Here is a 72,089-nt window from a genome sequence, read left to right as displayed (position 1 = left end):
GCAGGAGGGGGATACAGTGTCTGGTCTCTGAGCGGGAGGGGGATATAGTGTCTGGTCTCTGAGCAGGAGAGGGATACAGTGTCTGGTCTGAGCAGGAGGGGGATATAGTGTCTGGTCTCTGAGCAGGAGGGGGATATAGTGTCTGGTCTGAGCAGGAGGGGGATATAGTTTCTGGTCTCTGAGCGGGAGGGGGATATAGTGCCTGGTCTCTGAGCGGGAGGGGGATATAGTGTCTGGTCTCTGAGCAGGAGGGGGATACAGTGTCTGGTCTGAGCAGGAGGGGGATATAGTGTCTGGTCTCTGAGCAGGAGGGGGATATAGTGTCTGGTCTGAGCAGGAGGGGGATACAGTGTCTGGTCTCTGAGCTGGAGGGGATACAGTGTCTGGTCTCTGAGCAGGAGGGGATATAGTGTCTGGTCTCTGAGCAGGAGGGGGATATAGTGTCTGGTCTCTGAGCAGGAGGGGGATATAGTGTCTGGTCTGAGCAGGAGGGGGATATAATGTCTGGTCTCTGAGCAGGAGGGGGATATAATGTCTGGTCTCTGAGCAGGAGGGGGATATAATGTCTGGTCTCTGAGCAGGAGGAGGATATAGTGTCTGGTCTCTGAGCAGGAGGGGGATATAGTGTCTGGTCTCTGAGCAGGAGGGGGATATAGTGTCTGGTCTCTGAGCAGGAGGGGGATATAGTGTCTGGTCTCTGAGCAGGAGGGGATACAGTGTCTGGTCTCTGAGCAGGAGGGGGATATAGTGTCTGGTCTCTGAGCAGGAGGGGGATATAGTGTCTGGTCTCTGAGCAGGAGGGGGATATAGTGTCTGGTCTCTGAGCAGGAGGGGGATATAGTGTCTGGTCTCTGAGCAGGAGGGGGATATAGTGTCTGGTCTCTGAGCTGGAGGGGGATATAGTGTCTGGTCTCTGAGCGGGAGGGGGATATAGTGTCTGGTCTCTGAGCGGGAGGGGGATATAATGTCTGGTCTCTGAGCAGGAGGGGATATAGTGTCTGGTCTCTGAGCGGGAGGGGGATACAGTGTCTGGTCTCTGAGCGGGAGGGGGATATAGTGTCTGGTCTCTGAGCAGGAAGGGATATAGTGTCTGGTCTCTGAGCAGGAGGGGGATATAGTGTCTGGTCTCTGAGCAGGAGGGGGATATAGTGTCTGGTCTCTGAGCAGGAGGGGATACAGTGTCTGGTCTCTGAGCAGGAGGGGATATAGTGTCTGGTCTCTGAGCAGGAGGGGGATATAGTGTCTGGTCTCTGAGCAGGAGGAGTATATAGTGTCTGGTCTCTGAGCAGGAGGGGATACAGTGTCTGGTGTCTGAGCAGGAGGGGGATACAGTGTCTGGTCTCTGAGCAGGAGGAGGATACAGTGTCTGGTCTCTGAGCAGGAGGGGGATACAGTGTCTGGTCTCTGAGCAGGAGGGGGATATAGTGTCTGGTCTCTGAGCAGGGGGGGGGATATAGTGTCTGGTCTCTGAGCAGGAGGGGGATATAGTGTCTGGTCTCTGAGCAGGAGGGGGATATAGTGTCTGGTCTCTGAGCAGGAGGGGGATATAGTGTCTGGTCTCTGAGCAGGAGGGGATACAGTGTCTGGTCTCTGAGCAGGAGGGGGATACAGTGTCTGGTCTCTGAGCAGGAGGGGGATACAGTGTCTGGTCTCTGAGCAGGAGGGGGATACAGTGTCTGGTCTCTGAGCAGGAGGGGGATACAGTGTCTGGTCTCTGAGCAGGAGGGGGATACAGTGTCTGGTCTCTGAGCAGGAGGGGGATACAGTGTCTGGTCTCTGAGCAGGAGGGGGATACAGTGTCTGGTCTCTGAGCAGGAGGGGGATACAGTGTCTGGTCTCTGAGCAGGAGGGGGATACAGTGTCTGGTCTCTGAGCAGGAGGGGGATATAGTGTCTGGTCTCTGAGCAGGAGGGGGATATACACTGGCGACACACTTTATTCGAGCTCGGCTAGTCCCACGAATTCGGGTATACCCGGGTGTATTGAGGTTTGTGACTGTTTTCTGCCCGAGTGCATTGAGGTATTTTCCAGGCAGGGATTGAAGCATTTTATTCCCGCTGGCTGCAATACTGCACAGTATATATATATATACTGCATTACAATTCATGAATTTATGCCATCTGGTAGACACGCGAAGCATTGCAGCCTATTAAATCCTAATCATTATCATTTAACAGATCAGCCGCCCGTCAGCCAGGCATGAACCCAGGCTGGGAAGGCAAACGCAACGGGGCTTGTCAGAGGTGAGGAGCGGCGCATTCCAGGTATCTGCCAGGTACATACTGGGTATTTGCTCGAATAAAGTGTGTCGTAGCAGTAGTGTCTGGTCTCTGAGCAGGAGGGGGATACAGTGTCTGGTCTCTGAGCAGGAGGGGATACAGTGTCTGGTCTCTGAGCAGGAGGGGGATACAGTGTCTGGTCTCTGAGCAGGAGGGGGATACAGTGTCTGGTCTCGGAGCAGGAGGGGGATACAGTGTCTGGTCTCTGAGCAGGAGGGGGATACAGTGTCTGGTCTCTGAGCAGGAGGGGGATATAGTGTCTGGTCTCTGAGCAGGAGGGGGATATAGTGTCTGGTCTCTGAGCAGGAGGGGGATATAGTGTCTGGTCTCTGAGCAGGAGGGGGATATAGTGTCTGGTCTCTGAGCAGGAGGGGGATATAGTGTCTGGTCTCTGAGCAGGAGGGGATGTAGTGCCTGGTCTCTGAGCAGGAGGGGGATATAGTGTCTGGTCTCTGAGCAGGAGGGGGATACAGTGTCTGGTCTCTGAGCAGGAGGGGGATATAGTGCCTGGTCTCTGAGCAGGAGGGGATATAGTGTCTGGTCTCTGAGCAGGAGGGGGATACAGTGTCTGGTCTCTGAGCAGGAGGGGGATACAGTGTCTGGTCTCTGAGCAGGAGGGGATATAGTGTCTGGTCTCTGAGCAGGAGGGGATATAGTGTCTGGTCTCTAGTGAAAATACACTTCCTGCACCATCCTCTTATATCACACACTGACTCCGCCCCCCATCCTCTGTCTGCACCAATCACATGAGAGCAGCTACAGACTCCACCCCTGTCCCCGCCAATCACAGGAGAGCAGCTAAAGACACTGCAGTCTGCACACACTACTCATCTCAGGGAGAGAGGGGGAGAGAGAGGGGTAGAGAGGGGGAGAGAGAGGGGTAGAGAGAGGGAGAGAGGGGGAGAAAAGGGGAGAGAGACTGCCCAGGGCAGAGGGACCTCCCAGCAAGGAGTTGAGAGACAGCTCAGGGGACAGACACCTCCCAGCAAGGAGCATTGAGAGACAGCCCAGGGGAGAGACACCTCCCAGCAAGGAGCTGAGAGAGACAGCCCAGGGGAGAGACACCTCCCAGCAAGGAGCTGAGAGAGACAGCCCAGGGGAGAGACACCTCCCAGCAAGGAGCAGAAAGAGACAGCCCAGGGGAGAGACACCTCCCAGCAAGGAGCAGTGAGAGACAGCCCAGGGGAGAGACACCTCCCAGCAAGGAGCAGAGAGAGACAGCCCAGGGGAGAGACGCCTCCCAGCAAGGAGCAGTGAGAGACAGCCAAGGGGAGAGACACCTCCCAGCAAGGAGCAGAGAGAGACAGCCCAGGGGAGAGACACTTCCCAGCTAGGAGCAGTGAGAGACAGCCCAGGGGAGAGACACCTCCCAGCAAGGAGCAGAGAGAGACAGCCCAGGGGAGAGACACTTCCCAGCTAGGAGCAGTGAGAGACAGCCCAGGGGAGAGACACCTCCCAGCAAGGAGCAGAGAGAGACAGCCCAGGGGAGCTGAGAGAGACAGCCCAGGGGAGAGACACCTCCCAGCAAGGAGCAGAGAGAGAGACAGCCCAGGGGAGAGACACTTCCCAGCTAGGAGCAGTGAGAGACAGCCCAGGGGAGAGACACCTCCCAGCAAGGAGCTGAGAGACAGCACAGGGGAGAGACACCTCCCAGCAAGGAGCTGAGAGACAGCCCAGGGGAGAGACACCTCCCAGCAAGGAGCAGAGAGTGACAGCCCAGGGGAGAGACACCTCCCAGCAAGGAGCAGTGAGAGACAGCCCAGGGGAGAGACATCTCCCAGCAAGGAGCAGTGAGAGACAGCCCAGGGGAGAGACACCTCCCAGCAAGGAGCAGAGAGAGACAGCCCAGCGGAGAGACACCTCCCAGCAAGGAGCAGAGAGACAGCCCAGGGGAGAGACACCTCCCAGCAAGGAGCAGAGAGACAGCCCAGGGGAGAGACAACTCCCAGCAAGGAGCAGAGAGAGAGACAGCCCAGCGGAGAGACATCTCCCAGCAAGGAGCAGAGAGACAGCCCAGGGGAGAGACACCTCCCAGCAAGAAGCTGAGAGGCAGCCCAGCGGAGAGACACCTCCCAGCAAGAAGCTGAGAGGCAGCAGCACAATCCGGAGCCCAGAGGTATCATTAGTTACTATTCCAGGGGCGCAGATAACTTAATGACCGGGATTTGCTTATTAAGTTAAATGTTGGTGATAAACATTAAAAAAAAAAAAAAAAAAAATATTCAGACAAGTAATAATAATATTTATCCTTGTTTTCTTTTCCAGGTAATACGACGTGTCGGAGGGTTTATAATATAATGTATATGTAATTCCCGTCAGGATCAGACTGTTTCTGGGAACTTGCTTACGCTGTAACTGAGAAGCCATCATGATGCTTTGTTATTAAAGCTGAATCGTCCGTTAACTGGAACAGATCTTTTATTACAGAAAAGCTTTGTTTGGAAATACAGTTAGCATTTATTTTTTGTTTTTTCTTTTAATAGATGCGGCACTGGCTTAGCTTTAAGCTGCCCATCGATCCGTTCTTCTGCGGGCAGTCTGCAGGCAGTGGCTTAGCCTTAAGCTGCCCATCGATCCGTTCTTCTGCGGGCAGTGGCTTAGCTTTAAGCTGCCCATCGATCCGTTCTTCTGCGGGCAGTGGCTTAGCTTTAAGCTGCCCATCGATCCGTTCTTCTGCGGGCAGTGGCTTAGCTTTAAGATGCCCATCGATCCGTTCTTCTGCGGGCAGTGGCTTAGCCTTAATCTGCCCACCGATCCGTTCTTCTGCGGGCAGTGGCTTAGCCTTAAGCTGCCCATCGATCTGTTCTTCTGCGGGCAGTGGCTTAGCTTTAAGCTGCCCATCGATCTGTTCTTCTGCGGGCAGTGGCTTAGCCTTAAGCTGCCCATCGATCCGTTCTTCTGCGGGCAGTGGCTTAGCCTTAAACTGCCCATCGATCCGTTCTTCTGGGGGCACTGGCTTAGCCTTAATCTGCCCATCGATCCGTTCTTCTGCGGGCACTTGCTTAGTTTTAAGCTGCCGATCGATCCGTTCTTCTGCGGGCACTGGCTTAGCTTTAATCTGCCCATCGATCCGTTCTTCTGCGGCCACTGGTTTAGCTTTAATCTGCCCATCGATCCGTTCTTCTGCGGGCACTGGCTTAGTTTTAAGCTGCCCATCGATCTGTTCTTCTGCGGTCACTGGCTTAGCCTTAAGCTGCCCATCGATCCGTTCTTCTGCGGGCAGTGGCTTAGCCTTAAACTGCCCATCGATCCGTTCTTCTGGGGGCAGTGGCTTAGCCTTAATCTGCCCATCGATCCGTTCTTCTGCGGGCACTTGCTTAGTTTTAAGCTGCCCATCGATCCGTTCTTCTGCGGGCACTGGCTTAGCTTTAATCTGCCCATCGATCCGTTCTTCTGCGGCCACTGGTTTAGCTTTAATCTGCCCATCGATCCGTTCTTCTGCGGACACTGGCTTAGTTTTAAGCTGCCGATCGATCCATTCTTCTGCGGGCACTGGCTTAGCTTTAATCTGCCCATCGATCCGTTCTTCTGCGGGCACTGGCTTAGTTTTAAGATGCCCATCGATCTGTTCTTCTGCGTGCACTGGCTTAGCCTTAAGCTGCCCATCGATCCGTTCTTCTGCGGGCAGTGGCTTAGCCTTAATCTGCCCATCGATCCGTTCTTCTGCGGGCACTGGCTTAGCTTTAAAATGCCCATCGATCCGTTCTTCTGCGGGCAGTGGCTTAGCTTTAAACTGCCCATCGATCCGTTCTTCTGCGGGCAGTGGCTTAGCCTTAATCTGCCTATCGATCCGTTCTTCTGCGGGCAGTGGCTTAGTTTTAAGATGGCGATCGATCCGTTCTTCTGCGGGCACTGGTTTAGCTTTAATCTGCCCATCGATCCGTTCTTCTGCGGGCACTGGTTTAGCTTTAATCTGCCCATCGATCCGTTCTTCTGCGGGCACTGGCTTTGTTTTAAGATGCCCATCGATCTGTTCTTCTGCGGTCACTGGCTTAGCCTTAAGCTGCCCATCGATCCGTTCTTCTGCGGGCAGCGGCTTAGCCTTAATCTGCCCATCGATCCGTTCTTCTGCGGGCACTGGCTTAGTTTTAAGCTGCCGATCGATCCGTTCTTCTGCGGGCACTGGTTTAGCTTTAAACTGCCCATCGATCCGTTCTTCTGCGGGCACTGGCTTAGTTTTAAGCTGCCCATCGATCCGTTCTTCTGCGGGCAGTGGCTTAGCTTTAAACTGCCCATCGATCCGTTCTTCTGCGGGCAGTGGCTTAGCCTTAATCTGCCCATCGATCCGTTCTTCTGCGGGCACTGGCTTAGCCTTAAGATGCCCATCGATCCGTTCTTCTGCGGGCAGTGGCTTAGCCTTAAGCTGCCCATCGATCCGTTCTTCTGCGGGCACTGGCTTAGCCTTAAGCTGCCCATCGATCCGTTCTTCTGCGGGCAGTGGCTTAGCTTTAATCTGCCCATCGATCCGTTCTTCTGCGGGCACTGGCTTAGCTTTAATCTGCCCATCGATCCGTTCTTCTGTGGGCAGTGGCTTTGTTTTAAGATGCCCATCGATCTGTTCTTCTGCGGTCACTGGCTTAGCCTTAAGTTGCCCATCGATCCGTTCTTCTGCGGCCACTGGTTTAGCTTTAATCTGCCCATCGATCCGTTCTTCTGTGGGCACTGGCTTAGTTTTAAGCTGCCCATCGATCCGTTCTTCTGCGGGCACTGGCTTAGCCTTAAGCTGCCCATCGATCCGTTCTTCTGCAGGCAGTGACTTAGCCTTAAGCTGCCCATCGATCCGTTCTTCTGCGGCAGTGACTTAGCCTTAAGCTGCCCATCGATCCGTTCTTCTGCGGCACTGGCTTAGCCTTAAGCTGCACATCGATCCGTTCTTCTGCGGGCAGTGGCTTAGCCTTAAGCTGCCCATCGATCTGTTCTTCTGCGGGTAGTGGCTTAGCTTTAAGCTGCCCATCGATCCGTTCTTCTGCGGTCAGTGGCTTAGCCTTAAGCTGCCCATCGATCTGTTCTTCTGCGGGCAGTGGCTTAGCTTTAAGCTGCCCATCGATCCATTCTTCTGTGGGCAGTGGCTTAGCTTTAAGCTGCCCATCGATCCGTTCTTCTGCGGGCAGTGGCTTAGCTTTAAGCTGCCCATCGATCCGTTCTTCTGCGGGCAGTGGCTTAGCTTTAAACTGCCCATCGATCCGTTCTTCTGCGGGCAGTGGCTTAGCCTTAAGCTGCCCATCGATCCGTTCTTCTGCGGGCAGTGGCTTAGCTTTAAGCTGCCCATCGATCTGTTCTTCTGCGGGCAGTGGCTTAGCTTTAAGCTGCCCATCGATCCGTTCTTCTGTGGGCAGTGATTTAGCCTTAAGCTGCCCATCGATCCGTTCTTCTGCGGGCAGTGGCTTAGCTTTAAGCTGCCCATCGATCCGTTCTTCTGCGGGCAGTGGCTTAGCTTTAAGCTGCCCATCGATCCATTCTTCTGCGGGCAGTGGCTTAGCCTTAAGCTGCCCATCGATCCATTCTTCTGCGGGCAGTGACTTAGCCTTAAGCTGCCCATCGATCCGTTCTTCTGCAGGCAGTGGCTTAGCTTTAAGCTGATATGTAGTGAAAAGAAGTGATAAAAGGCGCGAACAACTTAGTAAAAAGTGAAAATGATAATAATAAGTGTTTAAATGATGAAAATAAATAGATTTTCCAAACACCCAGCTCAAAACCTCTCTGGTGGGACCTGTTTCACGGGTTCCAAGGTTTAGCAATTTCTCAAAACATCCAGGGGGAGCATATAGGGGAATAAGAGAACAAAATACACAAATTTAAGTGCAGACGTTTTTAAAACAAGTGTATTAAATAGACTGTGTCTTGGCTCATATAGTTGCTCTACTCACAGGATTCTAGAGTTTATAAAGGCAGCTGGCAAATTGGGTTGCCACCCATGCAGGTACTGTGCACTGGACCCCCTATCGAATTCTCCGTCAGCAATGTTAGCAATGTGCCAATATAAAAAAAGCATGTATCACACAAGGTGAATTGGAGATGTCCCGAACAGCTCACCGCCTCCCTTAGGTCTCTTGCTGGCTTCCACGGCTCTGTGTCCCGAATCGGAGCTTCCCTCTGTGCGCCCATCTGAATCTGTGACGTCACGGCTGCAGGGTTGGTTTGCTACGGGTCGCCTCCAAGCCCAAAATTGGTCCACTCAACGCGTTTCGCCCAGCTTCCAGGAACTGTTCTCGGCTTCGTCAGGAGTAGCTTTAAGCTGCCCATCGATCCGTTCTTCTGCGGGCACTGGCTTAGCCTTAAGCTGCCCATCGATCCGTTCTTCTGCGGGCACTGGCTTAGCCTTAAGCTGCCGATCGATCTGTTCTTCTGCGGGCAGTGGCTTAGCCTTAAGCTGCCCATCGATCCGTTCTTCTGCGGGCAGTGGCTTAGCCTTAAGCTGCCCATCGATCCGTTCTTCTGCGGGCAGTGGCTTAGCTTTAAACTGCCCATCGATCTGTTCTTCTGCGGGCAGTGGCTTAGCTTTAAACTGCCCATCGATCCGTTCTTCTGCGGGCACTGGCTTAGCCTTAAGCTGCCGATCGATCCGTTCTTCTGCGGGCACTGGCTTAGCTTTAAACTGCCCATCGATCTGTTCTTCTGCGGGTAGCTGGGCTCCTGCATCCCCAGGTGCACAATATCATGGCCTATTTCAAAAGATGAAGTGCAGGGCCTTTGTAAACGGCTGCTATAGCAACGCGAGGAAGCGCGATACATTCAAGTTCATTAACATGGGCATAATGAATGGGGAAAAACAATAAAAAAAATTGCAGTAAGTATTATCTCATACTACACAAATGATATACAAAAGAAGAAAAACACATAGGATTTTTAATTTAAGCTTAATACAAAACTCAGCATAATGAGTTGGGAGAGAGTAAAGGGAGTAAGTTGTAATGAAAATGGTGGGGAATATTAAGTATGTTAATCAGTCTGGTGTCTTAAAAATACAATACATTGTGTTTATGACAGGTCAAGATCCCTCCTGGGTCAGTGCAGATCTACAAAGAGGTCTTAAATGTGTGTGTGTGGGGGGGTAGGGGGGGGGTAGGGGGGAGCACGCGCGCTATCACTTAAAGTGAAATATACTAGAAGCCTGGAGACGATCACCAGATCCAAGGCGGTCAGCCTCGAAGGAAACTAGCATTCTTGAGATACCCCTGTGCATCCCAGAGAGAGGTGACAACCAGGTCACCACTTAGGCTGATGACTTTATTAAAATGAAGAAATTTATGGGCCTGACAGTAATTCATAAGTGTAAGAATGAGAGATTTATAATCATTGCAAGGAGATGAATGCAATAAGGCCAAACCCTTCCTTTCTAGTAGCTGATAAGGGGCAGATGTCACTCAAATTTAGGAGCAAGTCGCTAAAAATTAGTCTGGTTACATCTGTCGTAATCATCTGAACCTATTGATATGACTTGCGTGTGTCGGTAAGTATCGGGGCCACGAAGTTATGAGGTCTTTCATATATCTATCAAAGAAAAAACCTTCCCTTTTGAGATTTAAATATGATGGTTTCACGACTTGTATAGCAGCTGATTTACGACATTGGTGGGCTTATGTTTTCAGTGGGAGAAGAATAGTATATAAGTCTCTTGCCCTGGAGTTATGAAATCAGAATTCAACAAGAGGGGTGTTTTGGGATCAATCACATGATTTTTCATCCTTCCGGTGCCAGTGACCTCTCTGGGGAAAACCTATGACACATGGTAACGTACTGTACAGGGATTTCTGTTTTATCCTGTTATTTTAAGAAACTGTTCTGCATTTATTGTAACTGGATGTTATTGTAATCTCTTTTTCTGTAATCTAACCAGTGTGTGTGTGTGTGTGTGTGTGTGTGTGTGTGTGTGTGTGTGTGTATATATATAATCTGTATCTCTTTAATAAGTGATGCTTTGGGCTCTTAGTAAACTGTTGCACGCTCTGGAGAGAGTGATTGACATTTTCGGACATATTTTGCTACAACAGATTTTTCCGTGTTAAGTGCATCCTTTTTTTTTTTCTATAATAAACAGGGACAGGAGACACTGGCAGATATATTAATTACATACTTTGCGTACTTCCTGGGTGGTGGTGGCGGATAGATATGATTGCAATTGAGTAAGGGGTAAAAATGAACTCATTGAAAGTACCTTGCGGAGGAGAAAGGTGAGTTGGCTAGAGTAGCCGTGTATATATTAACCCAGGTTGCATATCTAAGTCATGTGCTCACGTGTGTGCTGTTTGTGACAGGTGGTATATTGGGACGGATTGAGGGGAGATATTGTACATTTGAGGGACCTTTTGTGGAAGGTGAAAAGTGGGGCAGCCTGCGAGCTGCGTATTAACTCTTGTCCTGTATACAGGAGCATGGCGCGTGGGCTGGGGAGGGAGCGAGCGGGCTGGGGAGGGAGCGAGCGGGCTGGGGAGGGAGCGAGGTGGAGAGCTCCAGGACTCTGCCACTACTTTCAATGACGTCATGTCGGCGGCGGTGGTGGGAGGAGTGTCTCTGTTGATACGAATTACATTGGTCTCTTTACGATTGTCTGAGCTGCTTGTTTATCTTTTATTATTTGCACCAACTGCTGGACTAGTTTGACATTTCTTCCACATTCACACGCTCCTAAGCCCACATTCACACGCGCCTAAACTCACATTCACACGCGCCTAAACTCACATTCAGACGCGCCTAAACCCACATTCACACGCGCCTAAACCCACATTCACACGCGCCTAACCCCACATTCACACACACCTAAACTCACATTCACACGCGCCTAAACCCCACATTCACACGCGCCTAAACCCACATTCACACGCGCCTAAACCCACATTCACACGCGCCTAAACCCACATTCACACGCGCCTAAACTCACATTCACACGCGCCTAACCCCACATTCACACACGCCTAAACCCACATTCACACGCGCCTAAACCCACATTCACACGCGCCTAAACTCACATTCACACGCGCCTAAACCCACATTCACACGCGCCTAAACCCACATTCACACGCGCCTAAACCCACATTCACACACGCCTAAACTCACATTCACACGCGCCTAAACCCACATTCACACGCGCCTAACCCCACATTCACACACGCCTAAACTCACATTCACACGCGCCTAAACCCACATTCACACGCGCCTAAACTCACATTCACACGAGCCTAAACCCACATTCACACGCGCCTAAGCCCACATTCACACGCGCCTAAACCCACATTCACACGCGCCTAAACTCACATTCACACGCGCCTAAACCCACATTCACACGCGCCTAAACCCACATTCACACGCGCCTAAACTCACATTCACACGCGCCTAAACCCACATTCACACGCGCCTAAACCCACATTCACACGCGCCTAAACCCACATTCACACGCGCCTAAGCCCACATTCGCACGCGCCTAAGCCCACATTCACACGCGCCTAAACCCACATTCACACGCGCCTAAGCCCACATTCACACGCGCCTAAACCCACATTTGCACGCACCTAAGCCCACATTCACACGCACCTAAGCCCACATTCACACGCGCCTAAGCCCACATTCACACGCGCCTAAACCCACATTCACACGCGCCTAAGCCCACATTCACACGCGCCTAAGCCCACATTCACACGCGCCTAAGCCCACATTCACACGCGCCTAAGCCCACATTCGCACGCGCCTACGCCCACATTCGCACGCGCCTAAACCCACATTCGCACGCGCCTAAGTCCACATTCGCACGCGCCTAAGCCCACATTCACACGCGCCTAAGCCCACATTCACACGCGCCTAAACCCACATTCGCACGCGCCTACGCCCACATTCGCACGCGCCTAAACCCACATTCTATAATAAACAGGGACAGGAGACACTGGCAGATATATGAATTACATACTTTGCGTACTTCCTGGGTGGTGGTGGCGGATAGATATGATTGCAATTGAGTAAGGGGTAAAAATGAACTCATTGAAAGTACCTTGCGGAGGAGAAAGGTGAGTTGGCTAGAGTAGCCGTGTATATATTAACCCAGGTTGCATATCTAAGTCATGTGCTCACGTGTGTGCTGTTTGTGACAGGTGGTATATTGGGACGGATTGATGGGGAGATATTGTACATTTGAGGGACCTTTTGTGGAAGGTGAAAAGTGGGGCAGCCTGCGAGCTGCGTATTAACCCTTGTCCTGTATACAGGAGCATGGCGCGTGGGCTGGAGGAGGGAAGCACTGGGGGAGGCGGCGCGCGGGCTGGGGGAGGGAGCGCGACGCGCGGGCTGGGGGAGGCAGCGCGCGGGCTGGGGAGGGAGCGAGCGGGCTGGGGAGGGAGCGAGGTGGAGAGCTCCAGGACTCTGCCACTACTTTCAATGACGTCATGTCGGCGGCGGTGGTGGGAGGAGTGTCTCTGTTGATACGAATTACATTGGTCTCTTTACGATTGTCTGAGCTGCTTGTTTATCTTTTATTATTTGCACCAACTGCTGGACTAGTTTGACATTTCTTCCACATTCACACGCTCCTAAGCCCACATTCACACGCGCCTAAACTCACATTCACACGCGCCTAAACCCACATTCACACGCGCCTAAACTCACATTCACACGCGCCTAAACCCACATTCACACGCTCCTAAGCCCACATTCACACGCGCCTAACCCCACATTCACACACACCTAAACTCACATTCACACGCGCCTAACCCCACATTCACACGCGCCTAAACCCACATTCACACGCGCCTAAACCTACATTCACACGCGCCTAAACTCACATTCACACGCGCCTAACCCCACATTCACACGCGCCTAAACCCACATTCACACGCGCCTAAACCTACATTCACACGCGCCTAAACTCACATTCACACGCGCCTAAACTCACATTCACACGCGCCTAACCCCACATTCACACACGCCTAAACCCACATTCACACGCGCCTAAACTCACATTCACACGCGCCTAAACCCACATTCACACGCGCCTAACCCCACATTCACACGCGCCTAAACCCACATTCACACGCGCCTAAACCTACATTCACACGCGCCTAAACTCACATTCACACGCGCCTAACCCCACATTCACACACGCCTAAACCCACATTCACACGCGCCTAAACTCACATTCACACGCGCCTAAACCCACATTCACACGCGCCTAAACCCACATTCACACGCGCCTAAACCTACATTCACACGCGCCTAAACTCACATTCACACGCGCCTAACCCCACATTCACACACGCCTAAACCCACATTCACACGCGCCTAAACCCACATTCACACGCGCCTAACCCCACATTCACACACGCCTAAACTCACATTCACACGCGCCTAAACCCACATTCACACGCGCCTAAACTCACATTCACACGAGCCTAAACCCACATTCACACGCGCCTAAGCCCACATTCACACGCGCCTAAACCCACATTCACACGCGCCTAAACTCACATTCACACGCGCCTAAACCCACATTCACACGCGCCTAAACTCACATTCACACGCGCCTAAACCCACATTCACACGCGCCTAAACCCACATTCACACGCGCCTAAACCCACATTCACACGCGCCTAAGCCCACATTCACACGCGCCTAAACCCACATTCACACGCGCCTAAGCCCACATTCACACGCGCCTAAACCCACATTCACACGCGCCTAAACCCACATTCACACGCGCCTAAACTCACATTCACACGCGCCTAAACCCACATTCACACGCGCCTAAGCCCACATTCACACGCGCCTAAGCCCACATTCACACGCGCCTAAGCCCACATTCACACGCGCCTAAGCCCACATTCGCACGCGCCTACGCCCACATTCGCACGCGCCTAAACCCACATTCGCACGCGCCTAAGCCCACATTCGCACGCGCCTAAGCCCACATTCGCACGCGCCTAAGCCCACATTCGCACGCGCCTAAACCAACATTCGCACGCACCTAAGCCCACATTCGCACGCGCCTAAGCCCACATTCACACGCGCCTAAACCCACATTCACACGCGCCTAAGCCCACATTCACACGCGCCTAAACCCACATTCACACGCGACTAAACTCACATTCACACGCGCCTAAACCCACATTCACACGCGCCTAAACTCACATTCACACGCGCCTAAACCCACATTCACACGCGCCTAAGCCCACATTCACACACGCCTAAACTCACATTCACACGCGCCTAAACCCACATTCACACGCGCCTAACCCCACATTCACACACGCCTAAACTCACATTCACACGCGCCTAAACCCACATTCACACGCGCCTAAACTCACATTCACACGAGCCTAAACCCACATTCACACGCGCCTAAGCCCACATTCACACGCGCCTAAACCCACATTCACACGCGCCTAAACTCACATTCACACGCGCCTAACCCCACATTCACACACGCCTAAACCCACATTCACACGCGACTAAACTCACATTCACACACGCCTAAACCCACATTCACACGCGCCTAAACTCACATTCACACGCGCCTAAACCCACATTCACACGCGCCTAAACCCACATTCACACACGCCTAAACTCACATTCACACGCGCCTAACCCCACATTCACACACGCCTAAACTCACATTCACACGCGCCTAAACCCACATTCACACGCGCCTAAACTCACATTCACACGAGCCTAAACCCACATTCACACGCGCCTAAGCCCACATTCACACGCGCCTAAACCCACATTCACACGCGCCTAAACTCACATTCACACGCGCCTAACCCCACATTCACACACGCCTAAACCCACATTCACACGCGACTAAACTCACATTCACACGCGCCTAAACCCACATTCACACGCGCCTAAACTCACATTCACACGCGCCTAAACCCACATTCACACGCGCCTAAACCCACATTCACACACGCCTAAACTCACATTCACACGCGCCTAAACCCACATTCACACGCGCCTAACCCCACATTCACACACGCCTAAACTCACATTCACACGCGCCTAAACCCACATTCACACGCGCCTAAACTCACATTCACACGAGCCTAAACCCACATTCACACGCGCCTAAGCCCACATTCACACGCGCCTAAACCCACATTCACACGCGCCTAAACTCACATTCACACGCGCCTAAACCCACATTCACACGCGCCTAAACCCACATTCACACGCGCCTAAACTCACATTCACACGCGCCTAAACCCACATTCACACGCGCCTAAACCCACATTCACACGCGCCTAAACCCACATTCACACGCGCCTAAGCCCACATTCGCACGCGCCTAAGCCCACATTCACACGCGCCTAAACCCACATTCACACGCGCCTAAGCCCACATTCACACGCGCCTAAACCCACATTTGCACGCACCTAAGCCCACATTCACACGCACCTAAGCCCACATTCACACGCGCCTAAGCCCACATTCACACGCGCCTAAACCCACATTCACACGCGCCTAAGCCCACATTCACACGCGCCTAAGCCCACATTCACACGCGCCTAAGCCCACATTCACACGCGCCTAAGCCCACATTCGCACGCGCCTACGCCCACATTCGCACGCGCCTAAACCCACATTCGCACGCGCCTAAGTCCACATTCGCACGCGCCTAAGCCCACATTCACACGCGCCTAAGCCCACATTCACACGCGCCTAAACCCACATTCGCACGCGCCTACGCCCACATTCGCACGCGCCTAAACCCACATTCTATAATAAACAGGGACAGGAGACACTGGCAGATATATTAATTACATACTTTGCGTACTTCCTGGGTGGTGGTGGCGGATAGATATGATTGCAATTGAGTAAGGGGTAAAAATGAACTCATTGAAAGTACCTTGCGGAGGAGAAAGGTGAGTTGGCTAGAGTAGCCGTGTATATATTAACCCAGGTTGCATATCTAAGTCATGTGCTCACGTGTGTGCTGTTTGTGACAGGTGGTATATTGGGACGGATTGATGGGGAGATATTGTACATTTGAGGGACCTTTTGTGGAAGGTGAAAAGTGGGGCAGCCTGCGAGCTGCGTATTAACCCTTGTCCTGTATGCAGGAGCATAGCGCGTGGGCTGGAGGAGGGAAGCACTGGGGGAGGCGGCGCGCGGGCTGGGGTAGGGAGCGCGACGCGTGGGCTGGAGGAGGGAGCGCGCGGGCTGGGGAGGGAGCGAGCGGGCTGGGGAGGGAGCGAGGTGGAGAGCTCCAGGACTCTGCCACTACTTTCAATGACGTCATGTCGGCGGCGGTGGTGGGAGGAGTGTCTCTGTTGATACGAATTACATTGGTCTCTTTACGATTGTCTGAGCTGCTTGTTTATCTTTTATTATTTGCACCAACTGCTGGACTAGTTTGACATTTCTTCCACATTCACACGCTCCTAAGCCCACATTCACACGCGCCTAAACTCACATTCACACGCGCCTAAACTCACATTCACACGCGCCTAAACCCACATTCACACGCGCCTAAACCCACATTCACACGCGCCTAAACTCACATTCACACACACCTAAACTCACATTCACACGCGCCTAAACCCACATTCACACGCGCCTAAACCCACATTCACACGCGCCTAAACCCACATTCACACGCGCCTAAACTCACATTCACACGCGCCTAAACCCACATTCACACGCGCCTAAACTCACATTCACACGCGCCTAAACCCACATTCACACGCTCCTAAGCCCACATTCACACGCGCCTAACCCCACATTCACACACACCTAAACTCACATTCACACGCGCCTAACCCCACATTCACACGCGCCTAAACCCACATTCACACGCGCCTAAACCTACATTCACACGCGCCTAAACTCACATTCACACGCGCCTAACCCCACATTCACACACGCCTAAACCCACATTCACACGCGCCTAAACTCACATTCACACGCGCCTAAACCCACATTCACACGCGCCTAAACCCACATTCACACGCGCCTAAACCTACATTCACACGCGCCTAAACTCACATTCACACGCGCCTAACCCCACATTCACACACGCCTAAACCCACATTCACACGCGCCTAAACCCACATTCACACGCGCCTAACCCCACATTCACACACGCCTAAACTCACATTCACACGCGCCTAAACCCACATTCACACGCGCCTAAACTCACATTCACACGAGCCTAAACCCACATTCACACGCGCCTAAGCCCACATTCACACGCGCCTAAACCCACATTCACACGCGCCTAAACTCACATTCACACGCGCCTAAACCCACATTCACACGCGCCTAAACCCACATTCACACGCGCCTAAACTCACATTCACACGCGCCTAAACCCACATTCACACGCGCCTAAACCCACATTCACACGCGCCTAAACCCACATTCACACGCGCCTAAGCCCACATTCACACGCGCCTAAACCCACATTCACACGCGCCTAAACCCACATTCACACGCGCCTAAGCCCACATTCACACGCGCCTAAACCCACATTCACACGCGCCTAAACCCACATTCACACGCGCCTAAACTCACATTCACACGCGCCTAAACCCACATTCACACGCGCCTAAGCCCACATTCACACGCGCCTAAGCCCACATTCACACGCGCCTAAGCCCACATTCACACGCGCCTAAGCCCACATTCGCACGCGCCTACGCCCACATTCGCACGCGCCTAAACCCACATTCGCACGCGCCTAAGCCCACATTCGCACGCGCCTAAGCCCACATTCGCACGCGCCTAAGCCCACATTCGCACGCGCCTAAACCAACATTCGCACGCACCTAAGCCCACATTCGCACGCGCCTAAGCCCACATTCACACGCGCCTAAACCCACATTCACACGCGCCTAAGCCCACATTCACACGCGCCTAAACCCACATTCACACGCGCCTAAGCCCACATTCACACGCGCCTAAACCCACATTCACACGCGCCTAAGCCCACATTCACACGCGCCTAAGCCCACATTCACACGCGCCTAAACCCAGATTCGCACGCACCTAAGCCCACATTCACACGCACCTAAACCCACATTCACACGCGACTAAACTCACATTCACACGCGCCTAAACCCACATTCACACGCGCCTAAACTCACATTCACACGCGCCTAAACCCACATTCACACGCGCCTAAGCCCACATTCACACGCGCCTAAACCCACATTCACACGCGCCTAAACCCACATTCACACGCGCCTAAACTCACATTCACACGCGCCTAAACCCACATTCGCACGCGCCTACGCCCACATTCGAACGCGCCTAAACCCACATTCGCACGCGCCTAAGTCCACATTCGCACGCGCCTAAGCCCACATTCGCACGCGCCTAAGCCCACATTCGCACGCGCCTAAACCAACATTCGCACGCGCCTAAGCCCACATTCGCACGCGCCTAAGCCCACATTCACACGCGCCTAAACCCACATTCACACGCGCCTAAGCCCACATTCACACGCGCCTAAACCCACATTTGCACGCACCTAAGCCCACATTCACACGCACCTAAGCCCACATTCACACGCGCCTAAGCCCACATTCACACGCGCCTAAACCCACATTCACACGCGCCTAAGCCCACATTCACACGCGCCTAAGCCCACATTCACACGCGTCTAAGCCTACTTTCTTTCACATTCTTTCCCGTTCTTCAATAAATCCAATAGAGGTTGTATGTTGTTTTCCTTCACGGTCAGCAGCTCGTATGTTTCCCTGTAGCTGCCTTTTGTATTTCCAATGGTTTTAAGAAAAAATGATCCATCGATTCCTCCACATTTATAACGAAGTCCATTTTCGTGTCGATAGATAAAGTTAGCCACGTAAATGCCAACAACGGGCATTACATTTCCATCCCCGGCAATCTATGATCCATGGTATGTCTTTGTAGAGCCCATGTAGTATTAATTCATATCTGACATATTTTTCTCCTCCGAGTGTCCTGTTATACTTCACAAATGGAGCAAAACCTTTTTTTTTTTAAAGTACTTTAAGACCTATATCCAAACTTTCCAATACCATCCTTTTTGCCATTAGAAAAATAAAGCAGCAAAAAAAAAAAAGGGGAAGATACATAAGAAAAAAAGACAACAACACAATGTTCATGTTTAAAATCAATGTTTAATCTAAACGATGTGAAAGATTGTTGATATGTTTCACTTGTACGGAAAAGTCAATTATATGATGTCTATCTCTCTAAAAACAATAAAAAAATTGAAAAAAAAAAAAAAAAAGGAAAAATAAAGCAGCCATACATTGAAAAACCGATGTGTTGTTATTAGTACAAACCAGTTGTGCAGTATTGGATAATACTTACTGCATTTTATTCTCCCCCCTCCTTACACCCATGTTAATTAGTTTGAACGTACAGTATTACACTTGCTTGGGTTGCTGCAGCAACCATGTACAAAGGCACAGCCCTTCCACCGGCCCTGGTATTGTGAGGAAGCAGGAGCTGTGCCGAGCGATCGCGGGAGAACGGATCGATCGGCAGCTTCGGTAATTATATTTCCCTAAAGCTAAACCACTGCTGCATCTATTAAAACAGAAATAAATACATGCACACTGTATTGCCACTTTATAATAGCCATATCCGCATAAAGGCGTGCTAGAAAGAAGGGAACGCGTGCACTGACCGGTGACAGTCGCCCTGGAAGGGAAACTTTTGCTTACATATTTTCTGTAAAATTTATGCGCAATTTGTTTATTTTTTGGGGGTTCGCAAAATGTATTCCGATCAGGTACTTGGGCCGCGTACATGCTGCTTGCACACGCGAGAGAGCTGCGCGATGAATCACATCAGGGTAGTGTGTGTGTGTGTGTGTGTGTGTGTGTGTGTGTGTGTGTGTGTGTGTGTGTGTGTGTGTGTGTGTGTACGCAGCATGGACTCCACCTTATTGTGCTACACTCTTAACTTTAACTAACGATGTCATAATTACTGCACAAGCCTAGAACAAATAAAACTGTGGGACTGATTGTTATATGTTAGGTAAAGAGTAATCAAAGACCCCAAAGCGTTACAGTGTAATACTTTTATTTTCCCCACTGAAAAGAAAAAATATACTTTGAAAATATTTTTTATTTAGGAATGATTATACTTTTTTTTATTGATGCTAATTACTAAACACATTGCTTTTTTATTTTTAACAAAAAAAGGTATTTTTTTCCTCTCCAATAACTATGATTTATTATCAAGATAAACTAAAACCAAAGGCAAACTACACAACAAATACATGTGCTGAATTCTTTGTCTGTAACATTAATACATGGCCCCTTTTCGCTCTTACACTAAATGTAAGAGGACGCGGGCATCTACCTGCTGTGTGTTATTGTGGGTTTTACTGGTTCTTTATACATACATCATACCGTGCTGTGGAATTGCAGCGTGTTCCTGCCAGGTACAAAGAGGCGGAATGTGAGAAACAGGCGGTCACGGAGAAGGAAGAAAATGAGGAGGGTGGGGAGGTATGAAACCCCCCTATTTAATGTGGGGTCAGGTGAGGGGACGTGACTGCGCTGGTTACTCTGCATTACCCACTTCTCACCGTATCAAATAGGAAAGGGAGACAGTGTCAGTGTGCAGCAGGACTGCGGGACCCGAGAGAGAATCGGGAGCTTTTATCAAAGAGTCTGCTGTGAAACTGTAGGAAAAAAAACAGCACCAGATTTATTAAATATAAAGTCTGACTGAGAACAAAGTTCAGTTTGCCTGGTTGCGGAAGCTGCTTTATCACTTTCTGTGTTTTTGAACATTACATTTTTTTTTTAAATGCTACAGAACTTTGTTGCAATTTTACACATGGGAGATGATGTAATGGTATTTGTACATACATAGGATAGGTGGGATGGGCTTCCACATGGTCACAATACATTTGTAAGCGGTTCTACTGGGTCACAATATATTTTATATTGTCCCATCGGCTATAAGAGGCTGTACAATACTGCCCTGAGAGGACATTGCCATTCTTATGATTATTTTTTTTTATACTTGGCAGTTATGTTGTGATACAAACCTGGTTCATCAATTTTAACTTGCATTAATATTGAAATAAAGTTCCTGTTTGTGGATGGGCCATATATCTTGCCCCTGTCGGTCTTGCCTCCTTCGGAGCTGTTTTGTGTGAATAATATTAGATTTTAAAGCTTGTTCTGTATAATGCTGGTTGGGTCAATAAAAGGGATCAGACTAACTACATTTCTCCTGTTTCTCTTCCTATAGACACAACCTCACATGGATCTCAGGCAGCACTGACACCAGCAAATCTAGATCTAGGAGCCTCCTATCTCAGCACAGCCAGAGGAGCGCTGCCCACTGCCAGCATGGATCCACGCCTGTTAGGTGAGAAGAAGAGATCTTTTTCTAGACTTAAAATCGGCAAGGAGGAAATATCTAGTTAACATGTTGTTCTTTCAGTGAAACACCCAAACTTATGAATCTTGTTGTTTTTTTAAAAAAAAACCATCATCAGATGTTGTAATGTGCATTAAACTCATCCACACTTTGTGCCAGAACAGTAACACATTTCTTTACAACAGGTGATTATTATACCAATATCAGAGGTGATACCCCAAGAAGATTTATATGATGGATTTTCCTCTTTGCGTTGGCAGGATTTCCGGTTATTGTACCAGAGAGGTTAGAGATTAAGTCAGAGAAAGACGAGCCAAACACTGAGGAACATCTGATCACAATAAAAAGTGAAATGGATTCATGTTCGGACTGTGGTGAGTACTAGAGTTACGTCTGACCCCGTGTCGGCGGTATTGCGAGCCCCCTCTATTTCCCCCCCCATTTCCCATTTATTTCTCTCCCCTCTGTCTCACTCCCTCTTCCCCACTCCACCCTGTCACTCTTCCCCCCTCCTGCCTCGCATGTATTTCTCTCCTCTGCATCTCACTCACTCTCTTTTCCTCACTCACCCCCACCTTTTCCAATGTCGTTTTCTTCTCCAATGCAACTACAACACACATCACTGCGAAATGCTCAAAGAACTAGATCGGTCATCACTTGAGTCTAGGCGCAAAGTTAATCTTTCCTGTCTTGCCTTCAAATACTTTCTGGGCAAGGAACCCGTCTATCTGAACTGAACAAGCTCCTCACCCTGACCACATGCAGCACTTATCATCTGAGATCTGACTCCGAAAGAATGTTCACAGTCCCAAGGTTCAGTGAAGTATCCGGGCGCTCCTCCTTCTCTTACCGTGCACCCCAAAACTGGAACAAACTAACGGAGACTCTCACAGCCGCCACCTGTCTAAGTTCTTTCAAAACTAAACCTGTCTCTCATTTTAATCTGGTCTGTAACGGTTACATACGCCTATGTAGTCATGCCTAACAATGCCTACAGTCATCTCTCCTGCGGGCAGTAAAACCTGATAAGTTACAGGAATGCCAGCAGTAATTATGGAGGTTTGCCCTCGTACCCTGGTGAGGTGCCCTATGTATGGATGGGAGTGGCTACATGTTCTGTCCATTATTAGTGACCTCAGAGATGTGCCTGCCTCCTGAGATATATAAGGCACTGCACTGCCTAAAGTTATTGTGGAAGGTTAGAGCGTGTGGTTGCTGCGGTTTGATGTTCAAGGTGAAGGTGAAGCAGCAAGTTCAAAGGTGCCCACTAGTGCAGTAACTAGTGGCACCCTTCTATATCCAGCCAGAGAAGGCCAACTGTGTCCAGGGACCTGGCACAGGGGTGATCTCCCTGCTGGGAGAGGGAATCCCACTCCATGGGGAGGGCATACCTTTTAAAGGGAATCACGGAACAATGTGCGGCCGAGACAAGGACTGTGAGGGGCAGCTGGCCCTTATCACCACGCACAATAAAACTGGCTTGCTCAACGAGAACCTCATGGTGTGAGTTTGCAATTACTCTCCAGGGGCCCTCACCACCAAGAAGGAGTTCCTCATCAGGACCATCTACCTGCGTACGCATAGATCCTTGTGAGGTGGAGGCGCTGCACGTGATGTAAGTAGGACTCTCACCCACTACCTCAGCTACCTATCTGACTTGACATCCCCCAATACCATCAAGCGGGAAACTCAGGAGTCCTGTTGCCTACAGGTGCACCACCATACACAGATTGTAACGGGGCTGGATAGACCACAGGGGCCAATGTGAGATTACGGTGGGTCAGACCAGACACGAACAAGCGTTACACCTATAATATATATTATTTTTAATTGTGCATGCAATGTCTTGTATATAATGTATAACCTTGCTCACTTAATATAACTATGTATTTGTAACCATGTATCTGTCATCATAACTCTGTGCCCTGGACATACATTACTTGAAAACGAGAGGTAACGCTCAATGTATTACTTCCTGGTAAAACATTTTATAAATAATCCTTCTATCAATTTCCCCACTCTCACTCAATCCCCCCTCCCCTTACACAATCCCCCACACAAAATACATACCAAAACCCTCAAACCCCCAATACATATAAAAAATACATCCCCCGATACATATAAACATACACCCCCCAATACATATAAACATACACCCCCCAATACATATAAAAATACACCCAACCACCCCCCAATACATATAGAAATACACCCCCCCCCCCAATACATATAAAAATAAAATACACCGAAAGCTCAGCGTGTGACAGTGAGGGTGGCCCGCAGCTGGAAGTCGGGCCCAGCTTGCAGCCCCCCGCAGTCACAGCTGGGGCCCCGCAGCCCCCCGCAGTCTGGTTGGGCCCCCCGCAGTCACAGAGGCCGGGATACCTGTCCCGACTCCCCCCCTGTTGGCGACCCTGTACTGTATGTATGTATGTACACAAGCCCTAAATGTACTGGGGTACTACTATATGTCACTCTGTGAACAACAAAAAAAAAACAGAAAACCCCAACTGTGCTTTAGAGAAGTGTGTGACATGTTAAAAGTCCAATAAAGATGTGTGCTTTCTCTTCAAGAGTAGAGCTTGTAGAACGATAGAGAAGCATACAACACCACTCCAATGGTGCAGACCCATTGAAACATTTGAGCTACAGTATTAAAAGTAAGTTAATAAGAAACCGACTCACAAGTGTAGTGCTTATCAAACACAGATTGTGCAGTGTCTCGCACGAAGTGCTAACACAGAGCCAGTCGCTGCAGCTCCTCTCGCCGGCTGTCCTCCCTTCCTCTGCTTGCGTGTCATGGTGGATGCCGCCACGAGCCATCGCACTTGTGCTCACTTCTGGGTTGAGGCTGATGGTATCATGTTGTCCTGGCCACATCTGGGGAGCCCACGGAGATCGCTCAAAAATGGAACTGCCCTGAGCGTTTCTCAGATGTTGTGTCTGCTTTTTAAGAGGCTATTAGCACGAGCTAACATTACCAGGAAGGATTATGTAGGAATCCCTTTTAATTTTTTTTCTCTCAATATTTTAACTCCTTTAAATATATATTTATATATTTAACTGCGCCAGAAAATGTCATATAGTCAACAAATGAAAACTAAAGGCCCTATTCTAGTAGTAGTCGTCATTGCCAACCCACACGGTTTGGCATGTTCCTCACAACATTTAATTATGGGGGAGCGCGCGAGGCCTCTGTATATTCCTTACCTTATCTCCGGCAGCTTCCGGCGACGCGTCGCCATGGCAACGCGGAGTCAAGTGACGCCGGAGAAACGGTAAGTGGGGGGGGCGCGAGCAGGGGGGGGTCAGACAAAAAAGTTTGCGCACCCCTGGTATATTGCACAAATAAGCTGCATATAAAACACTGGAAAACAACTGCACTGAGAAATCTGGGTCATTCCTTACTAAATATTTAATAATGTAAAAAGTTCTATCAAAACATTGGGTGGATACTCTCCCCTCTGATCCATTTATGGAAAATAATTTAGCACAGAATCCTGCTGGGATGTTCCAGAAAACCAAGAATATAAAAAAAAACTATTTTGCTCCAAGTAAATTAAAATCGATTCCAGAAAGGGGAACTTTGAGTGTTTATAGCACTAGATGTATTTGTGATAAGAGGAAATCCTTTATATCCCATGCCCACGGAGACCAGTTTGGCCACACCAGATAAATCCAGAAAAAGAAAAACCCCGCAGGTTGAAGGTGACTCGGTACATCAGTCGCGGAGACTCACGGTCTGTAGATTCCCGCACACAGGATGAACGAAGAGTCAATTATTAGTTCAAATGACCATTTTTACTGTGAACCACTTACCTGAAGAAAGGCTGTTCCTGAGAAGTAAAAATGGTGATTTAAATTCAGAATTGACCATTCATCCTGTGTGAAGGAATATATAGACATTGAGTCTCCGGGAGTGATGTGCTGAGTCCCCTTCAATCAGCGGGTTGTTTCTTTTTTTGGGGTTTGATAGATAGTTGTTTTTCTACATTGTTATACTGTTGTATGTTGTAATGGACACATGTATGTCTGCAATAGGACACAATATTAGGGCGGGGGGGGGGGGGGGGCTGATATGCACAAGCCTCTTATATTGGGTCTGTAAGAGATATGTGCAGAGGAATGCTAATGGTGACCATTTAGGGTGAAATTAACATAAGGCTTTATTGCCTGTTCCTTTAAACAATGTAAACACAAAACATAAAAGAAAAACCTGCTCTACTTTGGAGAATAACTAGACAGTATATGCCCTAACTATCTGTGGCTGGCTGGAAAAGCCAGTTCCCAGTCCCAAAAAACATATACCATATTTCTCAGGGAGCAATGTATAAAAAAAAAAGTCTTATCTGGCTCTCCAGCTGCAGGCTTTTGCCATACAATCGCTTCCAGGAATAACAGTCTGGTCTTTCCTCTGTCAGCATAGTTTTATGCTCAGGCAAAACTCTGGTCAGTCCTCCTTATGTCAGCCCAATTGGGAGCTAAGGAAAATCTCTCTCCTGTTTCCAACAGGAGGCTTTTCTTAGAGCTCTAATTTAGCCAGGTGGAGTCTAGTTAATTGCCTGTCTGCAAATAACCAGCTAACTGCTGGATTTAGAGGCAGTTTCTCTTAACCAGGGATAAGACCTTGTTACAGGGTACTTTTTTGATCATATTGTCAAGGAGTTGGAGTGAATCGCACAACGATATGAATCTTGTTTACTGATTGGATAAAACCATCTTCAGATTAGCTTTAATTTGCTTTAACACAGACATTATCTGCCAGAACAGTGACACATTGCCTTACAGCATGTAATTATTATACTAATGCCAGAGGAGGTGATATCACAAGAAGAGCCCCCACTCCCAGCTTTACAGGATGGATTTTCCTTTCCTCATTGCCAGGTTTCCCAGTGGTTGTGCCGGAGGAGAGGTTAGAGATTAAATCAGAGACAGAAGAGGCCGACACCGAGGAACATCTGATCCCAATAAAGAGTGAAATAGATTCATTTACGGACGATGGTGAGTACCCTAAAATCTTGGTGTAGCACCAAGAATGCCTTGTTATAATTAGCATGGTCAGCTTTAGCTGATACTCCCTAAGATCTCCCTGGATGTCAGTGTTTGGAACGCCATTTGGGGAGGTACCAAAAGGAAACGTTACCCCCTAGTCTCAGGGGTGGGGGGGCAGTTGCCCTTTTTACTCCCGTTGCCAGGTTTTGTTTTTGTCCTGTTCGTTTCCCTCCCCCCCCCCCTGCTTGCATGGTCGGGCTGGGCATGGCGCCCGGTGGGCTCACCAGGTGGCTGTGGATTCCCCCCCCCTCCCCCTGTCCCCCCTTTACCTGGGCCCCCGCCTTCCCCGAACCCAACAGACGCTTCAGAGCCCTAGTCTGCGAGCTGTGAGGTGATACAACGCTTGCCGAGACTTACATGGGAAGGGAGGAGTCCCAGCTGGATCCGTGGGCCGAGTGTGCGGGCGTGCCGAACCCGACGATCGGTGAGCTTCCAGGAGAGGGGTGGGGCGGGGGGTGGCGATTGGGAGGGGGGGGGGTACTTGGCTGTGAGGAGTGCGGAGAGACGGCATCCAGAACTTGGGTTGAATAAACTAAGTTAATAGATTTAACGAGGAAGATAGCTTTCTATAAATAAAAATAAATAAAAAAGGAATATGTTTTTGGTTTAGGCAAAGGTTTTGTATGTAAGCCGTAACCTGCAAACAAATCTCTGTAACTATCAAAGTCTGTTATGTTTGATAAATAATGCTAGCCCTCTGGCACCATCTTGTGGCGGACTTAAAAACTAAGGTGAATAATAGTGGGACACTGATGGGAAAGGTACCAGTAAATAAAGAAAAGGAAAATAAATAAATGCTGGGTGTTCGAGAGATCCGGACAGAACTAACCTTTTCGCCAAGACTAGGTACTTAATGTCCAATCACCACTGTCTCCCCTGTGTTTTAGAACTCGGCGAGCACCTTAGAAACTAATTACTAGGATAGGTGGAATGGGAGAGCGGGAAAAGTGCTCTACAACAAAGCCCAAGACAGTGTCACTTAGACAAGTCCACTATAAAAGCCATACAGTAAGCTACCATATAAGTTGGAGAATGGGAGGCCCCGGACACCAATATATGGTGAACCTAAGAAATTAAAACCTTATTAGAATGTTCTTATAGATTGAGTCCCCAAAGGAACCAGAAAAGAAAATAATTCAATGCCAGCTACGCAGAAGGTGCAAAGTTTACTAAACCCTGCGTTAGGCCTACATACTCTATTCTCTGCAACAATGTTATATAAAATGTCTATACAGTACTGTTTTATATTATGCTATGTTGCGATATTACAATGTTGTACAAAGTTCTGTTTGATTGAATGGACAACCACGGGGGGATCGGGATGCTCCTCAGGGAGGACCGGGCCGAGACACACCGTAAAGTCTCCAGAGGGCGCTATGCCCTACACTCTCACCCATAGCGCGGTGAGAGCCACTATATTGGGGCGCTGTTATCGCCCACTCTTTCTTTTATTTTTCCTTTCTTCTATCCTCCTCCCCCCCCTCTCCCCTGGTACTCCCCCTCCCTCTCCCATCCCCAGTCCACCCCAGAACAGGTCTCCTGGGATTCCGAGGAACACGAGGTATAGTTATTAAAGATACACTCAGGCCTTACATGCACAAACATTTAATGAAAAAACATGGACCACCCCACCACCTTGGGAAAGTGGAGGGATCACAAGGCCTTTCTCAATTAAAAAAAAAAAGAAACATGGCTAACAAAACATCACGAAAACTAGTATCACTAAACGTAAAGGGTCTAAACTCGGTAATAAAGAGAAGACTCGCTCTACAAGAACTCAGGAAAACAAATGGAGATATTTTATTCCTCCAAGAGACCCATTTCAACACTACATCCCCCTCAAATACTGTACCTTCAAAAGAATCTACCCCCAAGCATATTATGCATCCTACACAGTAAAAAAAAGAGGGGTGGCTATTCTTTTTAATCACAACATCCAGTTTATATTAAACAAAGAAGTTTCAGACCCAGAGGGCAGATATCTCATCTTACACGGAACCCTGTCAGGAGTAGAGATAGTCTTAGTAAATGTATATTCCCCAAATAAAGGCCAAGCGAAATTCCTGAGAGACTTATGTGAAAGTATATCCCCCCAACCAAAAACCACACTCCTCCTGGTAGGAGACTTGAACATGTTAGCACTTCCCGAGCAAGACAGAGTTAGCGTACAAGGAACCCCCGACCCACGATCTACAGGAAAAAATGCAAAAGAATTTAGAAGCATACTGAAAGAATTCTCACTCACTGATATCTGGAGGGTGCAACATCAGGGTCAGCGAGATTACTTGTTCTATTCCCATGTTGTATACATTTGGCCACTAAGATATACAGTACAGCAATATTGACACTAAGATATACACTTTTGACACTAAGATATACAGTACAGCAGGGCCCTGGGTATACGGCGGGTTCAATTCCAGAGGCCCGCCATATAGTGAAAATCGCCGGAAAGCGGATCCGGCGATTTTCAGTGCTGCGCATGCGCAAACCGGCATTGTCGCCGTACTGCGCATGTGCGACCTGCGGTCTGCGTGTGCAACCGGCGGTCTGCGCATGCGCGCCGGGCGCACCCGCCCGCTCTGCGCATGCGCGACTTTAAATTCAACATGACGGCCCCCTTCTCGGTGCCGCCATATCAGCGGATCGCCAAAAAGCGAAGCGCCGAGAAGCGTAGCCCTGCTGTATATATGATGTGGTGGGCGGGTTCCACAGTCCTTAAGATGTTGTAACCTCCTGCACTGAGAGGACATTGCTATTCTTATGACTTTTTAAATTGTTGTTTTATACTTAATGGGTACTGTATGTTGAGTCCATCCTGAAGCATCAATGTATTTTGCACTCATATTGAAATTAACTTCCTCTTTGCCCCTTTCTTTCCTACCTGTTTTTAGTATTGTTTTGTGTGTATAAGGTTAGATTTGAAAGCTTGTACTGTATAGTGCTTGTTGGGCAATAAAAGGGATCAGACTAACTACATTTCTTCTGTTTCTCTTCCTCTAGACACAACCTCACATGGGTCTCGGGCAGCACGGATACCAGCAAATCTAGATCTAGGAGCCTCCTATCTCAGCACAGCCAGAGGAACGCTGCCCACTGCCAGCATGGATCCACGCCTGTTAGGTGAGTACAGGAGATATTTGGCTGGCTTTAAAATCGGCAAGGAGGAAATATCTAGTTAAGATGTAGTTCTTTGAGTGAAACACCCTTATGAATCTTGTTTTATGATTTGGATAAAGTCCTCATCAGTTGTAATTTGCCTTAAACTCTTTATGGCATTTCCTGCCAGAACAGTAACACTTTGCTTTACAATAGGTCATTATTATTATGCCAATATCAGAGGAGGTGATCTCTCGCACCCAGCTTCACAGGATGGATTTTCCTTTTCTTGTTGGCAGGTTTCCCAGTGGTCGTACTGGAGAGATTAGAGATGATTTCGGGGGAAGAAAAGCCAAATACTGAGGAACATCGGACTACAATAAAGAGTGAAATTGTTTCATATTCTGAAGATGGTGAGTACCCTGAAATCCTTTTGTCTAGCACCAAGACTGCGTCTTTATAATTAGCATGATCACTTTGAGGGAATATTCTGGGTTAATTGCCTGCAACTAATGAGTCACTAGTACGGGTGGGTGGACATATAGATCTGCAACAAGGCACCTGCAGCAGAGAGAGCCTGGCCCTACATGTCCCAGGAATACACAGGACCTTCATAAACGTTTAGCTATGCCAGGTCGGGGAGCCCGATATCCTCTTGTAAGGTGTAAAGTTAATTGTTCAGTGGTGACCTATTCATAATTACAATATATGTCTATGTTGTATAGGTAACTACTCCCAGCTCCAAAAATAGCGATAAGGAGACTCTGAGAAATAATCTGAGAGACCCAACAATGAAAAATATATAACATATATGAAGTCCAAAAAATGGTTCTAAATCCGAAGCAAATCAGGTTAAAAGTTCAGGGCAAATAACATTGCATATTGTGTACAATAAAGGACTGAACTGAAAGGGAAAGATGGACCCAATAAGAGAGTAGCTAGAGAAACTAGAGTCAGCCTTGAACCGGACCCATAGTAACTCATTAGCATGAATGTCTCGGTCCTAGCTTCTGCATCCCTCAATGTCCAAAGATATTAAGGTAAATACCTGTGTCCTTATGATAAAGCCTTGTAGGATCCCGCGTGCTGAAGCTGTGGTGATACCGAAGCCTCAGACCGTCCGGGAAAAACTTCAGGCTGCTCACGTGGTGGTGCCCGTCTCCTCTTGGCGTTCTCCCATGAGGTGTAGCGAATTGCCGGAACCTGCGCTGCGGAAGTGCGTCACTCCAATCGTGGGGCAGTAGAGTTGAAAAAATAAAATTGGTAGAACAGCAGGAACCCGGAAAAAGCACCGATCAACTCACCAGAGGCAGCAAAAAATAAATAACGTTTATTGAATTACATTGTTAAAAAACAAAAAACACACGAACATAAAAAACAAAACCTCCCCTGTATAGTGCATTGGTTCCATCACCTCCACGGCTATGAATCTGAACAGTTTCAATGGCAACACATTTAAAATTAACAAGAGACCCATTTTGACATGTATCAAAGTGTTTGGACACAGGATGTACGTTATCTCGTTTTGACATGTTTTTTGATACATGTTCCCATATGGATTTATGATTCATCATTTTCCTAGTGCATTATCAATATAGAGACACGGGCACACTTTTTGAGTTAAATGTTATATGTCTTAATCACCTGTCATGCAATTCTGGTGTTGGAGAGTTCAGCGGAGGGGCTATATATACATCACTCTATCAGACCCCTCTCATACTCCTTGGGAAAGGGCTGCAGAGCCTGAAACGCGTAGGAGGTTTTGTTTTTTTATGTTAGTGTGTTTTTTGTTTTTAACAATGTAATTCAATAAACTTTTTTTATTTTTTGCTACCTCTGGTGAGTTGATCGGTGCTTTTTCCGGGTTCCTGCTGTTCTACCAATTTTATTTTTTCAACTATATATGTCTATGAGTGTACCTGTTCCGGTGAGGAGAGGCAATTCAGCGGGCACCACGAGGCAGGAGAAAAAAGTTGCTGAAGCTGGACTGTGCTGTATAACAATTCCTTTATTGTAGCATAGTTAAAAAGAGGGGGGAAAGCATACCCCTGCGCCTCTAACGCGTTTCACCCAGAGATTGGGCTTTTTCATAGATGGACAACATTTCCTCCGGAATCTGAATTCACTGCGGATTGGCGGTTTCCTTTTAGCAGCGCATTGCCACAGATGTTATAAAACAAAAATGGCCGATTCGGGGTTTTTTTCCCCCTATCACTGAAAATCCGTTCCATTCGGAATCCCAACCTGCAAATGGCGGTAAAAAAAAAAAAAAAAAAAAAAAAAGACAGTTCGGATCTGCGGCAGCAAGACGTTCTATAGACCTAGTACTTTGTGTATGCAGGGTTTGGGCCCATACAGCTTCTGATGTCTGAGCAAAATGACAACATGTCATAGATTGGTGGCTAACTCTCAGGTCACTTCAGCTTAGATTTGTGATGGGGGATAATGGTTCCATCATGGTTGGGGCACCGCAACACGAAACACATTTCTTGATTTGAACGCATACTCCATTTAATAGTCACTCGTTTCCCAGCTCAGTGTAGGAATGTGCAGAGCATTTGGTCGGTTTCCAGACAAATATGTAAGAAAAAAGTGACAAACAAAGGTGCAAACCCAAACACCATATAAAAAAATGATCTAATATCAGTGATATAAAAGTGTATACGGCAAATACAAATGGCGATGAATAAAGTGCTCCAAACCCGATGCTGCCAATACTCACTGTCTCCCGACCGTAAAAACAATAAATACAAACAAAAAGTATACGGCGCAAACTGGATGGTGATATAATATTGCTGAGTGAATACAATGGATAACAAAGATTGACAATGGTCTCGCACATCAAATTCCTCCGTGGCGAAACGCACAGGGTGTAAGGTAAAATCTCCTTTGCAGCAAGCCTCATGCAAAGAACAAGAAAAACATGCCATATGTTTTACTAAAAAGACACACAACACGGGAAAGGACACAAACTCACACTTTCCCCGCTGGTGTCAGACAGTGAGGGATTTATCACCCACTCTAACCCACTCCGGTCACGTCCTCGGCTCCAACGCAGTGTGCGTGGCTTCCCTGGTTCTTCACTTCTGCATTGGAGTTGCGGAACCCTGGGACAGCTGATGGTTTGGCTGCACGTGCGGTGGCCTCTGAGTGTCAATTCCCAATGCGTTTTGCTCAATTTTCATCTTCCTCTGGGGAATTTCAGCTTCCCCTGAGGAAGCTGAAAAAACGAGCAAAACGTGTTGGGAATTGACACTCAGAGGGCACTGTCCGATTTAGGATTTTAGATATAATGGAGAAAAAAAGACCTCACCTTGATCTGCTTGGTGACACTCATTAAATAGCAGCTTTTCGGCTGCTTTAAAATAGTCTTTATTTACAGGATATTCTTTTGTTCTTGATGTATTGTTGAATGCTGATCCATCTTCTTTACTGATGCCATTTCACATGACATGAGATCCGCTGATATGTATTTTTAGTATTGTTTTTTTTTTATTGTGCATGGGTGTTCACCGTTCGCCTTGCTGCCAGTGGTGGTGTGCACAGCTCAATTTTTTTCACGCGCTTTTGTGTCGCAGTTATTGCATTCGGTTTGAAGCAGTATGTAAATGCATGTACAGTACGTCAGTGTTTGTTCTTGCACCCCCCTGATGAAGGGGCCTTGTGTTAGCTACGGAATGTTGGACTTTCTGGATATGTATTAAATAAAATGTTTGTAGTGCTGTCTCCTTCCATGGATTTTTGGTGAAGCGTGCACCTGCCAATTCTGAGCTAAATGTACTTTTGTGTGTTTTCGTTTTCTCTCTGTCTCTGTGTCTCTCTTTCTGCCTCTCTGCCTCTCCCATACAATATAACTATTCATTTGTTTTGTGAAAATCATAGATTACAAAAATGTGTATAGGACGCAAGGTAATGAAGCTGTTTTAATAAAAAAAAGTTTAAATATTTCGGCAGAGGATAAGTTACAATCCCCTGTTAGATGGAATCCAGACAAGATTAAATACTTAGGAGTATATATAACAAATACATATGACAAACTTTACGAGACAAATTACCCAGCACTTATCAAAGAGTTGAAAAAAGATTTAAGGACCTGGGATAAACGCCAGATATCATGGACAGGCAGAATAAATTCGGTGAAAATGAATACATTACCCAGAATGCTATATTTATTCCAAGTGCTACCTGTCCCAGTCCCCCAGAAAGATATCAAAGAACTAGAAAAAGAGGTAACAAAGTTTATATGGCATGGCAGAAAGCCAAGAATAAAGAGAAGGTTAATGAGTACACCAACAACCCTAGGAGGTATAGCCCAACCAGACCTAACCAAATATTACGAGGCAGTCAGGATAGGCCCCCTGATATACTGGTCAATGGAGGAGGGAGAAAGGCCTTGGGTGGACATAGAAAGAGCAGAGGCACAGATGAAGAATATGGCAACGCTACTTTGGTTAAAAAAAGAGACCAGACCCGAATCTATTAGGACTCATCCAGTTATTTCACATTCTTTAAAATTATGGGACAAAGTATGTAAGACCGGCACTGTTTCGTCCATCCCCTCACCCCTGACTCCAATACTGTCTAATCCGGGGTTTGTTCCAGCTCTCGATTCAAGGGCATTTAAAACATGGGGAGAAAAAGGCCTGAGGAGAATCTGGGATGTGGTGAAACACTGATTAATAAATCTCTAACAATCTTTCCTTCAATGCTATGCTATAAGACTGCAATGTGAACCACGCCAAAAGGTAAATATAAGTGTAACAAAGTGTAATTGGTTGTACTGAAAACAAAGCAAAGATGGAAATGTACCTCCCCTATTGTTCTTTTGTACCCCACCCCTCCCACCCCAAAAATAACCTGCCTGAAAAGAACAATAAAATACAAGTTTAAAAAAAAAGAATATATACTGTGTATATATATATATATATATATATATATATATATGTAGCCATGCATAATAATGACTGCATACATCTTCTCTGTTAGCAGTAAGTCCTGGTACACACAGGCCTGCCCACAGTAGTAATGGAGGTTTTCCCTCACCCCCAAGTGTGGTGCCCTGTGTAAGGATGGGAGTGGCTGTATGCTCTGAGTCCCTGGATAGTGACCTCAGAGATGCGCCTGCCCCCTGGAGTATAAAGGGCACAACACTGACAGTTAGTGTTGTTGTTCGAGGGAGAGAGTAACCTGACGATACCGTTATTGAAGGAACCCTTTTTGTGACCCTAGTGCAGTAACTAGCGGGAACACAGTGATAATTCCAGTGTGTTTACGCCACGCTGTGTCCAGGGACCTGGCACAGTGGTGATCTCCCTAGGAGAAAGGGAATCCCACTTCATGATTGGAGGGCGTACCTGGCAAAGGGACATCACGCAGAGATGTGCGGCTAGAGCTGGCAGCTGTATGGGGCAGTCTGCTACATCCCTGTATTCAATAAAGATGTCCTTGAGAAAAAGAACCCCACTGTGTGAGTGTGAGATTACTCAACAGTGGATGGCACCAAGAAGGAGTTCCTCACCAGGACCATCTCCCTGCGGAAGCACAGATCCTGATGAGGTGGAGGCGCTGCACATGATGTAAGTTGGACTCGCACCCACTACCTCAGCTACCTGTCCTGATTGACATCCCCTAATAACACCAAGCGGGAGACTCAAGAGTCCTGTTACTTGCAGGTGCACCACCACACACGCCTTGTAATGGGGGACTGGTTAGACTACACGGGCCAATATGAGATTGGGTGGGTCAGGCCAGAGGGAGCACCCGTTACAATTGGAGGCGCTGCTGAGATACCTGTCAACAGGACAGGCTTTTGCTAGGCACACAGTAGTAATGGGGGACTGGTTAGACTACACGGGCCAATATGAGATTGGGTGGGTCAGGCCAGAGGGAGCACCCGTTACAATTGGAGGCGCTGCTGAGATGCATGCCGCAAAGACGCCTTGGGATCCGTTAGGGGTTAGTGAGTCTGGAGCCGGGGGCTATTGCTGTTCTAGTCGCCTTGAGGTAGCGCTAGCGGGGGACGCCTGAAGGGGTAAACTGGTAACTGAGAGCAGGAATTCTGGACGGGTCCGCACTAGGCTAGCCAAAAGTAGGTCGACGCCCAAAGTGCTGCATGGAAGAGCCAGAGTACTCTAGTCTCCATTCCAGATCACTTACCAAGGAGCACAGACTGGAGGAACGTGTTACGGTAGACACAGGAAGGGTGAGCCTAGCCTGAGGTAGTGCACACACGAGTCAGATCTACGTTAGGTACACAAGGTGGTGCACAAGGCATGTTTGTTGTACAGATGTGGTAGCTGCCCCGCAGAGCGGAGCTCCACGTACAGAGAATCGGTGTTCACCCAAAGAAACAGAGAGAGAACTGTCAGAATGGAGGATCTGTACAGAACAGAAGGTCCAGGATGGCGGAGAGAGAGAACCACGAGAATGGAGGATCTGCATAGAGCAGAAGGTCCAGGATTGCGGTCATGTGAAGAACAGACTACAGAAGAGACTTTTGTGAGTTTGTTATGGAATGGCGTGAAAGCCGTGGCTGCGCCGTGTTTGTCGTGTTTTTGTTCTCGGGATGATACCCCTGAGAATAATGAGCAGGACAGTGTGCTTCGATGGGAGGAACAAAATGGACTTTGTTATACACCAATTAACAGACAGCCAGACGTTGCCTTCAGTGAACGAAAAGACAATGCTTACCAAAATGGCGGTTCCCGCTTCCCCGGGACGCCGCGTGGGCATGCTGCAGAAAGTCTTGCAACTTTGCAGTTTGCTAATTGTTGGCCAGGATTGGCGCCAACGAGAAAACTCCACCCCGCTGAGGAGTTTGGCGCGAAAGCTGGAGCCGCGCCCTCATGGACTATGACTCACTCCGCACCTGTGCTGGGTCAACCTACAAGTCTACGAGACATCCCCCTAGTTTCAACCAGGGGGAGTGGTTTGCGGTCTCACCGGATGTCGCAAGAGGAAAAGGGAGGAAGGGTGACTATATCAGCCCATGCCTTTCAGTTGCGAAGAGCCATTGATCAGTACCGACCTCTGAGCAGAGTACCTCCGCTGATAAAAATGGCTGAAGCTGTTGATAAAGTGGACCAAGGTCCTGTGATTTCCACGCACCCTTATTCGGCTCCAGGAGGCTTCCTGGTGATCCGGGTGAAGGGTGTAGAGACTGTGGCGTGTCTGTGCCTGCAGTGCAGACTGCCGGGCGGAGCCGTGGGCAGCGAAGCCCGATGCCCCCACTGTGGACTGCAGTACATGTGGCCCATGACCACATTCGTACCTGTACAATCTACGGGGATGACCGGAAATGTACCGGTGGCGATAGAAGAACAGCCGGGAGCTCTCTGGAACAAGAGTGCCAGTCCCGCAGAGTCGGAGCCAACATTGGTGCTTCCGATAGAGAAACTCAGCCGTCGGAGAGGTGATCACCGAGGAGCCCATCGCCGGTCTCCTACTGGGATGCCTCGGCCGAACTGCAAACTGGAATCCTCGGAGGAGGAGTGTGCAAGGCTGGCGAGTAAGACAGTCATCAGACGAGACTGTCATACCATTGGTACGCCATGGAGGGATGAAATTCCTCGTGGTATGGAGACGCGGAGTCGAGTGTCCCCTGTACCGCGACCACCCGATCGCCGGAGTCCCACTGCCGTGGTGACTAGTGGATCGTACGGAGGCCGATCTACCCCGACCCTGCACGGGACTAAGACACCGTGTCTGTCGCAGACCCAGGGAGTGGAAGATCCGGAGGAGCGAGTCCAGAGCCAGACTGGATCGCGTAGCAGAATGGCGTTGGAGGAGATCCTTGTGGAGGAAGAGATTCCGCTTGGGAATCCACCGCAAGATGGCGTCGCAGCACGTGCGTGTGCGGAAGTGGTGCCGGAGGACCAGGGAGGCCCCGAGTGGGAGATGGTGCCGCCTCTGCGATCGAGCAGCGGGAAGCGATCCCCTATTATCCAAGGGAATGGGCGGTTGAACGGAAAGCCCAGGAGTCCCAAGGTTGAAGACAAAGATGGACTTTGTGGCGATGCTAAGGCAGGTACCGCTGGGGAGCAGGTCGAAACCCTGTCCGTGCCTACTGGTCGGTCCCGTCCCCAAACCCCGTCCACACCCAAGGTTAGTCCTAAGGCCCTAGCTAAAGCCCCTGTACCCGTCCCTATCCTATTTGGATCTAGTTCCAGTTTAGGGTTGTCCGGGGAGTCACGGGGTCCTTTTGATGATCGAACTGGGAGCCTGGACTTGGGTACGTCGGATGATGGGTCGGAGGGAGGAGGGAGCATGTCCCGACAAGTGTCGGTGTTCAGTGATTGTCCTAGCGGGATGAGTATCACTGTTAGGAATACCTATCATCGCAAGGGAATTAATATCCGATCTGAGGGTACATCTGGAGTGTCTTCTGGTGGGCCTGATGAGGAGTCCCTAGAAGAAAATGTAGATTCTAGCTCCGAGGAACGGAAGGAGACTAGGTGGTGGGCTCCCTTGTACGAGGGGTATGTCTCGTGGTTTGACCGCACCCGCTTTATTTTAGAGAGGGAGGGGGTGGTTGATCACTGGTGGGCTGCCGGGGATTTTGATGATGACTCCTACCTTAGGGCTCTAAGGGTACGATGGGACCGTATACAGGCAGGCCTAATTATCCCTAAGGGGTCCGCAGGGTTAGATGATCCGGTGGAGACACATGAGCCCCTATCATGGGTGTTGCCCGGGACGGCTGGTCGAACCAGTTTAACTAGGGCTTGCAGAGCTGAGCGAGCTATCATTGCCAAGTACAGGAAGTCCCATGGGCTTGATTACCCCTATGTCCCTGAACCTCTAATGACAGAGATAGAGGAGAATAGGGAGAGATGGCTCAAGACTGATATTCAGTACTATATCATTGAGAGAGGGGGAGCCATAAAGGGGATACAGGCCGAGCAGAGGGTAGCTCAACTGATGCGGGTCTGGAAGATAGGGCGCAGTGTACATAAGCACAAGGTGGTGTACTGTAATGAGAGAGGAGTACCACGGGAATACAGCGTGACTGTGCATGATGCCGCGGGGCGAGAGGTGAAGAAGCCAGATCCTCGGCATTACTATTGAGTGTCCAATAGAGTGGTCTGTTGTTTCTTTTGCGCTCCCTGCTGGTCAGTGAGTGTACTGAGCGTTCATTATTATGTTCATGTAATGATGTTTGCTGTGTTATTTGTGTGTTCTTTTGCAGTGTTTCCTGGCGCAAGGTACACCAAATTTAGGTCCCAGCCGGGACGGTGGGTATTCACCAGGGGGAGTATGTAGCCATGCATAATAATGACTGCATACATCTTCTCTGTTAGCAGTAAGTCCTGGTACACACAGGCCTGCCCACAGTAGTAATGGAGGTTTTCCCTCACCCCCAAGTGTGGTGCCCTGTGTAAGGATGGGAGTGGCTGTATGCTCTGAGTCCCTGGATAGTGACCTCAGAGATGCGCCTGCCCCCTGGAGTATAAAGGGCACAACACTGACAGTTAGTGTTGTTGTTCGAGGGAGAGAGTAACCTGACGATACCGTTATTGAAGGAACCCTTTTTGTGACCCTAGTGCAGTAACTAGCGGGAACACAGTGATAATTCCAGTGTGTTTACGCCACGCTGTGTCCAGGGACCTGGCACAGTGGTGATCTCCCTAGGAGAAAGGGAATCCCACTTCATGATTGGAGGGCGTACCTGGCAAAGGGACATCACGCAGAGATGTGCGGCTAGAGCTGGCAGCTGTATGGGGCAGTCTGCTACATCCCTGTATTCAATAAAGATGTCCTTGAGAAAAAGAACCCCACTGTGTGAGTGTGAGATTACTCAACAGTGGATGGCACCAAGAAGGAGTTCCTCACCAGGACCATCTCCCTGCGGAAGCACAGATCCTGATGAGGTGGAGGCGCTGCACATGATGTAAGTTGGACTCGCACCCACTACCTCAGCTACCTGTCCTGATTGACATCCCCTAATAACACCAAGCGGGAGACTCAAGAGTCCTGTTACTTGCAGGTGCACCACCACACACGCCTTGTAAAGGGGGACTGGTTAGACTACACGGGCCAATATGAGATTGGGTGGGTCAGGCCAGAGGGAGCACCCGTTACATATATATATATATATATATATATATATATATACATACATACATACATACATACATACATACATACATACTAGTGTGCGTGAGCAGGGGGTCGCCGGAGCAGAACCGCGTTGATTTGAGGTCCTGGGTCCCCCAGCTTCCCGAGATACAGGCCCCGTTATTGGGTGCCGGTATCTCCTATGCATTTAAATCCCACGGTCATGTGACGCGAGCCCCCCCCCCCTGCTCACGTACACTAGTATTAAAAAATGTATTAAAAGACTGTGATCGCTGGTGAGATATGCGCAGGGAGAGGCGGCTCTCTCTGTGCAGCTCTCTATGCAGCTGCAGATCGCCGGGTGAGCCCTTTCGAGAGAGGTGAACATCACGTCGCTGGCTCCTCGCCAGTTTTGGGTATTTTGCTATCGCAGGTATTCGAAGCTTTCTACATTCCGTGATAGCAACGCTGAAAAAACTGGCGGCGTAACTGGCCCAGCGATTTATTTTATTTTACGAAAGGCTACTAGAATAGGCCCCTATATCTCTTTCCCACTCCCTTCCCCAATCCTCACCCAGAAAGTGTGTGCAGGCTGGAAATGCTTCTTGAATTCCATGGAAGCCGTATGGCCAGAACCCAGCAATCGGAATCCGAGGACTGAATCCGACTCTGGATTTCATGCTGTGAATCGGATTTGCCATAAAAATCCAGAAAAGTCCATGGAATGGATATCGACTGTGCCGTTCCTCTCTCCTCATTACATGTACTGGAGTACTGACTGTTTTTAAGGGTTTATAAGCAGGTACAATTATACCCCCCATGGGGAATCCGTGTATAGTATTTCTCTATTGTGATATTGCAAGAAGACCCCCTAACTCCCAGCTTTACATAATGGATTTGTTTTTCTTATTGGCAGGTCTTCCAGTGATTGTACCACAGATGTTAGAGATTAAGTCAGAGAAAGAAGAGCCAAACACTGAGGAACGTCTGCCTACTGCAATAAAGAGTGACATTGTTACATTTATTGTCACTGGTGAGTACCTTAAAATCCATTAGTGCAGCACCAATACTGTCTTGGTATATAAAGTATTGTTATATAGAGGGAATATACATTTTTTTTTTTTTTTTAAATATTTTACCAGGAAGTAATACATTGAGAGTTATCTCTCGTTTTCAAGTATGTCCTGGGCACAGAGTTAAGACAAATAATACATGGTTACAAATACAGTTACATAAATGAGCAGGTTATACATTATATACAAGACATTGCATGCACAGTTAAAGATAATATATATTATGGGCGTATGAAACAGTTACTGACCAGATTAAAATGTGTGACAGCCTTAGATTTGAAAGAACTTAAACTGGTGGTGGATGTAAGAGTCTCTGGTAGGTTGTTCCAGTTTTGGGGTGCACGGTGAGAGAAGGAGGAACGGCCGGATACTTTGTTGAGCCTTGGGACCGTTAACAGTCTTTTGGAGTCTGATCTCATGGTCTAAACATGGTTTAATACTATCTAATAGGAAGTATGGACATGAAATTCTGGAACAAACACGTGCAGCAGAGACATGCTGTCCCAACATGCACCAGATATCTGCCAAACCAAAGAGTCCAAGCTTCTAGCTTTCCAACATTATTGCCAGGTCCCCCAGGACGGGGAGTCTCCATTCCCCACATACCCCATCAGTGCTGGGAGCAGTTCCTGCAGGGGAGTGGGGGTCTTTTTAATATGTATTGGGGTGGTGGGGTTATATGTATTTTTTGTGGGGGGGGGGGGGTTGAGTGAGAGTGGGGTAGTTGACGGAAGGTGGGGGAGAGAGGGGGTGAGGGAGGAAAAGAGGAAGTAAGAGTGAGACGCAGGGGAGAGAAATACATGTGATAAGGTGGGAAATAGAGGGGACTCGTGAGGTGTGAAATGGGGGGGGGTGGCCCATCGCAATACATGCCGGGGGGGGGGGGGGTTGGCGGAAGTAACTCTAGTCCTGGGCCCCGGGACATCTGTCTGCGGCCCTGGTAGTGGGTCACGGGTGTGTGTCGAGGGTGGCAGGAGCAGTCTTGTCTAAGGCTGCTGAAAGTATGCTGATGTATAGAGAAGTTGCTAGGTTGGGACAGGAAAGGGTAGAGAGCCGAGTAATGGAGACATTGCGCAGCACCGTAGCAAGTACATGCAGTCCGTTGCGGGTGCCCATAGTGGGCACGACCGCGCTGCAGAGCGACGGCGCGATCGCTGGTAGTCAAAGAATTTTGACTTTCAGCAATCGGCGTGTGACATCAGCGGCACATGAGCGGTTCAGCCAATGAGGGCGAACCGCTCTCGGCCACACCTTGGTCTCCTGCACCAGAGTGCAGGAATCGCAATAACTACGGCTGACGTAACGCGGTCACGCAGCTGGTCGCATAGCCAGGTCTATAAGCGCAGCCTTACAGATGTAGCCCGACTTTCTGTTTCCAGTGCAGCGATGAATTGTGGCATCTTCTTATGTGAAAAGGAATTTAAGCGCTACAGCCACAACTGTAAGAGACCATTGTCCTTTCTGCCACTAGGTGTCTCCCTTGCTACATGGAACCAACCCTATACTGCTGACCATCTAGGGCCATAGATGGCATATCCTTACCAAAATGTTTTGCGATATACCTAACCAGGGCTGGAAATATATCACAAATATCCTGGGACCTCAATCAGGGAACCAGAGCTATAACGTAAAGAGAACTTTATATTTAAGTAAATTCTGCTAATAATCTTTCTAATTGGTAATTAGCTGTGCCGATTGAGAACATTTATGTTCTGTCTGTTTTTCCTTCTGTTAGAGAACTGCATAAATGAGGAGCAAGATTGGAGCTCTGATATTACCAGAAGATGGTTAAGTCTCCGCAGCTCAGAAATTACAAAAGCAAATTATTCCAGACAAATGAACATGTCCAAGGAACCAGTGAAACATTATGGTCAATTTACAAGCCTTGTACAGCACACAGCACAGACTGACTCAGACTGTGGGTCAAACCAAAGCAATGAGAGAGAGTCAAGAAGAAGCAGCAGTGATCAGTTTTTTGTCTCTTGTGAGTGTGGCAAAAGCTTCTCCCTCAACAGGGACTTGCTCACACACCTTTGTGCTCATGCCAGTGAGCAACCCTTTACCTGTACAGACTGTGGGCAAAGAATTTCACTGAAGGAGCAACTCCTTTCACACCAGCAGCTTCATACAGATGAGAAACCTTTTCAATGTGCAGAGTGCGGGAAACAATTCAGTAATAAGGAACACCTCCTCAAACACCAGAATATTCATACAGGAGAGAAACCTTTCACATGTGCAGAGTGTGGTAAAAGTTTTCTCCACCATGTGAATCTCCTGTCACACCAGAAGATTCACACAGGGGAGAAACCTTTTTCTTGTTCAGAGTGTAAGAAACAGTTCAGTACCAAGGGAAACCTCCTGACACATCAGATGATTCACAGAGGGGAGAAACCTTTCACATGTACAGAGTGTGGGAAAAGCTTTTCACAGAAGAACAACCTCCTCACCCACCAGAGGATTCACACAGGGGAAAAACGATTTGTTTGTTTAGAGTGTCGGACACAATTCTGTAGTAAGAGGGAGCTTCTATCACACCAGAAAATTCATACAGGGGCGAAACCTTTTTCTTGTTCAGAGTGTGGGAAACAATTAAGTTGTAAGGGACACCTCCTCAGGCACCAGAATATTCATACAGGGGAAAAACCCTTTGCATGTGCAGTGTGTGGAAAACGATTCCTCCATAAAGCGAACCTCATGTCACACGAGAGGATTCACACAGGGGAGAAACCTCTTAATTGTACAGAGTGTGGGAAACAATTTGGTACTAAGGGGAGCCTTCTGATACACCAGCGGAGTCACAGAGGTGAGAAACCTTTCACATGTACAGAATGTGGGAAAAGCTTTTCACAGAAGAATAACTTCCTCACACACCAGAGGATTCACACTGGGGAGAAACCATTTGTTTGTTCACTGTGTGGGAAACAATTCAGTAGTAAGGGATACCGCCTCAAACACCAGATGATTCACACAGGGGAGAAACGTTTTTATTGTACAGTGTGTGGAAAACAATTCATTACCAAGACAAACCTCCTGACACATCAGATGATTCACACAGGGGAGAAACCTTTCACATGTACAGAGTGTGGGAAAAGCTTTTCACAGAAGAACAACCTCCTCACGCACCAGAGGATTCACACAGGTGAGAAACCGTTTTGATTAAAGGTTGGGAAACAATTCTGTAGTAAGAGGGGAAACGTTTCACATGTACAGTGTGGAAAAAGCCTTCCCCAAAATGTGAACCTCCTGTCACACCAGATGTTCCATCAGAGAAGAAACCTTTTGCTTGTTCAGTGTGGTAAAAAGGTCTCTACTAAATGGATCCTTCAGTCACACCAGCAAATTCACACAGGGGTAAAATATTTCACATCTGCAGAGCTTTTCTGAAAGGATCGACATAATTAAACGGAAGAAACATGTTGTTTGCTAACATTGTGGAAGAAGCTTTTCTCACAAGATCACCCTTCTTACACACCAGATGATTCACACACAGCAGAAACTTTTTGCATGTTTGGAGTGTGGAAAACTATTCTGTAGTAAGCAACAACTCCTCAAACCCCAGCAGGTTCAAACAGGGGGAAAATCTTTCACATGTTTGGAGTGTGGGAAGAACTTTTCTCTGAATGTAAATCATCTTCGCAAAGAAAAGAATGCTTTTGTGTGCACAGAGAAAACGCCGTTTATTGCCATTTTGGACCTTTAAATGAAAAAAAGAAAAATAATGTTAAGTTGTGTGATACTTTTATTGGATCAGCAATGGCTTACAGTAGCGGTCAGACTAGTTGGTATATGTTGTGTTGTTGTCCATGTTTTGTTAGTTATTAGTAGCCTATCAGTATACACTATGATTTCTCTGTTTGTTTATCTTCTCATGTTCTGAGGATCATCTCGTGGCCATCAGAGGCTTATCTGGATCTACCTGACTGGACTCTAATACATGGTTTGATCCATATTTACCTATCCTTGTTTTCAGGACATTTAATTAATTTTGGTTTGCCGGAAGTCATTTATTGTTTGTTACAGTATACAGGCTTTCACCCCCATATAGTTTGTGTGCACTGTCATACCTGCAGAAAAACCCAGTGCGATTTTAAAGTATATACTGTAAACCATTATTGGTCCAATTAAAGGTATCCTACTACCTACAATTTTTTTCTTTCTCCCTTTTATCCCCCCAAGTGTGTACAATGTGTGGGTTGAATTATTCATGAAAAAGTTGAGTTTCCTTATACATTGCCTATACACAAAAGACAAGCCTTTTGCCTGTACACCGTATGCGAAAAGTTTCTCTCTCATGCTAGGAGCACCTCCACATACTCACATGTTTATACAGGAGAACCCCTTTCTTGTGTAGACTGTGGGAGCCAATTTAACTGTAAGGGAATCCTCCACATATAGCAGAGAATTCACAAAGGATAGAAGTCATTTGTCTCGACAAAATGTATGGAGAACTTCATAGGTACTAGGAGCTCTTTCCTGAATGAAACATTATAATAAATGACTGAGTATACTACAGTTAGGGTACTGGCTCTCCAGAGACGACAAAGGACACCTGTGGAACTTGAAATAATACAATTATTTTGTTTAACTTTTTGAAAAGTAAAGACCGTCCAGAACTGACCAGTTGTATGTCTTCTTCTCAGGATGACTAGAATGTCAGGTGCTTTTGCTAGAAATGTGGAATGCAAAAGCATCAGGGAATTGATGTACTGTAATGTGCATGAACTTGCTAGAAATTGTATAGTGGAATTGTGTCCCTAGTTTTAAGGGAAATCTCCGTATGTATAGATGTAGCCAAACTTACTGCTCTCGGTGCGGCTGATGGACCTCGGTGCAGCTACACATGATCACGGCCCATGAAAACAGTAAGCGGCCTGGGGGAATTAACTCTGGCAGTCCAGGCTTCTGAATAGGACCCCCGCAACATTAGTCCTACCAAGTCTGGCAGAGCTGTGCAGAGGAGTCCCAGAGAGAAGCAGACCCTCTCCGTGTCTCCCTGAGCAGCTCTGATGCAGTCAGTCTGGTCTGTCCTGCCCCTTGATGAAGTAGATAACCGAATATGGGTATATACGTCACGAGGGGGGATACTATTGGACTGTATTTGGTCCTCTACATTATCAAGGGGGATTGGACAGGACATTAAAATAATTTAAATGGCCTGTCCAATCCCCTTGTTGATGTAGAAGACCGAATACGGTCCAATAGTATCCCCCCTCGTGACCTAGATACCCATATTCGGTTATCTACATCAAGGGGCAGGACAGACTGGACTAAATTATTTACCTCCCTCCTCCCTAATTGCCTTAGTGGCTAACAACTAAGGCAATGAAGGGTATAAACCCTCACGCTCTTGTCTCTGGATGTAACTAAAAGCATTTCAACATCACACAGTCTTTCCTCTTGGGTATGTACCAAGTGCTCTGATTTTCTCTTTTTTTACTTGATGATCTTATTGTTTCTTGCTTATATCTGTGCTGATTAATAGAAGTTTCATATCTCCAGACTGTCAAATTATTTAAATTCTGATTATTTCAGAACAACCCCAACTGTATATGTGTTCTGTATTTATAACAGTAATGTGAGGGAAGTTATAGATATTCTCAAATACATTTATTACTGCCTTCCCATCTGTCCCACAGGGTTAAAAAAAAAAAGAAGTATATATATATATATAATGGGGGAGGGAGGTGAGGAAAAGGGATGCAAGGCGAGGAGAGAGTGAATGAAGGTTGGAGAGAAAAATGGGATGCAGGGGGAAAAGTCCAGGAGGAGAGGGGATGAAGGAGGACAGAGAGACTGGGGAGATGAAAGTCGAGATGAAGGAGGAGAGGGGATGAGTGGGGAGGGAATGAGGGGGAAGAGAGTGTATTAGGGGGTGAGAAATGGTATGAGGGGGAGAGAGCCTGGGGGAGAGGGGATCAGTAGAAATTGAAAGGGGATGAGGGGGGAGAGACGGGAGGGGGGTGGGAGGAGTGGATAAGGGGTATAAGAGGGCAAATACATGGGGTGAGAGAAAGGGGATGAGGGTGGGAAGAGAGATGGGTGAGAGTGGGGACTAAGATAGGAGCAAGAGTTCTGATAAGGTGTGAGGGAATGTGATCGAGAGGGAGAAGAGAAAATCAGTTTAGTAACTTCCAACTCTATAACAGGAGAAAAGGAGTCAAGAGTGGAAGAAGGAGATTTAGGTTGAAGCAGAGAGGCGAGGGAGGGGACAGAAGTAAACTCCTTGTGAATAGCATCTCTTTAAAAAAAAAATATTTAGAAGAGAGAAAAACATATGGGTACACGCTGATCCACAAACTTTTATTTTTATCTAGTAGGAAATGTGGCACCTCCCCTTGTTAACACTGCATGCATTGTAATGCTGTTATAAAGGGGGATTCTTTTCATCATCCAAGAACTTGTAAACAATTCAAAATTCATGGTTTTTATACTTGTAATACGTCCTCTGTTGTTTACCTACTTTTGTGCCCTTGTGACAAAGCTTATGTGAGTAAAAACCATATGCCCTGTGAAGAAACGCAAACATAAAATTAGGAAACCCCTTAAAACCCTGATGTACAGTACCTCCTCTTGATTTTCCTGTTGCAAGACTTTTTTGGGGAACTAGGCATAACGTTGGCCAGCTTACATTTCAGGTTCTTGATGCTGTGGGCACTCTGAGGAGAGGGAGAAACTCTCGCTTCAGAAACAGTCAATGGATTTTCACTTCGGATATGGTCAGGCTCATGATCGATGAATGAAACTATATGGTGTTTAAGGTGGGTTTTTTGTATATGTATTAGCATCTGGATCCTTCAATATTATGTAGTTGAGTGTACATTCTTTTCCATGCATACAGTATGTAATTTATATAGTTGCAGATTTTGTTCTCCTTTTTTGCTTTTTTCAGATGTCAATAATTGATTTATGGCTCCCTTGTATTATATGTATACCATGTTCACTGTGTGAATAAAGTAGTTTTTTGTTCCTATTGTATTTTATTTCCTCATTACTGTTTATTTATTTTCAGACCCTTATTGGACCTATCCTGCTTCCATAGTTCTATTATTAAGTTGTATCTGAAGAGCCTTTACAGCCTCTGTTACCGAGTGTTTTGCTTAGAAACATGATGCCACGCAGCGTCCAATCAATGTGTCTAGTTCCGCCTTTGCCACTTCCGATTGGCCAGACCACATGTGATTGTCACTTCCTGGGAACTGTTTATTACCTAGAGGCATGATGCTGCATGCATGTAAATCTCTAACTCACGTTTCCACACACTGTATGCAAGTTCCGGTTTCTCAGTTTACACGTGACACTGCAAGCCCGCATTGTATTGTATGTCTTTATTTATATAGCGCCATTAATGTACATAGCGCTTCACAGTAGTAATACATGTGGTAATCGAATAAATAACAGATAATATAAATAACAGATCATGGGAATAAGCGCTTTAGACATAAAAGTAACAATAAGGAAGAGGAGTCCCTGCTCCGAGGAGCTTACAGTCTTAATTGGTAGGTAGGGAGAACGTACAGAGACAGTAGGAGGGAGTTCTGGTAAGTGCGTCTGCAGGGGGCCAAGCTTTATGTATCATGTGTTCAGAATGTTCACAGTGCTATTCATATGCCTCTTTAAGCAAGTGTGTCTTAAGGTGGGTCTTAAAGGTGGATATAGAGGGTGCTAGTCGGGGTCTGAGGGGAAGGGCATTCCAGAGGTGTGGGGCAGTCAGTGAAAAAGGTTTAAGGCGGGAGAGGGCTTTAGATAAAGAGGGGGTAGAAAGAAGACATCTTTGAGCAGAACGCAAGAGTCTGGATGGTGCATAACGAGAAATTAGGGCTGAGATGTAAGGAGGGGCAGAAGAGTGTAAAGCTTTAAAAGTGAGGAGAAGAATGGAGTGTGAGATGTGGGATTTGATTGGAAGCCAGGAGAGGGATTTCAGGAGGGGAGATGCTGAGACAGATCTAGGAAAGAGTAGAGTGATTCTGGCAGCAGCATTTAGGATAGATTGTAGGGGAGACAGGTGAGAGGCAGGAAGGCCGGACATCAGGAGGTTACAGTAATCAAGACGGGAGAGAATGAGGGCCTGAGTCAGAGTTTTAGCAGTCGAGCAACAGAGGAAAGGGCTTATCTTTATTATATTGCGAAGGAAAAAGCGACAGGTTTTAGAAATGTTTTGAATGTGAGGGGCGAATGTGAGAGAGGAGTCGAGTGTGACCCCTAGGCAGCTTGCTTGGGCTACTGGGTGAATGATCGTAGTTCCAACAGTAATGTGGAAGGAGGTAGTAGGGCCAGGTTTGGGAGGAAGTATGAGGAGCTCTATTTTAGCCATGTTGAGTTTAAGGTGACGGAGGGCCATCCAGGATGATATAGCAGAGAGACATTCAGAAACTTTGGTCTGTATAGCAGGTGTAAGATCGGGTGTTGAAAAGTATATTTGTGTGTCATCAGCATAGAGGTGATATTTAAACCCAAAAGATGTTATTAGGTCACCTATAGAGAGTGTGTACAGAGAAAAGAGATGAGGTCCTAGGACAGAGCCCTGGGGTACCCCCACAGAGAAATCAATAGAGGAGGAGGAGGTGTTAGCAGAAGAGACACTGAAAGTACGATGGGAGAGGTAGGATGAGATCCAGGATAGAGCTTTGTTCCGAATACCAAGAGTATGGAGAATGTGAAGGAGAAGAGGGTGATCCACAGTATCAAATGCTGCATAGAGGTCGAGTAATATGAGCAGAGTGTAATGACCTCTGTCTTTGGCAGCATGGAGGTCGTCAGTTATTTTAGTGAGGGCTGTTTCCGTGGAGTGAGCAGTGCGGAAGCCAGATTGTAGAGGGTCTAGGAGAGAATAGGTGTTGAGAAAATGGAGCAAGCGAGAGAATACAAGACGTTCAAGGAGTTTAGAGGCAAAAGGCAGGAGGGAGACAGGTCGATAGTTAGAAAGACAGGTAGGGTCAAGCTTGCTGTTTTTGAGTAATGGTATGACTGTTGCATGTTTGAAGGAGGATGGAAAGGTTCCAGAGCAGAGGGAGGAGTTAAAAATGTGTGTGAGCATAGGGATTATAGTAGGCGCAAGAGGTTTTAGGAGATGGGAGGGAATGGGGTCAAGAGGGCAAGTTGTAGAGGGAGAAGAGGCGATCAACAGCGACACATCCTCCTCTGAGACAGTGGAAAAGGAGTCAAGGAAGGCAGGAGGAGAGTTAGGAAGAGGTGTAGGATGGGAGGAAGAAACAGAGGGGATGTTCTGACGTATGGATTCCACCTTTTTCTTAAAATAGTCAGCAAAGTCCTGAGCGGAGATGGAGGAAGGAGAGGCAGCTGAGGGTGGTTTGAGTAGAGTATCAAAGACAGAGAACAGCCGGCGTGGATTAAACTTGTGTATGTTGATTAGTGCAGAAAAGTAGGCTTGCGAGAGGGCAGAGTTGAAACAGGATAGCATAAATTTGTAGTGAAGGAAGTCTGCGAGAGTGATGTTTTTGTCGCCATTTTGGGGTATACATATGTGTGCTTTTTAATAATTAATTTCACCTGATGAAAGGTTATATGCAGACCTGATACGTGGTAGTTTCTGTGGCTCCTATTTATTATAGCATCTAATGAAAATGTCACGGCAACATGGAAATATAGTAGAAGAGGTTGAACAAAGGTCGATGTGCTAAATTTAGACAACAGATACTTTATCCTATATCCCTAATTACAGTATATTGATCCAGAGGAAGGCAAACAAAAAAAATCCAGTGACACATCATCTCATAAGGGGAAAAATAAATTCCTCCCTGACACCAAATAATGGCAATCAGATTTCTCCCTGCATCAACATCCTACCCACATTTACATATTTGGTATATCCCAGTATACCTTTCCTTTCTAACAAGATGCCCAAGCTTTTTTGAAGATATCTATTGTATCTGCCATCAGTCTCCATGGGTAATAAATGCCACATTTTAACTGCCCTTATTGTAAAGAAAAGAAACAAAGGATTGGTGGGACAACGGACCCATGAAAAAATGTTGGAACTCGCCAGATAAACCAAAAATAAAAAAAAAGTATTAAATTACATAATAAAAAAGCATAGAACAAAATACAAAATGGACAAAAAATCTCCTCCCACTCGTTTCGCACCGAATTGGCGCTTTCTCAAGCTACTCGGCTTGGTTCATTTACAGTACTTACTGTAAAGAACCCTTGTATATAGTTATCATATCCCCTCTTAGACGCCTCTTTTCGAATGTAAATAAATCTAATTTAGCTAGCCTCTCCTCAGAAATGAGATTTTCCATCCCTTTTATTCATTTGGTGGCTCTTCTCTACACTTTTTCTAGTTCCGTAATGTATTTTTCATGGAGTGGTGCCCCAAACTGTACTCCATATTCAAGGTGTGGTCTTACATTATGTTTACTTCCCTTCCATCTATTCGACATTTAATGCAAGATAAGATCTTGTTTACCTTTGCAGCTACTGCCTGACTTTGGGCACTATTGCTAAGCCTGCTGTCTACCAGCACTCCTAAATCCTTCTCCATCAAGGATTCCCCCAATCCCCATTTAATTTGTAATTTGCCTGTTTATTCTTGTTTCCCAAATGCATAATCTTAGGCCGCGATTATAGCGAGCGCGTGAGTCGTGAACAAAATGCTGGACCGCCAAGAGGCCGCCCATATTGGGCGCGAGCGATGCAGAGCAACGGCGTGGCAGATTTTTTTAAAAGACAAATTATTTGTCTTTTTGCTTGACGGCTGCCTCACGTGTGTGGGTCAGCCAATGAGGGCAAACCAGCCTGGTGACGCGTCCGCCACGCCTCCCCGATCGCTGGAAGCTCAGTTCACCCATCGCTCTGGCGACAGGCGCATGTGACACCATGTGCTCCGCGCATTGTGCGCCCACTATAATCTTAGCCTTTCATGTATCTGTATTAAACCTCATCTGCCATTTACCTGCCAAAAATTTTAAGTCGGTCCAAGTTCTTCTGGAGAGAAATTACATCCTGCTCTGATTTTACTGATTTAAAGTGGCAGTGTTAAACAAATAAAAAGCACCAAAATAAAACCTCTGTTTGATGTCTCCGTAGGAAGGCATCACACAGGTCGCCAGGTCCTAGTATACTCAGCTCACTGTGTTTGGCGCCTTCCTACGGAGATATCAGAGATAGAGGCTTTATTTCAGTGCTTTTTTATTTGTTTTAACACTACCACTTTTTAAATGATTGCCAATTAGGGTATATATAGGGTCAGTGTTATGCAGCCACTCAACATACCCTTGATGAAGTGACAGTGAAACGCGTAGGGTGACTGCACATGTGCAACATTGCCAGCTGACTAGTATCAGTGCCGAGAGGAGGACACGATTCCACTTGCCACTGATATTGAGTCAGGTGTACTCTGTATGCGCTTTTTCGACCACACAAATGTGAGTGTGATGTGCATATGTTTATGCTCGAATTGTAACTTTTTAATTATTACGCTATGTTGGTTTTTTCCCCCCTTGTATTCCCCTTCTGTTCCTGATGCCGTGTCTGGAGGTCTGCTAGACCTATTCTCCCTGGGCGGATCCCCAGCTGGATTTCTCTATAGTGTGTGTCGCCATGCCATCTATGGCTAATCTGCCCTTCTCCTGGCATTAAGCCCTGGTAAGAGCAGGCCTGCCAGTAGTCAACATTGGTTTTTCCCACCCACTGATGCTGCACTTGAGTGACAGGGAGGTGGTGACATCAGACCTGGTGCCCTCCTCCTGCTATACCTAAGGGCAGTTACCGCCCACATTTGGAGGTGTGCCTTCCCCCATTTGAGGAAGGCAGGTCACACATTAGAGACGCTGATTATAGGGCCTTCTCTAGACCTCTTCCCTCCGGGGGAGAGTGAGTGTGGACCATACCTCTGCCTCTGCTAGGGAGGCAGGGAAGAGCTACGACGGCTGTGAGTGCCCTTGGCCTGTAGTGATGGTCCAGGGACCAACCTTCCTGAGTAGCTGATAGTTGCTGCATTGGGCAGAAACCTGCAGTATACTGTGCTGTACAGAAGAGACAATAAACCGTTCCTGTTGTTATACCTCCTGACTGGTGTGTGATCTTACTGGGAAGAGAGGTAATTGTTCTACCGTGGGAGATCACCTTCAGTTCCCTGGAGCCTATGGCAAATGGAGGCGCTGCACTGCTAAGCATATGTAGGTTATGAACCCCAGAAGCCTGTTCCTGTGTCCCCACTACCATTGGCGGATGACTCAGCCATCCTGTTACCAGCCGGTGTATGCACCACACACCGTTGTAATGGCCCCAATCTCCCACCGGGGGGTGAGGGGGGAACACTGTTACATGTGCTAAAGCAACCACCTCATCAATATGTTTCCAATGTGCCATTGGTATTAAGTAAGTAGATTCCCCGCGATTTTAAGTGGAGCTCTATTTTTTATTTAGGGGATTTACTTCTTTTTTCTGTTAGCTGCTTTTTGCTAGAAATGCAGAAGGCAAAAGCATCAGGATCAGTTTTTAGTTTTATCGTGTCCTCAGCATGTCCCTACTTTTAAGGGGAGTCTCAGTATGTGCTTGTCCCTGGATGTAACTTGTACCTTAAAGCTCCCAACTGGAACCCTCACTCGTAAAAGCTGAAAGGTAACCCCTAATTGTATCCCTCACCCCCAAACCCCTAAACGTAACTCCTTACCCTACCCTCTACCCTAAAAATCTTAACCTCTTACCCCAAAATCCCTAAAGTTAAGCCCTAATACAAAGGCTGATCACTTACCTTGGCGGCAAAACGGCCGTCGGCTAGCTGTCCTCAGTGGCCTCTAAATGGCAAGATGGATGCGCTGAAATGTCCTGTACGGGCATCCAACCCCTGCTCGTTTCGCATGCTATTAATGGTACGATATCCCTTGTCTGTTTTCATGCTTGTGGTTCAAATGGCTTGCGCTCCCTTGTTTGGAGCCCTGCCCAGTGTTGGCTCCATTATGGAAGGAAGGATTTACAATCATGAATAACTTGGTAGGATCACCTGTAGTCCTGGTTTGAGCCGCAGGGATGGGGTGAGGGTGGCTGCCACCTTTACCTCTTCCCCCTTTTGTTCTTACAGGTGATATGACCATCTGCATAAGGTTATGCATGGTTACGGATATTTGTTTTCCCTACCCGCCCCCCCTCCCTATTTTTGTCATAAAACCTTTTATTAAATAAACAATGGGAGGAAAAAATACGTTATTTAAAATTAAGTAATAAAATTAATTGAACTAACTAATTCTACAAATTTCTACTAAATATACTACTAAATTCTACTAAATATACAATTTCTGTTTCTCTCGTATTATAGATCAACTACATACATTTTAAATGTATGCATTTTGTGGCTCAGTGAATAAAGACACTGACAGGCACTGGAGAAGGGAACCTGGTTCAATTCCCGGTGTCGGCTCCTTGTGACCTTGGGCAAGTCACTTTATCTCCCTGTGCTCCAGGTACCAAAAACATATAGATTGTAAGCCCTAAAATGTCTCTGTAAAGCGCTACGTAAAACTAGCAGCGCTATACAAGAACAAACAATTATAATTATTATTAAAAGCATCATAAAAATAGTTGGAAGGGTTTTTTTCTTTCTTAAAACAAAAGGAAAAATAGTAAAATGGTTTTGGTATGTTATAGTGTGACGGTGAAGGGGGTAACCAGGCTCACTAATAAAGGTTAAGCCCGCTTGGTAACCCCTGAACCGTGTTTGAGGTCCTAGAGTGTCAGCTCTTGGACCTAGGTATGATGCACTTAAATAGAATAAAAGAAATATAATCTCAAATAAAAAGATCACTTGTGAGCACATTCACATGTCTGAGGCCCCGCTGCGGGCGTGCGCAGGCGCGTGCGCGTCACTCACCAGCTCGTGACTTCCTCCTGAGCCGGCCCCAGTCCCTCCTCACTGCGAGGCTCGCTACGCGCTGTGACGCGTCAGCCGCCAGGGGACGCAACAGGATTGTGATCCCGAGCGGTGACGCGTCACGTGGTGCGCTGGTGAGTCTATCAGCACCGGGGCTGGAGCTGTCAGCTTCCCCCACATCCAAAAGGTAGGGGGGAAGTGTGTGTGTGTGGTGTGTGTCTCCCCCTCCTCTCTCACACACACGGGGGTGGGGAGTCCTCCTGGAACCACCCACCCCCCTCTCCTGCGGACCCACAACCTCCTCCACCCCTCCCTCCGGGCTCAATGGCCGCGCAGAAAAAAGTTCGCTGCAGACCGCAGATCGCGGTGCAGTGACTTGCACGCACCACCAGCAAGCAAGGCGGCCGTGCGGGCGCGTGCAGCGGGTCCTCAGCCTTAGGTTTTGTCCCTGCTGGCGCTGTGCGCGCTCATGCTGGGAGAGGTCTCCAAGCATGAGCGCCGGGTGTCCTTTAAATTTTCGCAAGCGCTCGGGGGGGGGGGGGGGTCCAGGGGAAGCTGAGCGCGCAAGAAAGTTGAACAAGTTTACTTAAGCGCCGAGCGCCGGTGAGCGTTTGTGCCCGCACATACCGCGGGCACGCATCGCGTGAGCAGGGACTTGCATATATATATATACACATGAAAGTCACCTCGCCAAGCATCGCCCGCTCAGCGAGTTCAGCGCTAGCGGGGACGCAGCCTTAGACAGGTCGGCAACCCTGCATTTCACCATTATCACCTTGCATACAGTGCTCCCACTGGTGAAGGGGCGGGGTTGCAGACTTGTCTTATCCTAAGGTCCCACTGGAGATTGCTGCACGTACGCCTGGCGACGCGTGCACAGCGCTAGACCACAATCTGCGGCCTGCAGGCAGAGTTCTCAGGCGTGGGGGACGTGGCCATAATGGCGGGGGGGCGCGGCCATGACAGGGGGTGGGGCCATGACGGCTTTTATGTTAAAAAGAGTAAATAAAGTCCACCACCGCTCGCTCTCCCCCTCCCCCCTGCAAATGCTGCACGAGGGGCCGTGTATCAAAGAGATCACTGTGCAAAGAAGCTGAAGAGGCGGATTAAAAGGTGGACGGGGATGGGAGGGGCAGGAGCAAACCGCCTCTCTGATTGGCTCCCTGGCACACCATGTGACGCGTCACTGCACAGGAACACAATCCTGTTATAGCCCCTGGCTGACGCGTCACAGTGTGTAGTGAGCCAGGAAGCGAGGGGGCACTGGGGACAGCTAGGGAGGAGGCACTGGGGACCGCTAGGGAGGAGTTAAGGGGCTGGTGAGAGGCACACGCCGCCGACTGCACTGTGGGCCTACTTAGACATGTGAATGTGCTCACCAGTGATCTTTCTATTCGCTATATGCGATACGGAAGGTTCTTGTTGCCTTTTTCACCCACCATAACGTAAAAAATGTATTGTATGTATTAATATATATGTAACAGGGTATGTATTTTCTACCTTTCTTTCCCCACCCTGTTATGTAAGCCCTGCCAGCTGCAGTCAATAATAGGTTAATCCTAGGGGTTTGTACCCCCACCCTTGTTCCTCTAAGATGGACAAGAGTAAGGTGGTGACTCATGGTCTGCGTAAGCCTATCAGGGATAGGTATAGACCATGAGCCCACCCCTCCTGTCCTAATTAGGGGAATGCCAAATGTAATATTAGTCCTGCTTGAGCTCTTGAAGAGAGAGGAGGCAGAGAGCTGTCAGTCTCTCCTATGGCAGGATGAGCGTGCTCACCTTTGAGCTGGGGGAACATCAGATTCAGCCACAGAGGTCTGTAAGATCAGGGCCTTCACCACCCAGAGGTGTGGGACCTATAGGACTTTGCATCACTGTATGGAGAACTGCAGTGGATACCAGCCGTGTTGAATAAAGACCTTTGTTCTATATACAGTCCTGTCTAAATATCAGTCTTTGGGCAGGAGGGAGAAGTATGCAGTAGTGGGGGCTGACTTCTGGACACCCTGGAACCCACTGCGGCTGGAGGCGCTAGCACCAACAGAGAAAGAACTGCAGAGAATGAACCTAAGCCTGTCCTGATCTCCACTACACCGCAGATCAGTTCAACTCTCCTGATCCACACAGGTATCGCACCACACACACAGGTAGCATATGCAGTGCAATCTTCCACTGGGGGGTGGGGGAGGGGAATATATACACACATAAATGAAGACATAACATGAAGGTACCACTTTTTTGTAATACAGCATTTCACTATGTAAAATGATACAACTATTCACACAAAAAAAACAAACAATGCATCACAAATTCTTTAACCCATTATAATGATGCTCCCGTATTTTGATCTTGGGGGATGCTACCTCCCTCTTAACTTCAGAAGACACAAGTGGAGCTTTCCCTGTGTGTGATATACAGTAGGTGTTATGTGGGTCCTCATCGCAAAGTGTCTGCAGCCTCACTCAGCCCTTCCATGAGGCTGCACTCAGGGGGTTAAATATTGAAAATAAAATAATTGTTAACAGAAGTTTTCTGTTTTGTTTCTGTTCATTCTATCCCCCATCACTCAACCTCTCCCTCATCACTCACTCTACCTCATCACTCACTCTACCTCATCCCTCCATTCCCTTTCTCCTCTCATTCATCCACTTTCTATCCTCTATCCATCTATTCTATCTCCTCCCATCCCTCCATTCCTTCTCCCCCATTCTCTATCTCCTCTTCCCCTATTCACTCTCTCCCTTCTCTATCCCATCCCTCCATTCTCTCCCCATCCATCCTCTCCCACTCCCCTCCATCCCTCTATTTTCTCTCTTCTCAACCCCGCAGTTCTCTTGCTCCTTCACCTCTCCATTCTCTGCCCCAATCCCCTATCCTGAAAAGGGAGGAGGGTGGAGGAGGAATCAAACAGACAAAAAAAAAAAAAAAAGGAAAACGAAATATGGATAATGAAACACAAAATAAAAAACACAAAAGACAAAAAATGAATCTGAAAAAAGTTTAAAAAAAATTTGGAAAAATAAAATGAATGTTTGTAATGAAAACTAGAGACTCCAGGCAGCTCCCCGCAGGATAAAACCCTTTCACTGCACGATCTATAAAACAAAAAAAGAGCGCAAGTTGGTATAAAAAGGTTTTAATCAGACACAAATAAATCCAGCAACTCACAAACGCCGAAGGTAAAAGGGCAAGGAAGGATAGATCTAGGGGCTAACAGATCGATGCGTGACCAGAGGCGGGAACATCACCCCCGGGTAGGCCGATGACATGAATCCGCCTCCGGATGAGGATCGAGGCTCCACAGCTCCAAATTTCGTGAATGTCATGACGCCACAATGGAGAGTCCAACAATACCAGAGACAAGCCCTACATATTTCGACTCTCTAAATCACGACTTCATCAGGGGTGATGTCGTAATTTAAGGAAACTTTTTTGGAGACATTTGGATCAGCTAAATCCTTTGAACTCTATCATGATTTATTACACTTCAAGAAACGGGAGGTTGACTTATATTTGCATGGGGTCACATTGTCTGGATACCTAGAGGTTTCAGAATGAACAATATTCTAACCATCGGAAATACCAATCCTGAGTTTTGTGGGCGCTGGTGTGGAGTAATTAATAAATGTTCACTAGACCATATCCTATTGATTATAGAAGAAGAGGTGAGCAAGGAACTGGCTAGTGTACAGTCAGATCTCTCTACCTTTGAGGTACAGCATCTTGATACATTGCAGACTGACACTATACAGAATGGGCCAAACGGGTTGGGAGTTTACGTAGATAAATATAGGGAAGAACTTCTAGACTTCAAAAGGGCTAAACTGTCAAAAGTTGCCAAAGACTACAAAGAACACAGACTATACAGGTGGCTGCAGAGTAGACAGGTTACACCAAAAAATGATATTGGACGGCGCTTTCACACAACGTACAAGTGGTTATTAAATTGTAAATAAATCAAGTGATTTGTGAATAAGTGAACTAATATAGAATATGAAAAATTTGGGTGAATATTGCTCAAACACCTCTGATGAGGACTTGTTTCCAGAAGACCTCCTCTTATGTGGAGTGGTGCAGAGTCCCCCAGCAGAGACGTCAATATTTCAGACACACTAAATACACCACAGACCATAGCCCAACAACCACAGGTAGGGACTGATATTACTGACCTCAACTAACACAGCTTTTTAAGAACAGTGAAGTTTAAACAGGAAGAACGAGGAAGAAGCCGTGTCGGAGATGGGGTGCTGGAAAACACATGGTCTGGAAAGCCTCCCGTCTCACAAAAAGACACGGGGGTTTTACAATCATCTTACTCCCTTAGTAACGCTGAATTTACACTACTCCAGAAAGGACTATCCTTTGTCCCTACATTTAAGCCCTCCTCATCTGAAATCGATGTTTAAACTTTACTGCAATGTCAAATTAAAAGATATTTTCTAAAACGATACCCTTGCCAGTGGCAACATACTTCCATTCAAATTACGCAGCAGCTGGGACCCTATCAACACAAACCTATCTTTAATAACCTTTGAGAGAATTGTCCACAATGAGATACACGAACTATTTACTCACATTCCTCTAACTCTAATATTACTAAATCTGAAAGACTAGCCAGTCGTGATTTGGCCAACAATATCCACATTATAATTCGGCAGCTAACAAAGGGGGAGCCATTGTACTTATGGACTATAAGGACTGAGATCATCAGGCATTTGAATGATTCCACTTATTACAAACCCTCGACTTGTGACCCCACCATTTCTTATACGAAAGAGATTGACACTGTCCTCCAGCTGGGTTACACTAATGGGTCGTTGGATAAAAAACACTTCCAAGTTTCTGACACAAGATCATCCAGTCAGGCCCACCATATATATCCTACCCAAGATTCACAAAAGCCTGAGTAACCCACCTGGCAGACCAATCATCTCTACCAGGGGCTCACAGTGTCAGCACAATCTCACAATACATTGATTTCTATCTTCAGCCCTGTATTACAGTACTACCAGGGTACCTTAGGAACACCCCTTCTTTCCTAAACCTGCTACATAATCTGGGCCCTTTTCCTACTGGGGGGTGGAGGGGTTGCTTGTCACCATCGATGTCTCCAGCCTTCACACTTCTATACCTCACATGCAGTGCTCAGTCTCATCATCAATAATCTGCAGTACACTGGCCCCCCGTAGACTACTTACTGGTACTTATACACATCATTTTACATAAGAACTATTTCAAATTTGCAACAGTTTTTTCTACATGTATCAACTACTGCAATGGGGTCAAACATGGCACCAGTTTATGCCAATCCCTTTATGTACTGTGTAACAGGGGACTTATCCCTGTTCAGTAATGTTCCTTTAATCTAGCAGTGTGGTAGTTAATTACTAAACACCACCTGCCTGATTAGATTGTTTACAAAAAGCCTGCCTTTGAGACAGGAAGGGACTCTCTTTAGCTCTGACTGAGAGCTGACCTTTGGAGACACCACAATGTCTTGAGTTCTGCCAGCCACACACCAGAGCTGATTGCAAGACACCCAATAAGACTTCTAAACCTGGATGCTGATATTTTTCTGTGCACGCACGGGTGCGGTTCCAGGAGAGCAGAGAAGCTTACTCTACAGCTGATAAACAGATAAGACTTTCATTATTAAGAGACTGCTTATATCTGCTTATTTTCATGCTATGTGTTTGGGATGGGAGAAATGCTTAACTAATGGAGATGTGAACTAATTGCAAGGATTTCACTAGAAATACTCCCAAGTGAATGGAAGCTTTGTTCCCCCATGTTTGGATAATTTCCTGATAAAAAGGAAAAGGCACAATAAAGCCTATTATAATTTCACATTATAACGACTCCAATTGTGTACCTCTGTGAACGTCCGTCTACATACTGGAAAAACAAATCCGCAGCACTCACGGGTAATGATCAAAAATAAAAAAGGTTCAATTCATCAAACAGGCATCAGGGGTAGAACACAAGAAAAACTGGGGCAAAGTTACAGACCTCACGGTTCTTTGTCAAGCCCCGTTGCACCAGTTTTACTTGTGTTCTACCCCGATGCCTGTTTGATGAATTAAACCTTTTTTATTTTTGATCATTACCTGTGAGTGCTGCGGATTTGTTTTTCCTGTTCTGTCTGTTTTTGTCGCTGGATTGTGGTCCTGGCTGCACTGCAAGCACCCTGATGCAATAAGATAAGTTTTGTGTCCTACCTTTGATCCCAATTTGAGTGCCCTGGACATTCCTGTATTTTGTATATTTGTTGAATCCCTTTATGTACTTATATGAACATTTTCACATATGGAATGACCTGACTTACTCCAGGTTTATTAAAGGATACTGCCTCTACATCGATGACTTGTTCTTTGTTTGGACAGGACTAAGCAGCTTTCATGGCAAATTCAATTCACTCCCTTCTACTATTAGGCTGACCATGACCTATGCTGCCGAGCACATACCCTACCAAGATGTAGAGAGACGGATATGTGGTAACGAACTAGGGACTACATTATTCACCAAGGAGATAGACAGGAACACCCTTCCTCACGTGAGAAGTCTACACTCGTTTCCCCTTAAACAAGGCTTACCCTACTCCCATATGGTGAGGGTGGCAAGCATAGTGAGTGACCCAGAGGAGAGAAATAAACTACGAATTATGAGTAATACATTTATTGACAAGGGTTATAGCCAGAAGGACGACTACAGCAGTCTCAAACATGCTAAACAATCCAATAGGAATCGGTTATTACAGTATAAAAACCAGGACCCTATTAACAATAAAGATAACTACATCATTAGTACGTTTAGCTCGACCTTCAATTCTTTTAGCAAATGTATCCACAGCAAGTGGCACATTCTAGCCAGTGATGAAACGTTAGATAGATAAGTCCTTCAAGACCGCCTAAATTTGGCTATAAAGTAGGAAAGAACCTCAAAGATCTATTGGTCATAACAGACACACTTGACAAATGACACCTGTGCAGAAAGTTTCCGACAAACCTGGCTGTGTAAAGTGTTCCGGCTCCATAACCTGCGTCAGTACGATCCTTGGGTAGACGTTCACACACCCAAATTCTGGGAAAATGTACAAGATTAAAGACAGACTCGCCCGCACGACCACGCATGTCGTTTATCTCAGATGCCCGATTGGGATTGAATAAAACGTTTTCGCGATATCTTCTTTTGATGGGAAATATTGCTATCCAAGAGGGAAAGGCTGGGTTTCCATTTTCATTATGGGCAAAAAAAAAAAACAAAGGGTTTAAAACAAATGAGCAATTTCATAAAGAAATTGGATCACCTTGTGCACGTCTTCCAATATCCCAAGGAAAAGTGGAATCTACACACGTATGCATATCTGCATGAGAGGCATTATGAGCAAGAGGTGCTAGCAGGTCTTTCTCTGGTAGATTTTGAAAAGCCTTTGGATGATTTGATACATTTGTTTTATTGCAGGGAATTTTTTTTAAATTTTATTTCAAACATTTTTATTGTTTTCTGACAGGGGTACATTCACATCACATGGTTGTTTATAGACAGTAAACTTAATTAACATATACATTTAAAAGTGAACAACCCGAAGCATCTCAAGGTTGATTGATCGAGAAGAGGCGATCTGCCCCTAGTATTTTGTAACCGCCTATGCATTTAGATTCTACTATGTAGATCCCGTCCGGGAGAATTAACAGTTTTAGGAGGATCTTAGATCAAACCCCTTATATTAGTACTGTAAAGGATAGGCAGAGAGAGAGAGGGGGAGAAGAGAGAAGAACAGAAGAAGGGGGGAGAGAGGGGATAGGAACGGGGAGAGCTAAGGGAAGGGGTGTAGTTGTCCTCCCCTCCACCTTGTCAAAAGACCCTGAGTGGACATGAACTCCCCCTTAGAGGGGTTAGTGGTCTAATGCAGAGTCCAACTGAAGCATCCATATCTCATTTTTAATCTCTTTAATTATAAGGCCACTGTGCCCAAACTTTCTCATATTGCAGGGAATTTTGACTTCTACAATATATATTAAAAAAAAAAACATTATTCCAAAAACAAAAAGGAGGATTACACAAATGGCAAGCAGATCGTCCCGACACTACAGGACATATTGAAGCTATTCAATAAAACGTTAAAATAAATCACTGCTTCAAAATTAAAAAAGACACAATATATAAACTGATGCATAGAACAACTCATGCTCAAAGGAAGTAGTATAATAAAACAAATAACTGAATGATCAGCACAAAAAGTGCTCAGCCCCAGTGGCGGACTTCACTGCTCTTGAGAATGAGAAAAATGTACGACTTCAGGAAAGAATTCCTTAACTATGGTTTTGAAACGATGAAACTAAAATTTGGGCTTGCACTTAGCTGGGCTATCTTCGGTACAATCCGAGATACTGAAGATACAGATCAAACAGTAGACAAATATATGATAACATTTATAGCGATAATCTTTTTAGCTGCCAAGAAGGCAATAATACAGCGTTGGATCAGTAACACGCCACCAGGACAAATATGGTAAAAGAAAAATAAATGTTAATCTTTCAAATGGATTGGAAAAGTCAGTGAAAAATGGAGAGACAGACACATTTTTAAATGCTTGGATCTACTTTATTTACACACTGCCAGAAGACATGAAACAACATAAGATACAGGTTCATATACAGATTGGTTCTCATCTAGAATCCTAAAAGGGCAAAAATACTGTTCAAATTCCAGAAGGAATGTCATGAGAAACACAGTTCACCAACTCATTGCTTGAGGTGAAGTGTAATTGCCTGTGACAATATGAAGAGACAAATACAAAAACAAGAAGAAAAAAAAGGATTATAAAAAAAAGGGTTGTTAATGGGGGGGGGGGGGGGGGAGGCGAGGGAATGTGTATAATAAACAATGTGAAAAGAATATTACACACTACATTAAAATGGTTGTTATGTATCATTTATTTTTCAATACTATATATATAAAAAATTAAAAAAATGTAGTTATCCATACATTTTGTCCAAGGGGGGAAATGGCTTCTATCCTTTTTGAGTTCTCGGGTGTATGAGAAGGCTTTCTTTGGGGTTAAATTCATTCCCACTGTCTAGTGAAGAGAAAGGCTTCTCCCCTGTATGAATCAGTGTGGTGTGGGGGATGGGGGGTGGGGGGTGAGTAAGAAGCTTTTCCCTCAGTGTATACAAGCAAAAGGCTTCTCTTCTGTGTGTGGATGCTGGTGCCTGATGAGGTAATATGTTCTTGTTCCCACACTCTGTACACACAAAGGCTTCTCCCCCATGTGAAGGAAGGCATGAGACTACCAGCTGGAAGAGGACTCCTTGAAGCTACAGAATGATAACATTTTGGAGATTCTAGAACCGCCCCACTCCTCTCTATGCCAGACCCACCCAATTCAACGCTGTCAGATCTACCACCGCTCCTCTTTGCCAGACCCACCCCACCTCCTCTTCTCCCTCTCACCCTCCCAGACCCAACCCCACTCCTCGCTCAGCCAGACCCGACCCACACCTCCCTGCCAGACCTAACCTCAGTTTTTCTCCCTGCCATACATGACCCCATTCCTCTCTCTGCCAATCCTGACCCCAATCCGCTCTCTCTACCAGACCCGCCTCAATCCTGTCTTTTCCAGACCTGTCCGCTCCTCTCTGCAGCCAACAGATCGGAATACCATGGTAATAAATAATGGTAGCCATCGCGTTACTGGCCATTTTTATTACTGCGGTACTACTATGTGAATGGTATATTGCCCAACCCTACTTTGAACAAGCAAATTTTTTTTTTCCTGTATGAACCCTGTGGTGATAGTAGAGGTGATGCTTGTGAGAAAAGCCTTTCCCACACACTGCACATGTGAAAGGTTTTTCTCCTGTGTGAATTCGCCGGTGTGAGATGAGGCTCATATTATTATTGAATTTTTTCCCACACTCTGTACATGTGTACGGGTTCTCTCCCGTGTGAATCCTCTTGTGTCCGAGGAGGATGCTCTTCTGTGAAAAGCTTTTCCCACACTCTGCACATTTGAAGGGTTTCTTCCCAGTGTGAGTCATCTGGTGTGTGTGTAGGCTTCTCTTCTGTGAAAAGCTTTTCCCACACTCTGCACATTTGAAGGGTTTTTTCCCTGTGTGAATCCTCTGGTGTGTGAGAAGGCTGCTCTTCTGTGAAAAGCTTTTCCCACACTCTGTACATGCGAAAGGTTTTTCCCCTGTGTGAATCCTCTGGTGTGTGAGGAGACTGCTCTGAATACTGAATTGTTTCCCACACTCTGTACATGGGAAAGGTTTCTTCTCCGTATGACTCCTCTGGTGAGTGAGCAAGCTGGCCCGACTATGGAAACGTTTCAAACACACTGTACATGTGAAAGGTTTTTCTCCTGTATGAATCCTCTGGTGTATGATGAGGGAGTCCTTAATTCTGAATTGTTTCCCACACACTGTACATGTGAAAGGTTTTTCCCCTGTATGAATCCTCTGGTGTGCGAGGAGCTTGCTCTGAATATTAAATTGTTTCCAACATTCTGTACATGGGAAACGTTTCTCCCCAGTATGAATCCTCTTGTGTGTGAGGAAGCTGCCCCGACTATGGAACTGTTTTAAACACACTGAACATGTGAAAGGTTTTTCCCCTGTATGAATCCTCTGGTGTGTGAGGAGGCTTCTCTCATATCTGAATTGTTTCCCACAGTCTGTACATGGGAAAGGTTTCTCCCCTGTGTGAATCATCTCATGTGTGAGGAGGTGGTTGTTCTGAGTAAAGCTTTTCCCACATTCTGCGCATGTGAAAGGTTTCTCCCCTATCGTCTTGGGTTCAAAGAGGCTGCTCTTCGTATCGAGAGAGGGAACCAATTCAGTACTATTAAAAGCATTCAATGCTGTGGGAATACTTTGGTGTGAAAGGAGTTGCTCCTTCAGTGAGAAACAGCTCCCACAGTTTGTACAGGTACATGACTGCTCTCTAGTATAGACACAAAGGTATGTGAGCAGGTCTGTATCCAGTGTGAAGCTATAGCCACAATCACAAGAAAATGAAAGTTGAGCACCCTGGCTTCTTCTTGAATCTCTCTCATATGTTTTGCTTGACTCATACATCGAGTTGGCCTCTTCTCCGTTCTGTACAAGGCCTGTAAATTCTCCATCATGTGGCACTGGTTCCTTGCACGTGTCCAACATGTGGCAGGAAACATTGGGTCTTGGTACTTCTGGGCTGCGGGGAGTCAGCCAGCTCCGGGACATATCATCGCTCACGCTCTGCTCCACATTAAGGCCGTTCTCTACTAGAAGTAAACAAAAAAGTCAGAACTGAATGTTCTCAATCTGTAAATCACATTACAAAGGGGGAGAATTGGGCTGAGTCCCAGGGGGGGTGGGGAGGAGGTAGGAGGCAAAAGGTGGATAAGTGTAGGGGGAGGGTTAAGGGTCCAAGGCAGGGTGAAGGGTGGGTTAAGAATACAAGAGGGAGGATGAGGAAGGTGGGTTAAGAGTCCCAGTTGTGATGATGGTAAAGGCGTTAAGAGCTTGTGAGGAGGGGTTGACCTTTCATGCTGCATTCCTTCTCTCAGATGGTCTCTCATGGAGCTGCTAGCGCTCCTCCCCCCAGTGAGAAGCAAGGCGGGCCAGAAAGGAGGAAGGAGTTAGACCAGTATGGCTAAATCTGGCAGCTCTGTGAGAGACTCCACATCCACGGCTGCTTTCAAAGCTGCTCTTCTGACCCCCAACTCCCGATACCATGCAATACCGCAGTAATAAATCACCTTCCATATCGACTTCCCATCAGTTTTCATTAAAGCGCTATTATTATGGTACCAGTGTATTGTCCAACCCCAGGCTTCTCCTACCTTAACAAGGCCCAATTGCTCCATTTTGTCTCATATTTTTTGTCACAGTCAATAACCCTACTATTTCCAAGGACACGGTCTTGGTGCAATATTAGACAGCTCCCTTTCATTCCCCGCTCACGTGCAGGCTGCTGCAGAATCCTGATGATTTCTCCGCTGCAACATTTCCACAAATCTGTCCTTTCATTCAACTCTAAACAGGGGAGCGCAATCTTTTTTCCCTGCGCCCCCCTGCCGGCTGTTCCCCTCTTACCTCGGCTCCAGCGTCTGGGCATCGTGACGTCACGTTGTCATGGCAACGTGACATCACATGACCTCCGCCGCGTTATAACATCGTATTTTATGGTCTATGGTCACTTGATGTGATATATAAAGTTTATAAATATTTTAATTGGACGGTGCTATATAAATAAAGATAAACATATATAAAAACCAAGACCATTTTCATCTCAAAGTCACAAAATGATGTTTAGCGAAGGAGACATCGTCAAACGATGACATCAAATGTTTCATGATAAAAGGATGGTCGCTAGGAGGACTGAAATTTTTTTTATTACGATCATTCAGGAGGGGGAGCCGCTGGATCAACGCGTTATCGATAACGCAATCAGACCGTGGCACTCGTCTTCGGACGCGAGTTTCAGCCGGAGGACGCTTTGAACACACACTTTGGACTTAAAACTATGTAGTATTCTTAGTTCTTCAGATCAGATTACAACAAAAGGTTTAGCAAATGTATGAAAAAAAAAATCTATTTCTCGTTTAATGAACATGAACCTCCCACAGCGTGCCTGGTACTTCTAGACATAATATAGCGACAGGAATGTCTACATTATGCTTCTTATATATTAATTTGCATAACAAACATTTTCAATTGTGCACATTTTCACGGCGTTTGAGCGAGAAATATATAAAAATATGATAAAAAGCTAAAGGCGTTCCTTTTTTCCTAGGCAGGATGTATGTATGTATCATGATGTATGAGATATATATATATATATATAGCAACTGTAAATATTACTGTATGTTCATTTGCATGTCTTAGACAGGTCTGCAACCCTGTCTTTCCCCATTGTCACCCAGCATACAGCACTTCCGCTGCAGCAAGGGATTCTGGGAAATGACATGCAAATGAGCACTCAGTGCCACCTTTTGTCTCAAGCTCGTATTACACAAGCCAATCCTCAAGCCAATGCATGCTGTTTTAAACACAGCTTTTAAACAGAGGCTGGGATGAGATGCAAAGCCATTAGACCTACTCACATACATGTTTCAACCTTGATGGGTATCATCAGTGTGAGGCTGGTCTTAATGGCTAGCAGGTTTGAGACTAGACTAGGTAATCACCACTGTCATTAAGGTTATGGTGGGTAAAAAAAGTGACAAAAACCCTCCACAGTAAAGCATAAAGCAACTGTAAATATTACTGTATGTTCATTTGCATGTCTTAGACAGGTCTGCAACCCTGTCTTTCCCCATTGTCACCCAGCATACAGCACTTCCACTGCAGCAAGGGATTCTGGGAAATGACATGCAAATGAGCACTCAGTGCCACCTTTTGTCTCAAGCTCGTATTACACAAGCCAATCCTCAAGCCAATGCATGCTGTTTTAAACACAGCTTTTAAACAGAGGCTGGGATGAGATGCAAAGCCATTAGACCTACTCACATTAGACCTAGCTGAGAGCCCCGGCGTTGCCCGGGATGTTTGTGGTGTGGGTGTGGCATTTGGGTGAGGAGTGGTCAACGCGGCCCATGTGCGGTGGTAGTGCTGCTGTGGCTGTACTGATGGTGATTGTATCGGTGTGCTGATTTGGGAGGGTTTGGTGCTGATGTGGGGGTGCGGATGTGGGTGTGCCGATGGGGGAGGTGCAAAGGTGCCGATGTGTGGGTGCTGATGGTGTTGATGGGGGCTGGGAATGGCGGGGAGCCGAGAATGCCAGTGTGCTGGGGGGGCATGGGATAGCGGTGTGCTGATGTGGTGGTGCTGGGGATAGTGTGTGTGTGTGTATACACGTGTGTGTGTGTGTGTGTATACATGTTTGTGTGTATACATTGTGTGTGTGTGTGTGTATACATGTGTACGTGTGTGTGTGTGTACGTGTGTGTGTATACACGTGTATACACATGTGTGTGTATACACGTGTGTGTGTGTATACATGTGTGTGTGTGTGTATACATGTTTGTGTGTATACATAGTATGTGTGTGTGTGTGTATACATGTGTGTGTGTATGTGTGTGTACATTTGTGTGTGTGTACATTTGTGTGTGTATACATGTGTGTGTATACATGTTTGTGTGTGTATACACGTGTGTGTGTGTGTATATGCGTGTGTATACATGTGTGTGTATACATGTGTGTGTAAATACACGTGTGTGTGTGTATACGTGTGTGTGTGTATGTCTACATGTGTGTGTGTGTATGTCTCCATGTGTGTGTGTACGTGTACATGTGTGTGTGTCTACGTGTGTGTGTCTACGTGCGTGTCTACGTGTGTGTGTGTACATGTGTGTGTGTCTACGTGCGTGTCTACGTGTGTCTGTGTACATGTGTGTGTGTGTACATGTGTGTGTGTCTACGTGCGTGTCTACGTGTGTGTGTGTACATGTGTGTGTGTCTACGTGCGTGTGTGTCTACGTGCGTGTGTGTCTACGTGCGTGTGTGTCTACGTGCGTGTGTGTGTGTCTACGTGCGTGTGTGTGTGTCTACGTGTGTGTGTGTGTCTACGTGTGTGTGTGTGTCTACGTGTGTGTGTGTCTACGTGTGTGTGTGTGTCTACGTGTGTGTGTGTGTCTACGTGTGTGTGTATACGTGTGCGTATACGTGTGTGTGTATACATGTGTGTATACGTGTGTGTGAATACGTGTGTGTGTGAATACGTGTGTGTGTGTGAATACGTGTGTGTGTGAATACGTGTGTGTGTGTGAATACGTGTGTGTGTGTGAATACGTGTGTGTGTGTGAATACGTGTGTGTGTGTGAATACGTGTGTGTGTGTGAATACGTGTGTGTGTGTGTGAATACGTGTGTGTGTGTGTGAATACGTGTGTGTGTGTGTGTCTACGTGTGTGTGTGTGTGTCTACGTGTGTGTGTGTGTGTCTACGTGTGTGTGTGTGTGTCTACGTGTGTGTGTGTGTGTCTACGTGTGTGTGTGTGTCTACGTGTGTGTGTGTGTGTCTACGTGTGTGTGTGTGTGTCTACGTGTGTGTGTGTGTGTCTACGTGTGTGTGTGTGTGTCTACGTGTGTGTGTGTGTCTACGTGTGTGTGTCTACGTGTGTGTGTCTACGTGTGTGTGTGTGTGTCTACGTGTGTGTGTGTCTACGTGTGTGTGTGTGTGTCTACGTGTGTGTGTGTGTGTCTACGTGTGTGTGTGTGTCTACGTGTGTGTGTGTGTCTACGTGTGTGTGTGTGTCTACGTGTGTGTGTGTGTCTACGTGTGTGTGTCTACGTGTGTGTGTCTACGTGTGTGTGTGTCTACGTGTGTGTGAATACGTGTGTGTGTGTGTGTCTACGTGTGTGTGTGTCTACGTGTGTGTGTGTGTGTCTACGTGTGTGTGTGTCTACGTGTGTGTGTGTGTGTCTACGTGTGTGTGTGTGTCTACGTGTGTGTGTGTGTGTCTACGTGTGTGTGTGTGTGTCTACGTGTGTGTGTGTGTGTCTACGTGTGTGTGTGTGTGTCTACGTGTGTGTGTGTGTGTCTACGTGTGTGTGTGTGTGTCTACGTGTGTGTGTGTGTGTCTACGTGTGTGTGTGTGTCTACGTGTGTGTGTCTACGTGTGTGTGTCTACGTGTGTGTGTGTGTGTCTACGTGTGTGTGTGTCTACGTGTGTGTGTGTGTGTCTACGTGTGTGTGTGTGTGTCTACGTGTGTGTGTGTGTCTACGTGTGTGTGTGTGTCTACGTGTGTGTGTGTGTCTACGTGTGTGTGTGTGTCTACGTGTGTGTGTCTACGTGTGTGTGTCTACGTGTGTGTGTGTCTACGTGTGTGTGTATACGTGTGCGTATACGTGTGTGTGTATACATGTGTGTATACGTGTGTGTGAATACGTGTGTGTGTGTGTGTATACGTGTGTGTGAATACGTGTGTGTGTGAATACGTGTGTGTGTGTGTGAATACGTGTGTGTGTGTGTGTGTGAATACGTGTGTGTGTGTGAATACGTGTGTGTGTGTGAATACGTGTGTGTGTGTGTGTCTACGTGTGTGTGTGTGTGTCTACGTGTGTGTGTCTACGTGTGTGTGTGTGTGTGTCTACGTGTGTGTGTGTGTGTCTACGTGTGTGTGTCTACGTGTGTGTGTCTACGTGTGTGTGTCTACGTGTGTGTGTCTACGTGTGTGTGTCTACGTGTGTGTGTCTACGTGTGTGTGTCTACGTGTGTGTGTCTACGTGTGTGTGTGTCTACGTGTGTGTGTGTCTACGTGTGTGTGTGTGTCTACGTGTGTGTGTGTGTGTCTACGTGTGTGTGTGTGTCTACGTGTGTGTGTGTGTCTACGTGTGTGTGTGTGTGTGTGTCTACGTGTGTGTGTGTGTCTACGTGTGTGTGTGTCTACGTGTGTGCGTGTGTCTACGTGTGTGCGTGTCTACGTGTGTGCGTGTCTACGTGTGCGTGTCTACGTGTGCGTGTGTCTACGTGTGCGCGTGTCTACGTGTGCGTGTCTACGTGTGCGTGTGTCTACGTGTGCGCGTGTCTACGTGTGCGTGTGTCTACGTGTGCGTGTGTGTCTACGTGTGCGTGTGTGTCTACGTGTGCGTGTGTGTCTACGTGTGTGTGTGTGTCTACGTGTGTGTGTGTGTCTACGTGTGTGTCTACGTGTGTGTGTGTGTCTACGTGTGTGTGTGTGTCTACGTGTGTGTGTGTCTACGTGTGTGTGTGTCTACGTGTGTGTGTGTCTACGTGTGTGTGTGTCTACGTGTGTGTGTATATACGTGTGTATATACGTGTGTGTGTATACGTGTGTCTGTGTGTATACGTGTGTCTGTGTGTATACGTGTGTCTGTGTGTATACGTGTGTCTGTGTGTATACGTGTGTCTGTGTGTATACGTGTGTCTGTGTGTATACGTGTGTCTGTGTGTATACGTGTGTCTGTGTGTATACGTGTGTCTGTGTGTATACGTGTGTCTGTGTGTGTCTGTGTACGTGTGTGTGTGTGTCTGTGTACGTGTGTGTGTGTGTCTGTGTACGTGTGTGTGTGTGTGTCTACGTGTGTGTGTGTGTGTGTGTCTACATGTGTGTGTCTGTGGACGTGTGTGTGTGTGTCTGTGGACATGTGTGTGTGCCTACATGTGTGTGTGTGTGCCTACATGTGTGTGTGTGTGTGTGCCTACATGTGTGTGTGTGTGTGTGTGTGTGTGCCTACATGTGTGTGTGTGTGTGTGCCTACATGTGTGTGTGTGTGTGTACATGTGTGTGTGTGTGTGTACATGTGTGTGTCTCTGTGTATGTGTATGTGTGTGTCTCTGTGTATGTGTATGTGTGTGTCTCTGTGTATGTGTATGTGTGTGTCTCTGTGTATGTGTATGTGTGTGTCTCTGTGTATGTGTATGTGTGTGTCTCTGTGTATGTG

General features: G+C 47.1%; 1 protein-coding gene across 1 annotated transcript; it reads left to right on the top strand.

Moving 5' to 3' along the window:
- The first annotated feature begins 19,666 nt into the window (after positions 1 to 19,666).
- Positions 19,667 to 45,912, top strand: LOC142488343 (uncharacterized). Its single transcript, XM_075588737.1, has 8 exons — positions 19,667 to 19,741; positions 21,462 to 21,581; positions 21,854 to 21,967; positions 26,478 to 26,594; positions 29,646 to 29,765; positions 30,041 to 30,154; positions 40,714 to 40,830; positions 42,606 to 45,912. The coding sequence occupies exons 2-8, from the start codon at positions 21,563 to 21,565 to the stop codon at positions 44,024 to 44,026; spliced, it is 2,022 nt and encodes a 673-aa protein (XP_075444852.1). The 5' UTR covers positions 19,667 to 19,741; positions 21,462 to 21,562; the 3' UTR covers positions 44,027 to 45,912.
- Positions 45,913 to 72,089: the final 26,177 nt, after the last annotated feature.

This window comes from Ascaphus truei, chromosome 2, assembly GCF_040206685.1.
Source record: "Ascaphus truei isolate aAscTru1 chromosome 2, aAscTru1.hap1, whole genome shotgun sequence".
Classification (NCBI taxonomy): Eukaryota; Metazoa; Chordata; class Amphibia; order Anura; family Ascaphidae; genus Ascaphus; species Ascaphus truei.
The sequence above is the reverse complement of the archived record's forward strand: the minus strand, read 5'-3'. Positions and strand labels throughout refer to the sequence as shown.

What these genes read in the sequence shown, in the direction of transcription:
- LOC142488343 (XM_075588737.1), top strand. An exon ending in AGATTCATTTACGGACGATG is followed by an intron (nt 26,595 to 29,645) that starts GTGAGTACCCTA and finishes CTCTTCCTCTAG; the next exon opens with ACACAACCTCACATGGGTCT. An exon ending in TGTTACATTTATTGTCACTG is followed by an intron (nt 40,831 to 42,605) that starts GTGAGTACCTTA and finishes TCCTTCTGTTAG; the next exon opens with AGAACTGCATAAATGAGGAG.